We start from the raw sequence: 68,575 nt of genomic DNA on the forward strand, positions 1-68,575 counted from the left end.
TGGCACGGACGTCTACCTGCGGCTCCGCCACATCGATGGCCGGGAGGAAAGCTTCCGGATCTGACCCCACAGCCTTTGGCCTGCTCACCTGACCAGCCTGGGCCGCATTCCCTGCAGGACCTCCTGGGTCAGGCAGGGTGGCCTCCTGCTCCACACGCTGCTGCATCTTGGGTCTCAGGGTCCCAGACAGATGGACTTACATGGAGCTGGGCACCGCCCCGCCTCAATAGGGTCCATTGTCTCCTTGCCTCCAGACCTTGGAGAGGGGAAGTGGGCACCCTGAGGCCTCCAGCACCAGCTCCGTCATTCTTGTTCCTGGGGAACCCCCACTCTGACCTGTCGTTTGTTATTAAAGTTCACATTTTGAATGCCCTCTCGGGCCCTGTGTGTGGGGAGGGCAGGTGAGCTTTTGTTTCTGTCCCCATTCAGGTTCACTGAGCCCTTGGGTTGAACTGGTTTGTGTCCCAGTCTCTTACCTGCCCTGAGAGCCTGGTGGGCCAGGAGTAGAATGGGTCCCAAGTCTGTTGCATGTTTGATTTGGTGGGAGTGGGATGACCGCAGCACCTTATACAAAGAGCTTTCATCTCGTTGAACAAATGTTTCCGGGTCCCAGATAATATCGAAGGCCCAGATTGACCCAGCTTCTGGCCTCAGTTCTGACTCTTCCTTTCCTGGCAGTTACAGTTTATAGAGGTGAAGGTCACCACACTGGGCAACCTCCTGAGCCAACTGATTCCCGAGCCTGAGTAAGGTTAAAAATACTGTGTCTGCTGCTGCCAAGGAAAAGAACATACAAGGTTGTGCCCTGGCAGGCCCCAGCAGGGACTGGGTGCCCCACTGCAAGGAAAGGCGGGGCCCTGATAGGGAGGAGCAAGGATTTGGACAAAGATACCAGGTAGGCTCAAGGTTAGACTTGAATCAGAACTCCAGATGACGTCTTAGGTGGGAACACCCTACCCACCTTGCCAGGGAAGAAGAAAGGCCTAAGGGTGGCCTGGTGGGGCTGGGAGGAGAACTGGAAAGTTCTCTTACTTTCACATCTGAGCTTCCACAGCACACTTCCTAAGGCTGACTCTAGGCCTGTACCATCTCCTACCCTTCAGGGGGATGGAGGGTAAGTTGTATCTGGAGGTCAAATGGAGGGGGCTAGGAAACCACAGTGACTTGCTAGACTGAAAAATCCTGCCAGCTGCAGGGCAGGACGGTGAGGCTGGAGAAGCAGGCAGCCATCAGAGGCCAGGGCCCTGAAACATGGGATTTATCTTGAGGCAGTAGGGACCCATGGGTATTTATTTAGAAATGGGGTCTTGCTCTGTTGCACAGGCTGGAATATGGTGGCTGCAGAGTTCACTGCAGCCTTGAACTCCTGGGCTCAAGAGATTCTCCCACCTCAGCCTTCTGAGTAGCTGGGACCATCATGCCAGGCTAAATTTTAAAATTTTTTGTAGGAACAGGGTTTCTACAAAACCCTATGTTGCCCTGGGCTGGACTTGAACTCTTGGGCTCAAATGATCCTTCCACCCCAGCCTCCCAAAGTGGTGGGATTACAGGCATGAGCCACTGTACCTGGCCCATGGGTGAGTTTTGAGCTGGGAAGGGATGGTTCTGGTTGGAGTCCCTGAGAGGATTCGTGTCCACGTGATTTGTTAAGAAAGTGCTCCCAAGACAGAGCAGGGGAAGCAGGAAGGAGAAGGGGAAGAAGCCAAGCAAGGACGTGACCTCAGGCAAAAGCCCAGAACCAGTCAATTATGCCTCAGGGTGGAAGGTGAGAGAGCTAAACCTCAGAGTCACTGATTAATTTCTCCACTTGGCAGTCACTGGTTAAAGTCTGTCGGTAAAGCAAGCAGCTCTGTTAAGGATGGAGTTTTAAGAAGAGTCTCAGGTGCTGGTGTGGGCCTTTGAAAGCACATCAAAGGTAATCTGGGCCACACAGAAACAGAAACAGCAAGAACTCCCAGAGGATCTGGGTGGAGCGCCTACATGGTTTTTTAAAATTTGTTTTGGTTTTTGAGACAGAGTCTCAATTTGTCGCCCAGGCTGGAGTGCAGTGGCACGATCGCTCACTGCAACCTCCGCCCCACGCCCCCCCAACCCTGGGTTCAATCGATTCTCCTGCCTCAGACTCCCGAGTAGCTGGGATTTACAGGCACATACCACCACACCCAGCTAATTTTTGTATTTTTCGTAGAGATGGGGTTTCGCCATGTTGGCCAGGCTGGTCTTGAACTCCTGACCTCAGGTGATCTGCCTGCCTCGGCCTCCCAAAGTGCTGGGATTACAGCTGTGAGCCACCATGCCCAGCCGTTTTTGTTTTTGTTTTTGAGACCGAGTCTTGCTCTGTCGCCCAGGCTGGAGTGCAGTGGCCGGATCTCAGCTCACTGCAAGCTCCACCTCCCGGGTTTATGCCATTCTCCTGCCTCATCCTCCCAAGTAGCTGGGACTACAGGCGCCCGCCACCTTGTGCGGCTAGTTTTTTGTATTTTTTAGTAGAGACGGGGTTTCACCGTGTTAGCCAGGATGGTCTCAAATCTCCTGACCCGGTGATCCACACGTCTCGGCCTCCCAAAGTGCTGGGATTACAGGCTTGAGCCACCGCGCCCGGCCGCCGTTTTTTTTGTTTGTTTGGTTTGTTTTTTTTTTGACACAGTCTCACTCTGTTGCCTAGTCTGGAGTGCAGTGGCAAGATCTCAGCTCACTGCAACATCCGCCTCCTGGGTTCAAGCAATTTTTCTGCCTCAGCCGCCCGAGTAGCTGAGATTACAGGAGCCTGCCATCACGCCCAGCTAATTTTCATATTTTTAGTAGAGATGGGGTTTCACCATGTTAGCCAGGCTAGTGTCAAACCCCTGACCTCAAGAGATCTGCCGGCCTCAGCCTCCCAAAGTGCTGAGATTACAGGTATGATCCACCGTGCCTGGCCCAGCCTTACTGTTCTCGGAGAAACAGATTTGCAAACATGCAACAAGATTCTTCTAACAAGAATCATTGGTGGCCAGTGGATTGGAGGGAGAAAGGTACGGAGGGTGATGCAGTAGCCCGGATCAGGGATTTCTAAGGCCTAGGCTAATCCTTAACTAGAAAGGACAGTATCAGTAACTGACGATATCAGGTAAAGTAAAAAGTGAGGCGCCAGAACCCTGGGTAGGTGGAATAACAACCTTGAAGACAGGGTGGTTGTAGTGGGATAAGGCATTCGAATTTCAATTCTTTTCTTGCTTGATTTTTTTTTAGAAGCTGGGATTACAAACACCTGCCACCACACCTGGCTAATTTTTGTATTTTTAGTAGAGATGGGGTTTTACCATGTTGGCCAGGCTGGTCTCGTCGAACTCCTGACTTCAGGTGATCCGTCCGCCTTGGCCTCTCAAAGTGCTGGGACATACATGAGCCACCGCGCTTGGCCGCTTCACTTTTATTTCTTATTTCTTATGCTGCCAGGCACCTGGCATTCACTGCCCCTTTCAGTTCTCCAGTGGCAAGTTAACAGCCCCTCCTACTGCCATTCTAACACAGATATTTCTTTTCTTTTCTTTTCTTTTTTGAGATAGTCTCACTGTCGCTCAGATTGGAGTGCAATGGCATGATCTCGGCTCACTGCAACCTCTGCCTCCCGGGTTCAAGTAATTCTCCTGCCTCATCCTCCTGAGTAGCTGAGATTACAGGCGTGCGCCACCATGCCTGGCTAATTTTTCTATTTTTTGTAGAGATGGGGCTTCATCGTTTTGGCCAGGCTGGTCTCGAAATCCCAACCTCGTGATCCACCCACCTCAGCCTCCCAAAGTGCTAGGATTACAGGCATGAGCCACCATGCCTGTCAGATGTTTCTTGATTTGTAACATCTGAGAGACCCATCCTTAGGCCCTAAGCATTCCACTCCTCTCATAATTGTTTCCAAGCCCAATAACCACATTATAAATCAAACGAGATTCAGAGAATGGCCAAAGGGAATGTTTACTGAGTACCTACCCTGTCTGGCACTCTGCAATACACTTGTATATAGATAAGACATATAGTTCAACCATTACATAGTTATATGATTGATAGTTATACATGGGTTAACTGCTGGGGATTGGTTCCAGGACCACCTGTGAATACCGAAATCTGCAGGTGCTCAAGTCCTATAGTTGGCCCTGCCAAACAGCAGATATGAAGTCAGCTCTTCAGATCTGTGGGTTCTGCATCCTTACAATATTTCCTTTCCTTTTCTTTTCCTCCCTTCCTCCCTCTCTTTCTTTCCTTTTTTCTGGGGGGGGGGGGAGATGGAGTCTTGCTGTGTCAGCCAGGCTAGAGTGCAGTGGTGCGATCTCAGCTCACTGCAACCTCCACCTCCTGGGTTCAAGCAGTTCTCCTGCCTCAGCCTCCCAAGTAGCTGGCATTACAGGCTCACGTCACCATGGCCGGCTGTTTTGTAGTTTTAGTAGAGATCCGGTGTTTCACAATGTGGGCCAAGCTGGTTTTGAACTCCTGACCTCAAGTATCCGCTTGCCTTGGCCTCCCAAAGTGCTGCGATTACAGGCGTGAGCTGCCGCACCTGGCCTTTTTTTTTTCTTTTTTTTTTCTGAGGCAGAGTTTCGCTCTTGCTGCCCAGGCTGGAGTGCAATGGCACGATCTTGTGATCAGGTTCAAGTGATTCTCCTGTCTCAGCCTCCCGAGTAGCTGGGATTACAAGCATGCACCACCATACCTGGATAATTTTGTATTTTTAGTAGAGATGGGGTTTCTCCACATTGGTCAGGCTGGTCTCAAACTCCCCACCTCAGGTGATCTGCCTGCCTCGGCCTCCCAAAGTGGTGGGATTACAGGAGTAAGCCACTGCGCCCAGCCTCCTTCTTTTCTTTCCCCCCCTTTTTTTTTGAGACAGGGTCTCACTCTGTCACCCAAGCTGGAGTGCAGTGGAAGGATTATAGCTCACTCAACCTCGACCTCCTGGGTTTAAGCAATCCCTCTGCCTCACCCTCCCGAGTAGGTGGGACTACAGGCGCGGGCCCCCAGACCCAGCTAATTTTTTTTCCCCAAATTTTTAGTAGAAAGGAGGTCTCTTATGCTGCCCAGGCTGGTCTTGAAATCCTGGCCAGAAGTGATCCTCCTGCTTGGATTCTAAAAGTGCAAGATTACAGGTGTGGGCCACCATGACTAAACACTGTATTTGCAACCTGCTCTTCGTTGAATCTTCAAAGGTGGGACACGCAGCTATGGAGGGCCGATTATATATGGTTGGACCATACATATATAAATGGCTTAACTTTTACTGACTCTCATAGAATCCTCACACTTGTACACCTTACCCCGTGGAAGGTCAGAACTCAAGATTCATTTTTCACTGCCCAAAGTATTCTCCACTGTATCCACTGCCTTTGGCCAGTTTCCGTCCAGGAGACCTGTGGTTTTGGGGCTCGTTCTTTCTCTTTTTTTTTTTTTTAATTTTTTTTTTTTTTTGGAGACAGAGTCTCGCTTAGTCGCCCAGGCTGGAGTGCAGTGGCGCGATCTCGGCTCACTGCAAGCTCCGCCTCCCGGGTTCACGCCATTCTCCTGCCTCAGCCTCCCGAGTAGCTGGGACTGCGGGCGCCCGCCGCCTCGCCCGGCTAATTTTTTGCATTTTTAGTAGAGACGGGGTTTCACAGTGTTAGCCATGATGGTCTCGATCTCCTGACCTTGTGATCCGCCCGCCTCGGCCTCCCAAAGTGCTGGGATTACAGGCGTGAGCCACCGCGCCCGGCCTTTTTTTTTTAATTTTTGAGTTGGAGTCTCGCTCTGTCACCTAGGCTGGAGGGCAGTGGCGTGATCTCGGCTCACTGAAAGTTCTGCCTCCCGGGTTCACGCCATTCTCCTGCCTCAGCCTCCCCAGTAGCTGGAATTACAGGTGCCCGCCACCACACCCAGCTAATTGTTTTCTGTTTTTTAGTAGAGACGGGGTTTCACCATGTTAGCCAGGATGGTCTCGATCTCCGGACCTCGTGATCCACCCACCTCAGCCTACCAAAGTGCTGGGATTATAGGCGTGAACCACTGCGCTCGGCCTTTTTTTTTGAGACAGAGTCTTGCTCTTGGTCCCCAGGCTGGGGTGCAATGGCGGGATCTCGGCTCACTGCAACCTCTGCCTCCCAGGTTCAAGCGATTCTCCTGCTTCAGCCTCCTGAGTAGCTGGGACTACAGGCGCGTGCCACCACGCTTGGCTAATTTTTGTATTTTTAGTAGAGATGGGGTTTCACCATGTTGGGCAGGCTGGTCTTGAACTCCTGACCTCAGGTGATCTGCCCGCCTCAGCCTCCCAAAGTGCTGGGATTACAGGTGTGAGCCACCGCTCTGGCCAACTTGTCCTTTTTTTTAAAATTGAGACGGAGTCTCGCTTGTCGCCTAGGATGGAGTGCAGTGGCACAATCTCGGCTCACTGCAACCTCCGCCTCCCGGGTTCAAGCGATTCTCCTGCCTCGGCCTTCCGAGTAGCTGGGACTACAGGCGCGTGCCACCACGCCCGGCTAATTTTTTGTAGTTTTAGTAGAGACGGGGTTTCACTGTGTTAACCAGGATGGTCTTCATCTCCTGACCTGATGATCCGCCCACCTCGGCGTCTCAAAAGTACTGAGATTCGGCCTCTCAAAGTACTAAGATTACAGGCGTGAGACACCACGCCCAGCCCAACTCGTCCTTTCTTTAGACTATCCTGTGAGGATGATTTATGGGCTATCTCTGAACACACCCGTTCTGCTTTCCCCGCCAACTGTATCCCAAATAAGGGATACAGTCTCTTCAACCTTCAAAAACGGGGCACTGGCTGGGAACGGTGGCTCACGCCTGTACTCCGAGCCCCCTGTAATCCTAGTACTTTGGGAGGCCGAGGCGGGCGGATCACCTGAGGTCCGGAGTCAGAGACCAGTCTGGCCAACAGGGTGAAGCCCTGTCTCTACTAAAAATACAAAAATTAGCCGTGCGTGGTGGCGCGCACTTGTGATCCCAGCTACTCAGGAGGCTGAGGCAGGAGAATTGCTTGAACCCGGGAGGCAGAGGTGGCAGTCAGCCGAGATCACGTCACTGCACTCCAGACTCGGCAACAGAGCTAGACTCCATCTCAAAAAAAACAAAAAAGGTGAGCGACATTAGGCCAGCTCGAGTGTGCGGCTCCAGGCCACCAGGGCGGACGCTCTGACTCCGCCCTGTTAAAACGTGGGCAGCTCCCGCTGAAAACTGGCACATCTTGGCTTCCTCAAGCACCAGGGCCTTTAAAATGGTTCAGCTGGCCGGACGCGGTGGCTCACGCCTGTAAATCCCAGCACTTTGGGAGGTGGAGGCTGGCGGATCACGAGGTCAAGAGATTGAGACCATTCTGGAAAACACGGTGAAACCCCGTCTCTACTAAAAATATAAAAATTAGGTGGGCGTGGTGGCGCGCGCCTGTAGTCCCAGCTACTCGGGAGGCTGAGGCAGAAGAATCGCTTGAACCCGGAGGCGGAGATTGCAGTGAGCCGAGATCACGCCACTGCACTCCAGCCTGGGCGACAGAGCATGACTCCGTCTCTAAATAAATAAATAAATAAATAAATAAATAAATAAATAAATAAATAAAAGGTTGAGTTGAGTCATCGCATGAGGTAAGTCTGTCTCCTCTCCTCGACCATAGGCTGCAGCCACAGGTCCTCATGGAAAACCAGGAGCTCCAAGACTGCCGCACACTCTACATCCAGCTCGTCGCGGGGCCGCGAGGGACGGCCGCAGAAGCCAATCGGCTCCTGCTACGTCACAGACCCCACCCTCAAACCTTGAGGAGCCCGCCCCACGCACTGCTGACCCGGAGGCAGAAGAGCTGCGTGGCGTCCGACTCTGGCGTCACTTTCCCTCCCGCAATGGCGGCACAGGGAGCTGCTGCGGCGGTTGCAGCGGCGACTTCAGGGGTCGCGGGGGAGGGCGAGCCAGGGCCCGGGGAGAATGCGGCCGCCGAGGGGACCGCCCCATCCCCGGGCCGCGTCTCTCCGCCGACCCCGGCGCGCGGCGAGCCGGAAGTCACGGTGGAGATCGGAGAAACGTACCTGTGCCGGCGGCCGGATAGCACCTGGCGTGAGGGCGGGGCCCAGGGCCGGGGGCTGGGCGGAGCTCAGGGCCAGGGGGCGGGGCGGGGCCAGAGGACGGGCTCTCCGTGAGGGCGAGATGCGGGGGCTGGGAGTGGAGAGGAGGAGGGGCGGGGTTTGAGGAAAGAACGCCGCGATCCAGGCGCTGAGAAACCAGCCGGGTTGTGGGAGGCTGTCGACCTTTGATGATGTGGAGCGACACCTACAAACCCACCACTCAGGCCTTCACCAGGATTGTTCCCATTCCACTTCTTTGCCCAGTCTTAGGCTTCATTCCTTTTTCTTGCTAACGCTGCTTCTTCACCCGTCTCTTGTCTCTGCGTCTTCTCTTTCCATATGTCCCTGGCAGCCACCTTCCAGAAACAACAGGCTTCCCTTTCCTAATGTTCTGCTGCCTTCTCTCATTTTCAAAATTAACCCCAAACTCCTTAGAGTGGCATTCATTTTTGTGACCTCTCCAGTTTGTAGCCAACCCTAGCAAAGGGCATTGCCAGGCCAGAACACACTGTCCTCTGAAGACCACACGCCCTTTACCACCTGTGCCCTCTGCTTGGAATGCGTTTTCTTCCCTTTCTCCTTGTTCGCCTGCCTAGCTCCTACTCATCCTCTTAACTTCATATCCTTTGTGATGTCATCCTTGATTCCCCTTCAGGCGAAGTGAGTGGTTCCCTTCTCTGTGTTCCTGCAACATTTTTTTCGTACCTCAGTCATAGTTTTTGTAACATTATGTTGTAATTTTCTCTCTCTGTGTTCCTCCGTCATACTGGGAACTTCTGGAGGGCAGGACTTCTTGTGATTCATCACTGTGTCCTCTGTACCCAGCAACAACGCAGCATAGGGCCAGACACATAGTGGTTGCCTTACTCACTTATTGAATGCTCTGCTAATTGTCAGGTGCTCTGCTAAAAATTTTGGAGGCATTAACTCACCTTCTAAGGTTGGCACTATTATCCCTTTTTTTTTTTGGGGGGGGACAGGATCTTGCTCTGTCACCCAGGTGGGAGTGCCATGGCGCTGTGACAGCTCACTGAAGCCTAGACCTTCTAGGCTCAAGTGATCCTCCCACCTCAACCTCTCAGAGTGTTGGGATTACTGGCATGAGCCACTGTGCCCAGCTGTTATCCCTTTTCACAGATGAAGAGACTGAGGCTCAGAAAGATGGAATAACTGGCTCAGTTACACATAGCTAGGAAGTCGGGAGCTGCAATTTTATATATTTTGTTTGTTTGTTTTGTTTTGTTTGTTTGAGACGGAATCGCACTCTGTTGCCAGGCTGGAGTGCAGTGGCACCATCTTGGCTCACTGCAATCTCTGCCTCCCGGGTTCAAGCCATTCTTCTGCCTCACCCTCCTGAGTAGCTGGGACTACAGGTGTGCGGTGCCACGCCCAGCTGATTTTTGTATTTTTAGTGGAGACGAAGTTTCACCATGTCGGCCAAGATGGTCTTGACCTCTTGACCTCGTGATCCACCCACCTCGGCCTCCCAAAGTGTTGGGATTACAGGCATGAGCCATGGTGCCCAGACCTGGAATTATATATTAATGTAGGCTATCTTAATCCAGAGTCAGCACTCATGATCCCTGAACAAATGAGCAACTGAGGGTATATGGTAAAATAAGCATTGAATTTAGAGTCAGACTTAAATTCAGTTAAGTATCAGCTCTTATCACTTCAAATCTGTGACCCTGGGTAAGCCTCAGTTTTGTTTTGTTTTGTTTTTTGGGGTTCTTCTTTTTGAGACAGAGTCTTGCTCTTGTCACCCAGGCCACAGTGCAGTGGTATAATCCCGGCTCACTGCAACCTGTGCCTCCCAGGTTCAAGCAATTCTCCTGCCTCAGCCTCCCGAGTAGCTGGGATTACAGGTGTGTGCCACCACACCTGACTCTTTTTTTTTTTTTTTGTATTTTTAGTAGAGATGGAGTTTTGCCATGTTGACCAGGCTGGTCTCCAGCTCCTGGCCTCAAGTGATCTTTCCATCTCGGCCTCCGAAACTACTGGGATTACAGGTGTGAGCCACACACCCAGCCAGTTAATTTCCCCCCTTTTTTTTTTGAGGCAGAGTTTCACTCTTGTTGCCCAGGCTGGAGTGCAATGGCGTGATCTCGGGTCACTGCAACCTCCGCCTCCCGGGTTCAAGTGATTCTCCTGCCTCAGCCTCCCCAGTAGCTGGGATTACCGATGTGCGCCGCCACGCCCAACTAATTTTGTATTTTCAGTGGAGACGGAGTTTCTCCATGTTGGTCAGGCTGGTCTCGAACTCCCGACCTCAGGTGATCTGCCCGCCTCGGCCTCCCAAAGTGCTGGGATTCTAGGCGTGAGCCACCGCACGCAGCCCCAGTTATTTTCTCATTCATAAAATAGTAATAACAGCCCCAACCTGGTCCACCTCACAGTTGTGGCAGTGATTGAGTAGAATGGCAGAGGTGAACTAGTGAGGTTAGCTGATGCGTGGCCCTGGATTCTGGAAACTGCTCCTCAGTGTGCAGGATTCCTTTTGTTCCAGCCTTACCTTCCTGATAACCCTAGCCTTTTTCCATCACAGATTCTGCTGAAGTGATCCAGTCTCGAGTGAACGACCAGGAGGGCCGAGAGGAATTCTATGTACACTATGTGGGCTGTGAGTGGCTTGGTGCATCTGGGCCTGGGTGCGGGGAGTTGGGTGCCCTGGCAGCACTCTCATGGCCCATCCTTACAGTTAACCGGCGGCTGGACGAGTGGGTAGACAAGAACCGGCTGGCGCTGACCAAGACAGTGAAGGATGCTGTGCAAAAGAACTCAGAGAAGTACCTGAGTGAGCTCGCAGAGCAGCCTGAGCGCAAGATCACTCGCAACCAAAAGCGCAAGCATGATGAGATCAACCATGTGCAGAAGGTCCGGATCCCTTCCCATCCACAGGCCCGGGAGGCCTAGCTATCTCTGCCAGCTCCCTTGGGTCTCTCGGGCCCCAGTGCCAAAACCATAGCAAATCCCATTTCTTAAGCTCCTGTAGTGTGTCAGGGACTTTACCTACTTCCTCTTACTTATTTTTCATAGCTAAGGAAACAGGCTTAGAGGGTAAGGGCTTCGCTGCAGTCTCACAGCAAGGAAATGGCACAGCTGGGACTAGAACTCAGGCCTCCTGCACCAGTAGCCTCTTTTGTCTCCTAGTGGCTGTGTCTTAGTAGAAAAATGACTTGAAGTTTAGTGGGAAAGACGAGAATGTTATTGGGCAGTTGCTATAGCCAGGCACCCTGCCAAGTCCTGTTTGTGTATAAGCTCCTCATTCTTCCCAACAGTTCAACACTCAGGAATAGTTACTTTTTGGTAGGTGAGGAAGCAGGCTCAGAGAGATTAAGTAACATGCCCAAGGTCACACAGGCAGTAAAACGGTGGGCTGGAATTAGAATAATAATGCCAAACACTTGTTAGCCAGTGAGCCAAAGTATTAAGCTAAATGCTGGCTTTTTTTTGTTTTGTTTTGTTTTGAGATGGAGTCTCTCTGTCGCCCAGGCTGGAGTGCAGTGGCACGATCTCGGTTCACTGCAATCTCTGCCACCTGGGTTCAAGCAGTTCTGTCTCAGCCTCCCGAGTAGCTGGGACTACAGGTGCCCGTCACCACGCCCAGATAATTTTTGTATTTTTAGTAGAGACGAGGTTTCACCATATTGGTCAGGCTGGTCTCGAACTCCTGACCTCAGGTGATCCGCCCACCTTGGCCTCGCAAAGTGCTGGGATTACATGTGTGAGCTACTGCTCCCAGCCTAAGCTAGGTGTTTTAATACATGACCTCACTGACATTTCACAGCAGGCCTGTGAAGTAAGCATTATTATCCCCAATTTATAGAAGAGCTGCAGATAGGTGTAGGGACCCAGACAGGAATTAGATCTACCAGCTAGATTGTGCTACCTCAGAGCCAGAGGCCTTAGCCATGATTTTAGTTTTTTCTTAAGAGATGAGAGTCTTGCTGTGTTGCTCAGGCTGGACTTGAACTCCTGGGCCCAAATGTTCTTCCTGCCTCAGCCTCCTAAGTAGCTGGGACTACAGGTGTGCATCACTGTACCTGCCTTGGTTTTTTCTTGTATTGATATATAATAGTTGTACATATTTTTTTTGTTTGTTTTTTTTGTTTTTTTTGAGACAGGGTCTTACTCTATCGTCTAGGCTGAGTGCAGTGGCACAGTCATGGCTCACTTCAGCCTCAACCTCCTGGGCTCAAGCAATCCTCCTGCCTCAGCCTCCTGAGTAGCTGGGACCATAGGCAAGTGCCACCATGCCTGGCTAATTTTTTTATTTGTTTGTAGAGACGGGGTCTGCTATGTTGCCCACACTGGTCTCAAACTTCTGGTCTCAAGCGATCCTCCTGCCTTAGTCTCCTAAAGTGCTGGGATTACAGGTGTGAGCCACTGTGCCCAACCAAGTCTCAGTGTCTTAATTTACAAAATTAAAATGAGGAGTGCAAACCAGAGCAAGATTGTCAAAGTCTCCAGACACCCAAACATTTGTTACTTTCAGCCGTTGCAGTTTGATCCTTCTGAGTACATCAGTTCAGTGGGCAAGCCCAGCATTTAAATTTCTTTAAATGGAAGAAATAAAGTGGATAAGATAGAAAATTCAGGGTGTTGCACTTTATTAAGGGTAAGTATTGTTTTGAGAAGCTTTTATTTCACACCCAATAAAAGTGTGCAGGATTCCTCTTGTTCCAGCCTTACCTTCCCAATGATCCTAGCACACACTTGTGTGTATATATGGACATGTCAACAGGTTTACAGTGCCAAGTGTACTTTCTACTGTGGTATGATTTAAAAAATTGAAATACCCTAAACTGGAAGAACTCCTCAAGGTCTAAACTGCCCAATTGAACTTCCTATTGTAATGGAAATGTTCTATAGCTGTACTATCCAGTACAGTAGCTACTAGCCACATGTAGTTGTTGAGCACTTGAAATGTGTCAAGTGTGACTAAGAATTAAGAATTTTAAAATTATGGTCGGGTGCAGTGGCTCATGCCTGTAATCCCAACATTTTGGGAGGCAGAGGTGGGTGGATCACTTGAGGTCATGGGATTGAGACCAGCCTGGCCAACATGGCCAAACCCCATCTCTACTAAAAATACAAAAATTAGCCGGGCGTGGTGGTATACACCTGTAATCCCGGCTATTTAGGAGGCTGAGGCAGAAGAATTGCTTGAACCCAGGAGGTAGAGGTTGCAGTGAACCGAGATCATGCCACTGTACTCCATCCAGCCTGGGTGTCCAAGCAAGATTGTCTCAAAAAAAATAAATAAATAAAAGCATTATAATTCTTTTTTAAAAAATTTATTTATTTTTATTTTTTTGAGACAGAGTCTCGCTTTGTCAATCAGGCTGGAGTGTGGTGGTGTGTGATCTCAATTCACTGCAACCTCCGCCTCCCGGGTTCAAGCGAGTTTCCTGCCGCAGCCTCCCAAGTAGCTGGGACTACAGGCACGCACCACCATGCCTGGCTAATTTTTGTGTTTTTAGTAGAGATAGGGTTTCACCATGTTTGGCCTCAAACTCCTGACCTCAAGTGATCCACCTGCCTCGGCCTCCCAAAGTGCTGGAATTACATTGTGAGCCACCGTGCCCAGCCAAAATTTTCATTTTTTGAAGAGTCTCACTCTGTCACCTAGGCTGGAGTACAGTGGCGAGATCTCGGGTTACTGCAACCTCTGCCTTCCTGGCTGAAGCAATTTTCATACTTCAGCCTCCCAAGTATCTGAGATTACAGGCATGTGCCACCACATCCAGCTAATTTTTTTTTGTTTTTAGTAGAGATGGGGTTTTGCTATGTTGGCCAGAGTGGTCTGGAACTCCTGGCCTCAAGTGATCCTCCCACCTCGGCCTCTCAAAGTGCTGGGATTACAGGCATGAGCCACCATGTTTGGCTGAGTATAATTTTAAATAGCCCTATGTGACAAGTGGCTACTCTATTGGACAGCGTAGATCTAAGATTAATTCCTCAACTGTTTTGCACTCAACAAAGACATACCTCTGAGCTGGCAACCAGCAGGGTGGATAACGGGCCAGTGGTGATTAAATCAAAGAATAGGTAATGAAACAATCATCCAGTTAACAATCAGCAAGGTTCTTCAGAGCCTAATTAATGTTTAATTCTAAATAAATTGCAACAATTAAGAAAAGTAGTGTTTTTGTAGTTCTTTATTGCATTGGCAGAAGAGTACTATATTTTGTAAGAATTGGGAAATGTGGTTTAAGGAGATGTGTGAGGGGCCGGGCGCGGTGGCTCACGCCTGTAATCCCAGCACTTTGGGAGGCTGAGGCGGGTGGATCACGAGGTCAAGAGATCGAGGCCAGCCTGGCCAACATGGTGAAACCCCATCTCTACTGAAAATACAAAAATTAGCTGGGCTCCCAGCTACTTGGGAGGCTGAGGCAGGAGAATCACTTGAATGTGGGAGGCAGAGGTTGCAGTGAGCCAAGATCACGCCACTGCAGTCCAGCCTGGCAACAGAGAGAGACTCCATCTCAAAAAAAAAAAAAAAAAAAAAAAAGAGACGTATGAGAAGGAAAATCTTTCTTCCTCATCTTTACAGTGGTTAGCTTCAGAATTGGACAGACCAGGCGCCCATGCCCGACTCTGCTGAGTACCAGTTCTGTGACCTCGGGCAAGTGACCTCATCTCTTTGTGCCTCAGTTTTGTCTCTTATACAACAGGGACAATGAGCACTCTTATTTCAAAGGCTCATTGTGAGGACAAAATGAAATAATGTCGGCTGGGTGCAGTGGCTCATGCCTGTAATCCCAGCACTCTGGGAGGCTGAGATGATTGGATCATTTGAGGTCAGGGGTTCGAGACCAGTCTGGCCAATACGGTGAAAGCCCGTCTCTACTAAAAATACAAAAAGAGGCCAGGCACAGGCCAGGTGCAGTAGCTCATGCCTGTATTCCCAGCACTTTGGGAGGCCGAGGTGGGCGGATCACGAGGTCAGGAGTTCGAGACCAGCATCACCAACGTGGTGAAACCCCTCTCTACTAAAGATACAAAAATTAGCTGGGCGTGATGGCGCACACCTGTAATCCCAGCTACTTGGAAGTATGGGGCAGGAGAATGACTTGAACCCAGGAGGCGAGGTTGCAGTGACCTGAGATGGTGCCATTGCACTCCAGCCTGGGCGACGGGGCAAGGCTCCGTCTCAAAAAAAAAAAAAAAGGCTATGGCTCATACCTGTAATCCCAGCATTTTGGGAGGCCAAGGTGGGTGGATCATCTGCAGGTCAGGAGTTCGAGACCAGCCTGGCCAACATGGTGAAACCCCATCTCTACTAAAAATACAAAAAATTAGCTGGGCGTGCTGGTGGGCGCCTGTAATCCCAGCTACTTGGGAGACTGAGGTGGGAAGATCGCTTGAACTCAGGAGGTGGAGGTTGTGGTGAGCCAAGATTGCGCCATTGCACTCCAGCCTGGGCAACGAGCAAAATTTCGTCTCAAAAAGCAAAATAAATTAGCTGGGCATGGTAGCAGGTACATGTAGTCTCAGCCACTTGGGAGGCTGATGCAGGAGAATCACTTAAGCCCAGGAGGCAGAGGTTGTCATGAGCTGAGATCTCGCCATTGCACTGCAGCCTGGGTGACAGAGTGAGAAAAAAAAAAATAATAATGTCTATGCCGTGCTTGCCACTTGGAATAAATGGCAGCTCACTAGTCCCTGAGGGCAAGGGACCTCACCTTGCCCTGCCTGTTTACTACTCTGTAGAATTGAAATAAGAATTCAGCTGGGCACAGTGGCTCAGAGGTCAGGAGTTTGAGACCAGCCTGGCCAACATGGCGAAACCTGTCGCTACTAAAAATACAAAAATTACCTTGATGTGGTGGCATGTGCCTGTAGTCCCAGCTACTTGGGAGGCTGAGGCAGGAGAATTGCTTGAACCTGGGAGTCGGAGGTTGCAGTGAGATGAGATGGTGACACTGTACTCCAGCCTGGGTGACAGAGTGAGACTCCGTCTCAAAAAAAAGGAAATAACATTCTATGTAAGGGTTACTGAAAGGATTAAATGAGGCCATATAAGCACAGTGCTTTGTGGAGGGGGTTCTGGGTAAAGTGCTGGCTCCTTCCTCCCTTCTCAGCTACAGGGCAGGGCCTCGTCTGCCCTAGTGTAGGTCATGGGCCATCTTGGGTCCCTCCTCCATTGTCAGGCTATACTGGGTTCCTCCCGCAGGGTCTGGTCTAGGAGCAGGACGTGCTGTGAGTGTGGTGTGACTCTTAGTCTCTGCTTTCTAAGGACTTGAAAAATAGAGAAACCCAGGTGGGCATACTTGGCCGGTGTTGCCCTGTTGACCGCTTCTCACTGAACTTGGGAAGGAGCGAATGTTTTCTGGATGGGAAGAATCCAGTCAGGCCTCCTGGAGGGGGTGGTAAGAATCTCAAGCCTTGAAGGATGGGAAAGAGCACAATAACAACAGTGACACAGGATAGATCACAAAGCATCATGGACTCACCTGACTCATGCTCCGTGCCAGGCTGAGGAAGCGTTTTCTGCTGGCAGTGAGGGAAGGAAGGGCATTCTCCAGGTGGAAGGAGCTGTTTGTCCTAAAGCATGAAGGCCGCAAAAAGGGGGCTGCTGATAGCAATGAGGAGGCTGGGGCTGGAGGCAGGGAATCTGAGGAGGCCTAGTGAATTGTCCAGACCTGAGATGGGGCCATGACTACCTGGAGCAGGACAGAGAGGAGAATTCCAGAGAGGACCCAATTCCAGAGATGTCAGAAGTAGAGTCGGCATCGCTGTATTAGGACTTGGCCAGGCTGAGGGAGAGGGAGTAGTCTGAGGCAAGCCTAGTTACGTGTCTTGGACATTGGGACCAAGAGTGATGTTCCCAGTAAAATGAGCAACCCAGGAGGAGGCAGGCACAGGTTTGCAGGGAGGAGTGTTGAGGTCCTTTCTGCACATCTTGAGTCTGCTGTCCCTATGGGAGGGACCTCTGGGGCAGTCCCATGGGCAGGCAGGGTTTGGTGCTCAGGAAAGGGGTCCAGGCACATCGGGGAGATGGTAACAATTCTTATGGTGGGCCTGGAAGGCAATATCTGTTACTTCATTTGAGTCTCACAACTTTGGCAGAGCTGGATTGCCCCCCGTTGTGCAGCCGAAGCCCCTATTCCGATCCTAACCCTGTTCATCTGGCAAAAGGTCCAAACTTGGACATCAAGGATGTCTGGGATATCCAGGGGTGGGGCGGGTGGATGCGAGAGGAGCCTGGACCAGCCAGCTTCAGAACTGAGTCAGACAGGTTAGCTATTGGTGTGGTTATTATTGCCATCCAGAAATGAGGTCTGGAAGACAGCAGGGAAGCCTTGTGGGTCCTGGATTCCAGGAGGCCTGGACTCCAGGCCTGGCTTTGCTGTTGCTGGCAGGGGAGGGAGAGCCTGGTTACCACTTCTGTTCACCTCTGCTTACTTTTCTTTCCTGGCCCAGACTTATGCAGAGATGGACCCCACCACAGCAGCCTTGGAGAAGGAGCACGAGGCGGTAAGTGGGGCTGGGAAGCTGCCTGCAGGTCCCCTGTCTCCCCTTGCTGAGGAGCCCCTGCTGAGCCATGCACTGTGCCCCACTCCCACCCTGCCTGCAGATCACCAAGGTGAAGTATGTGGACAAGATCCACATCGGGAACTACGAAATTGATGCCTGGTATTTCTCACCGTTCCCCGAAGATTATGGGAAACAGCCCAAGCTCTGGCTCTGCGAGTACTGCCTCAAGTACATGAAATACGAGAAGAGCTACCGCTTCCACTTGGTGAGGCTGGGCTGGCCAGGCCAAGCTGGGCAGGGGCCTGGTGAGAGGCAGAGGCAGGCAGGGAGGCTGAGGGCGGCTGCGCTGGCAGCTCCAGGGAGGAGACAGGCCCAGAGGGGCGAGTATAGGGAGGAGCTGCTAGGGGGTCAGAAGGCCTGGATTCCAGGCCTGGCTTTGCTGTTGCTGGAAGGGTGACCTTGCCAACTCCAGACCTCAGCTTCCTCTTCTCTGGAATGGGGACAGTAACTCACCCCCTTCGGGTCTTTTGTCAAGGCCAGTCCCATCCCAGGAAGCACACATAGGCCCTGGCAGTGGGACCTTAAGTGTGGACAAAACTGGGGGCTGTCAGGAAGGGGCGCTGTCGTCACTGACACAGTGGGCTGCTTCCAGAGGTGTGGAATCTGAAGCGAATAGGTGTGGTTTAGGGAAGCCATTGTCATGGATGGGTCCCTCCAGAGCCAGGCCCACGGAGACTCAAAACCCCACCCCGCTGTGTGATGTTTGCGTCTCTGTGCTGGGCCTTGGTCTATAAAGCAGGATTGCTTTCCTAAGGCTGCTGGGAGGATTACTCAATGCAAGTGAAGTGTTGTGGGGGGAAACAGAGAGGCAGAGACTTGCTCCAAAGCACGTAGTAGTGGGGTGGGGGCCTCCTAGCAGAGAAGCTATGGGCAGCGAGCCTGTTCTCCTGTCCCCCACCAGGGTCAGTGCCAGTGGCGGCAGCCCCCCGGGAAAGAGATCTACCGCAAGAGCAACATCTCTGTCTACGAAGTTGATGGCAAAGACCATAAGGTGAGTGGGTGGCCGGGGGCTGGGGGAGGCCGGGGAGGCCCTGGGCACCTCCCAGATGATCCTCATTGCCACCAAAGGGGAGGGAGGGAGCAGCCTTAGCTGAGCCTCTATGGGCAGAATGCCTCTGAGGGGCCGGGCACTGTAGCTCACACCTGTAATCCTAGCACTTTTGGAGGCTGAGGTGGGCAGATTGCCTGAGCTCAGGAGTTCGAGAGCAGCCTGGGCAACATGACGAAACTCCTTCTCTACTAAAAATACAAAAAAATTAGCTGGCGTGGTTGTGCACACCTGTAATCCCAGCTACTCGGGAGGCTGAGGCACGAAAATTGCTTGAACCAGGGAGGTAGAGGTTGCAGTGAGCTGAGATTGCGCCACTGCACTCCAGCCTGGACGACAGAGTGAAAATCTGTCTCAAAAAAAAAAAAAAAAAAAGAAGGCCTCTCGGGGCTTCCTAGCCTGACACTAGGCCTATGGTTGGTGCATAGGAAACACAGGGCCCTGTGGTGGCCCCAGGTTTCTTCTGCTGGTGGGGTTAGGTTCAAATTTGAGTTGTTCTGGAACCCAGAGGAGATTGTCTTGCCTGAGGCTGCTTTTAGAAGCGCTTTCTCCTTCCGTTGGAAAGAAAGGTGTTTGCTTTTGCCTGGGAGGGGACTGCTTTGTGTGAAATTTCCTGCTGAGAGAGCTCTGTGGTTATCAAGGGCTGAGTTCCTTGTTCCTGGCCCGGAATGACTTCAGCAGGGTGGGTTGGAACCTTTGGGACCTGCTCTGCTGTTGTACAGAACTTGGCCTTTGCCTTGTCAGTCTGTGAGGGTCTCGCCAAGTGTACTGGTTTCTGGCAGATGGGCCATACAACATAGGACGGAGAGGGCAGGCTTCAGGGTGGCTCCACTCACTGCAAGGTGACTCGTTGCCCTGTCACTTCCTCACTGACCACAGACAAGTTACTTAACATAGTTCCTGTTTCCTTGTCCATAAGACGGGAGTCATAATATTTACCTAGTGGTGGTGTTAGTGGAATAAATGAGACAGCAAATGTCAAGTGTTCAGTGCAGTGCTTGGCACTAGTAAGTGCTTAATAAACACGGGCCTTGTTATTATCGGTGATCTCTTGGGGCTTGATTAGCCTTGGACTCGGAGAATATGCAGGTTGAGCCCAGCCCTTGCCCCTGCTCTGCCTTCCTGAGCATGGCTGGGTGGAATGGCAGAAGGGCCTCCGCTGGATGTGGTGATGCTTTCCAGCTCTGCACTCTGCCAGCTTTGAGGCCCTGGACAACACTCTGGGAGCTTCAGCTTCCTCCTGAATGAGATGGGCCTGGCAGTGCTGGGCTCGCACAGCTGCCGGGTTGGATGAGAGAGTGGTTGTGGTGTCATAAACCAGGGAACCCTTTAGTCTGTCCTGTGAAGCCAAACTCAGTCCCATTGTCCCCCTCCTGGAGTGCGGCCAAGTGGACAGACAGGGCTCGAGGCTCCTCCATTCAGCAGATATTTACCAGGCACCCAGCTTCATACTTAGCCTCGTGCTAGGTGCTGGGGACACAGCCATGAACAGGACAGTCTGAATTCCTGCCTCGCAGCCTCAGTGTCCTGAGCTGAAACAGAGTTAATGTCTGTGAAGACTGAAGCAGATCCTGCATGGAAGGCACCCAGCCCGTATTTGGCGCTCAGAAGGGGTAGCCGGGCTTCGTCTAGCTCTGCTGGCACCTCCGAAGTGCTGTTGCTCTCTGATTTCCAGTTCCCTGTCCGTCGGAGGCTGACTGAAGACTCCTTCCAGTGTGAAATCTGTCTGGCCTTGTGAGGCGCCCACTTCCTGCAGGCTGGTGCTGGCCGCTGGAACCAGCTGGGTAGGACCTGTGCCTACCCCCTGAGCATGTCTCCCCCTCCTCACCCCCAGATTTACTGTCAGAACCTGTGTCTGCTGGCCAAGCTTTTCCTGGACCATAAGACACTGTACTTTGACGTGGAGCCGTTCGTTTTTTACATCCTGACTGAGGTGGACCGGCAGGGGGCCCACATTGTCGGCTACTTCTCCAAGGTACTGGGTCTGGAAGCTCAGGGTGGGGAGGGTGGGGAGGGCGAAGGTGGGCATAAACAGAGAGGGGGCAGAGCCTCTCCAGTGGCCCTGAACACCGGCTTCCTGCAGGAGAAGGAGTCCCCGGATGGAAACAACGTGGCCTGCATCCTGACCCTGCCTCCCTACCAACGCCGTGGCTACGGGAAGTTCCTCATTGCTTTCAGTGAGTGGTTCCTGGTCTGTCTGGGAGTGGGAGACCTGTGGGGCAGGGGTGCCAGGGCAGGCTGGATTCTAAGTTCCTCTTTCTACTGCCGCCAGGTTATGAGCTCTCCAAGCTGGAAAGCACGGTCGGCTCCCCTGAGAAGCCGCTGTCTGACCTGGGCAAGCTCAGCTACCGCAGCTACTGGTCCTGGGTGCTGCTGGAGATCCTGCGGGACTTCCGGGGCACACTGTCCATCAAGGATCTCAGGTGAGGGGGCCTCCTGGACCATGGGGGCAGGACTTGTCCTGAGATGGGCCATGATCCTGCCTCCTCATACCCTGTCGCCATCCTGGCCAGATCCCACAAGGGCACCATGTCTGGCATTTGCTCTCATCCCTTTTTGCAGCCAGATGACCAGCATCACCCAGAATGACATCATCAGTACCCTGCAGTCCCTCAATATGGTCAAGTACTGGAAGGGCCAGCACGTGATCTGTGTCACACCCAAGCTGGTGGAGGAGCACCTCAAAAGTGCCCAGTATAAGAAACCACCCATCACAGGTGGGTGGGGGGCTGCCGTGTGTCGGGGGCGGGAAAGGGGTGTGTGGGCAGTGGGGATGGGGGAGTGTTGGTATATGGACTGCTAGGAGTCAAGGCCTTCTTATTACTGTCACATGATCCCAAACCAGTCGGACCAGCTCCCAGGATGGAGCCTGGGGCGGGCCTCTCATTCCTGGGCTTCTCTGCCCCTCCTCAGCACAGCCTGCCCTTTTGTTCTCACCTGGAGGAGGTGAAACTGGCCTGAGCCCAGAGCAGGGCAGCCAGGTGTGAGCTGGTCTGGCCCAGTCCCAGACCTGTCTCCCACCCCTTCTCCCCACAGTGGACTCCGTCTGCCTCAAGTGGGCACCCCCCAAGCACAAGCAAGTCAAGCTCTCCAAGAAGTGAGCGGCCTGGCCCCCAGCCTGTAAATATGTATAGACCTGTTTTGTCCTTTTTTTAATAAAGTCAGTTCTGCTGGTGGCCCTGGACTTTGGAGGGGAAGGGGAGGCCAAGAGCCGATGTTCTTCATTTCACTTCACACATGCACGGCGAGTTGTGCTCAAACATTTTAATCCTTTCTGCCCTGTTACCCCCACCCCAGATCCAAGCCTCAGCCCAGTTCCGGTGGGGGCTCAGTCCTCCGGAGTCCAGGAGTCAGGGCTCGGGGGCACTCAGCGGCCAGTGGGCAAGATTGGGGCCTTTCCTGTCCTCGAAGCTGCACAAAGGCAGCCCCAGCCCAGAACACAGGGAGAGGGCAGAGGGATGTGCCCATCAGGCTGGGTAGGCAGGCTGGGAGCAGTCTTCCAGAAACAGGTGGCAGCCAGGGCTCATTTTCATAGCCAAGGGTCCCAGGAGCTTGGCCAATGGGCTGGTCCACGGTGGAGGAGGGGCCAGAGGCTCTGGCCATCGCTACAGGCAGTGAAACTCCTGACTCTCAGTTATGATCTCAAAGAGCACACCCAGAAGAATGGGCTCAAAGATCAAGATGGGGCCCCAGCCTCCCGCAGAGTCCTGGAGGAAGGAGTGGCTCAAGCCAGGCCCTGGGTCCAAAAGCCATCAGGGAAACACCAGGCTCCTGTCCTTGAGTGTGATGCATCCATCCTGGAAGCAGGACCAGCTCAGTGCTCGCTGAGCCATGGGGAGAGGAGACCCAGAGCCAGGCCCAGAGGCAGGGAAAGGATGGGCCTCAGCAAGCCCTGGGCTGGGGCAGAGTTGAAGGCCAGGTGGCTGCTACAGAGGTTGCTGTCGGGCTGGGACTCCTGGGTTTGGGGCACCACACGAGGCTGGAGTTCTGTCGCCTTGCTTTGGATCCAGGAGGCATAGCTGGAGGCCAGAGTGTACACACCAGGCCTGTTGCGGGCCCCACAGGCATCGCCCCAGCTCACAATGCCCGTCAGGTACCAGAGACCCTCCACAGGGCAGGAGAGTGGGCCCCCAGAGTCACCCTGAGGAGAGAAGCCACACAGCAGCCATCAGGACCCGGCCAGGCCTCCTTTCCCAAGTTGCACTGGTTATCTGCCTCCCGGGCCTGTGCTTACCTGGCAGGCGTCCTTGCCCCCCTCCACGTAGCCGGCACACACCATGTCCTCCTGGACAAAGTGTGGCTCCTCAGGCTTGGCGTCGATGTTGTACAGGCAGTTACACGTCTCACGACTGATCAGAGGCACCTCAAGTTGCTGCAGTGGCTTGGGTGCCGGGAGGCTCACTGTGGGGGCAAAAGAGGCTTACTCTGGGCCCCTCCCCGAGTCAGCTGCCCCTCCACGCTTCTAGGCACCCAGCGTCCCACCTCACCTGAGGGGGCCACATGGCCCCAGCCAGTGACAGTGCAGTGGAGGCCGTTAGGGAAGGAGGCATTGGCTGCAGGGAGGCAGATGGGTCGGATGTAGCGGGAGAAGGTGACAGGGCTGCTGAGTTGGAGGAGTGCGATGTCACCCTGGGAGCCCTCCTGGAGGTAGCTGGGGTGGGTGATGATGTACTCCACGGTGCTGACCTTGGCGTCCTCAGAGTAGGAGTCCAGCTGGTGGGCTCCCAGCCTGACCTCATAGGATTCCTTGCTGTGCTCGCTGCAGGCAGGCGGCAAAGGCTGAGACCCAGGAGACCTCTCCTTGTTCCCCAACCCCTGCTGCGAACCCCTGATTCCGATCAGCCCCTTTTAGGTCTCAAATTGCACCTTAGTTTTATCCTGTAACCTCTGACCCCTCACCTTCACTCCTAACTGGTCCTTCCAGACTTAACTGACACTCTCAGACCCAACCCAAGAACCCCAACCTCTGATCTGGATTGACCCATGAACTTTGACCTCCAACCCACTTTTGACTTTCACCATTTGGTACCTGGGGAAGCAGTGAGCAGCTGACAGCACCCACTTCTCAGACACGAGAGAACCACCACACACATGGACGCCTTCATAGGTGATGCTGACCTGCCAGGGCCACTGACCGGGGACTGCATTACTGCCACCTGTGATACGTGCTTGGGGGGCCACACCGCAGGGGGCTGCCCAGGGAGGAAAGGAAGGGGTCAGGTTGTTAGCCTGGCCACTCCTACGCAGCCCAGGAGCTCTGATACAGAGCTTGGGAAGTGGGTTCACAGGAGTCAGCACCCCTTTGTTCCCTCCCAGGTGTGGGCAGTTCTGCCCCTTCTGTTCACTACCCATTACCTAATTCAGGTCTCAGGGCAGCCTCCCTCCTTGCAAGCCTTCTGTCCATCCCGCCCCTTACTTGTGTCTGAAAATCCCCAATCTGACCAGGCCACAGTCCTGCTTAAACCCTTCCCTGGCTCCACGAGGCCCTTAAGATAACATTCCAGACAACCATGGCACTGCCATCGGACCTGGTCGTCCCCTCTGGACCCTTCAGTCATGTACATCAGGCCACGCACTTGTTTACCTGGGACCTTGGCTGATCCAGGTCACTCTACCTGGAATGCCCTTCCCCATCCTTACTGTCTGGCAAACTTCCCTTTGCCTGTGGATGCTTGACTGGAACAGCAGCCCCTCCGTAGACAGGCGGGCTCCTGCTGGCTGAGTTGGGCATTGCCTCCGAGTCCAGTACCCCCCCACCTCCACCGTGCTCCCCGAAGCTACCCAATCTCACAATTGTTCCGGAGTCCACAACTGTGTCTGTTTCCACCACACCAATCTGGGTGTTCCCTAGGGGCAGAGTCCCATGTCCGCAGTGCCCGTGGCATCGTGGACATGGGTTCAACCAACCAACAGCAGAACTGGGCTCCCGTGACATGAATGTCTAGTTTCCAGGACAGCCCCAGCCCCAACCCCATCGAGGCCACTGTTTGGAGTAGAACCCAACTGCTCTTCACAAAGTCTTCTAAGAGCAGAGAAAACTGCAGACCGGATCCTCCTCTCCCTTATCATCATGACAATAGCCACTATTTAGAGAGCCTAGCGGCTGTGCCAGGCCTGGGAGCGGCTTTCGTTTCCTCATCTCCCTGCATCCTCTCCACAGCCCCAGGAGATGGACATGACCAGCTTCATTTTAGAGGTGCGGAGTCTAAGCCTTAGAAAAGTGGGGGGACTTGGTCAATGACACACAGCCAGTGCATGGGGAAGCCAGGATTGAAAGCTGGTCTGACTCAGAACCGGGTTGGGTGCCTTCCAAGAAAGGAGACCCTTGGTTTGGTTCCCACAAAACCACCTCGAGGATGGGAACGGTGGCTCACACCTATAATCCCAGCACTTTGGGAGGCTGAGGCAGGAGGATCGCTTGAGCCCAGGAGTTCAAGACCTGCCTGGCCAATATAGTGAGACCCCCATCTCTACCAAAAATAAAAACAAAAACAAAAAAACACAATTAGCTGGGTGTGGTGGCATGCACCTGTAGTCCCAGCCACTAGGAAGGCTGAGGTGGGAGGATCACGTGAGCCCGGGAGGCTGGATCACTGAGCGGGCCGTGAGCTGTGATGGTGCCACTGCACTCCAGCCTGGGCGACGACAGACCCAGACCCTGTTTCAAAAGACAAAACCAAACCGAAAAAATCACTTCAATTGCCTCACTTTGGGAGTCAGACGTGGATCTGAATCCCAGCTGCACCCTCACTGGCAGTGTGCCCTGGGCAAGTCTCTGCTTCTCTGCCCGTAAGGTGAGGGCTACAACCCGCCACTCTGGGAGCCCTAAGAGAATCTAGTTGGAAGGCAGCCCAGCCGAAGGCCAGGCACTGGTTAAACCCCAGGGGAATCCGATCCAAGTCACCTCCCCCTCCCCTCCTCCCTCTCTGAGGAAAGTCTCACCTTCTGCCCCTTCCGCTCCTAGAAAGAAAGAAAGAAAGAGGAGGGGTGAGTAGGGAAGACTCGGGTTCCCTGACCCCTTAGCACCCACCGCTGCTCCAGAGGGCTGGCCCCTTCCCTGGCAGAGCTGAGGTGGGAAAGGGAGGCCAAGAGCTAGGGAGGCCGTGGGTTTTCTTGGGCCCCAGACAAGGGCGCACCCCAGAAAATGATCACGCTGACTTCCTCCTGTGCATTGTCCCCACCCCGCCCCCACGTCTTCACTTACCTGTCCCCGACCGGAATAATCCAAGATAGAGCAGAATGGCCACAGCCCCCAGCTGCCCAGGCCCCAGGACCCCATTCTGGACCATGGCCCAGGACAAGGGCCCCTGGGGCAGACTCCAGGCGCACAAGGTAGGAAGCCTAGGGGTGGTGTCGAAGGCAGGACCCAGATGTTGGCTCAGAGGGAAGGACCCCAGAATCCGGGCTGGAAAGGGGCAGCAAGTGTCCAAGGCTGGCCTCTAAGGCAGGGAGCAGCCGCAACGGGAGACGCCTGGAGTATCTGCAGCGAGCAGTGTGGACAAGTCACCAGCACGGTCTGGCCACGCAAGGTCCTCCCAGGAGCGGCTGCACCTACCTGCCCGCCCCTCCCCTGGCCCCGCCCACTGGCTGGGCCCCACCAGCTCCTCCTGCCACCAAAGTCATGAGTCCTTTCAGAGCCGCAGGCCCGCGTGTGTACATGTATGTGTCTGTGTGTGTATGTATGTGTGTGCGTGTGCATAGTCCGTTTGTCCCGGTGTGTAGTGTGTATATGGTGTGGGTGTATGTGTGTGTAGGCTGTGTGTATCCCCTTAAGTGGTGTGGTGTGGGTGTGCATGCACATGCTGTGTGTGCGCGCACATATGTAGGCTGTGTCCCTGTGTGTAGTGTGTGTTTGAGTGTGTGTGTACGCACGTGCATGTGGTTTGTGTGTGTGCCCGCAGTCTCCCTGGAATGTGATAGACTCTCCTCCGCCTCAGGTCTTTCAGGTTATCTCAGGCCAGTTATGCCCCCCAGGGCCTGGCCCCAGCCCTTATTATCTGGAGCCACAGCCACTCCTCCCTCCTTCCCTCCCTCCTTAGGCTGGGTATGGGAGCTTAAGACACTAGGGTCAGCTCCCCGCCAGGCTCTTTCTGCGAAGCCTCCACCTGACGGTGGTGGTGAGCTTGTGGAGCAGCAGCAATCATCCCACAGACATTTCCTGAGTGCCTATGATGTTCCCAGGTGCCCAGGACAAAACAGGCACCAGCTCCATTCCCCTTGAGCCCTGAGCTCATGGTGAAGTAGGGGTGACACACTTCGATCAAATAATCACCAACAGGCTGGCAAGGTGACTAGTCGGCTTTGGGAGGCTGAGGCTGGAGCATCGCTTGAGGCCAGGAGTTCCAGACCAGCCTGGGGAATATAGCGAGGCCTCATCTCCAAAAGAAATATAAAAATTAGGCAGGCATTGTGGTGCATGCCTATGGTCCCAGCTACTTGGGAGGCTGAGGCGTGAGGATTGCTTGAGCCCAGGAGTTCAATGAAGCATTGAGCGTGGTCGCACCACTGCACTCCAGCCTGGGCAACAGAGGGAGACCCTGTCTAAAAAAAATAAAAAATAAAAATAAATTTAAAAAATTGCAATTACACAATAATTTCAAGCCAGGAATAGCGATGAAAAAGAATGGCATGAGCATACTGCAGCCTGGCAAAGGCTGGCATTGTGAAAGGGTCCTGGAGGAACTGCCTTGGGAACTGAGACCGAAAGGCGTTATAAAAGGTGGTAAGGTGAAGATGCGGGGGATGGATTGCAGAGGGCAGAGGCTCAGGGAAACAAAGCCTGCCGTGTGGCTGCAGTGGGGATGAGGCATGTCCTCTTTGAGGGCCACTCTGGCCGTTCAAAACACCTGTTGAGGCTGGGTGTGGTGGCTCATGCCTGTAATCCTAGCATTTTGGGAGGCCAAGGCAGGAGGATCACCTGAGGTCAGGAGTTGGAGACCAACCTGGCTAACATGGCAAAGCCCCGTCTCTACTGAAAATACAAAAAAATCAGCTGGGTGTGGTGGTGCATGCCTGTAATCCTAGCTACTCGAGAGGCTGAGGCAGGAGAATCACTTGAACCCAGAAGGCAGAGACTGCAGTGAGCTGAGATGGCGCCACTGCCCTCCAGCTTGGGCGACACATCGAGACCCTGTCTCAAACAAAAAACACCTGTTGGGTCTGAGCTTCAGGAAAAGCAGAGCCTAGAGTCCTCACCTGCTTTCTGGAGACCAGATGTCTGGGGTCCAGGCTGGAGGTCAGGTTATTCCTGGGGTGGGTGAATGGGAGGGGCCTGACTGGAAGGAGTGTCTTAGCTGGGAGGAGGGGGCAAGACATGGGGCCTGGTGGGTGGGTTTCAGTAGAGGATGGGGTAAGTGTAGTGTTTGTGGAGATGGCATGGGGTGACTGACTGGGTATGGGAGCAGGTGGAGATGTATGCACTGTGAAGATCCTGGGGAGTATTATAGCTGGCATGTAGCTGCTAAGGCTAAGCCTGGCTTCGTAAGAACCTCTGCCCTTCTCCTAAGCCTCCCAGTGAAAACTTCCAGCTTCCCTTTAGGCCCTTTACCCCCTTCCTCTTCCTTCTCAAGCCAGAGATTGTGCCTAGCCCGAGAGGCGACCCCTCTGCCACCCTCATCAGCTGGCTTTCACCCCCAAACCTATCCTTCCCCAGGTCCCCATTTGTCCTTTTTCTTTCTCTTTTTGAGACAGGATCTCACTCCGTTGCCTAGGCTGGAGTTTAGTGGTACAATCATGGCTCACTGCAGCCTTGAACCCCTGGGCTCAAGGGCTTCTCCCTCCTCAGCCTCCTCAGTAGTTGGGATTACAGGTGCATGCCACCATGCCCAGCTAATTAAAAAAAAAAAAAAAATTGGCCGGGCACGATGGCTCACGCCTGTAATCTCAGCAATTTGGGAGGCTGAGGCAGGCAAATCACGAGGTCAGGAGTTGGAGACCATCCTGACCAACATGGTGAAACCCCATTTCTACTAAAAATACAAAAATTAGCCAGGCGTGATGGCACGCACCTGTAATCCCAGCTACTCAGGAGGCTGAGGCAGGAGAATCGCTTGAACTCGGGAGGTGGAGGTTGCAGTGTGCCGAGATTGCGCCATTGCATTCCAGCCTGGGCAACAGAGCAAGACTCCGTCTCAAAAAAAAAAAAAAAAAAATTGTGGAGCTTCAATGTGGTGGCTCACACCTGTAATCCCAGCACTTTGTGAGGCCAAGGTGGGAGGATCACTCTTCAATATTAGGAGTTTGAGACCAGCCTGGCCAAGATGGTAAAACCCTGTCTCTCCTAAAAAATACAAAGAAAATTAGCCAGGTGTGGTGGTGCATACCTGTAATCCTAACTACTCGGGAGGCTGAGGCAGGAGAATCACTTGAACCCGGGAGGCCAAGATTGTGCCACTGCACTCCAGCCTGGGCAACAGAGGGGACTCTATCTCAAAATAAATAAATAAATAGGCCAGATGCGGTGGCTCATGCCTGTAATCTCAGCACTTTGGGAGGCTGAGGCAGGTGGATCATCTGAGGTCAGGAGTTCAAGACCAGCCTGGCCAACATGGAGAAACCCAATCTCTACTAAAAATACAAAAATTAGCTGGGCATGGTGGTGGGCATCTGTAATCCCAGCTACTCAGGAGGCTGAGGCAGGAGAATTGCTTGAACCTGGGAGGTGAAGGTTGCAGTGAGCCGAGATTGTGCCATTGCACTCCAGCATGGGCGACAATAGCAAAACTGTTTCAAAAATTAAAAATAAATGAATAAAATAAATAAAAATACAAAAATTAGTCGGGCGTGGTGTCTTGGGTCTGCAATCCTAGCTACTTGAGCTGACGCAGGAGGAGTGCTTGAACCCAGGAGGCGGAGGTTGCAGTGAGCCGAGATTGCACCACTGCACTCCAGCCTGAGCATTAGCGTGAGACTCTGTCTCAAAAAAAAAAAAACGTGGAGATAGGGGTCTTGCTTTGTTGCCCAGGCTGGTCTGGAATGCCTGGACTCAAGTGATCCTCCCAAAGTGCTGGGATTACAGGCATGAGCTACTGCACCCTGTCTCTGGTTTTGCTTTACTTTTTAATTGTACATTCACTGGCTGGAAACCACCTTCCCTTCTCCTGTGCTCAAACATCACTGGTACTACCTCTTCCCGATCCCAGCCAGGGGTGTCCACATGTGTCCCCACTAGATTGGGAGGGCTTTGTGGGCTTATATATCAGACTCCAATTGTGCCACGACTTAGTAGCCACCAGGGAACAGGGGTTGAATGAATGCAGGAAGGTGCAGGTAAGCAGTGGGTGAGGGAGTGGGGTTCACATACAAGGGACCCAAGTTCTGGGCAGAATGTGAAAGCAGTGGACCCTTGAAGGGCCCATGTGTTGTGTGTGTTGGGGGGACACATCGGAGCATCATGCATTGAGATGTGTCTATGGCAGGCAGCAAGGGCAGCAGGTCTGAGCTGGGGTTGAGATGTCCAGCACGTGCTGAGGGTGCTGACTCCACTGGACAGGTGACACACAGCCAGCTGGCCACCCGACCTCCCTGCCCTGGGGCAGGAATGAAGGAATCGCTGCCAGGTTATCAGGGTGCATTTCCTGAGAGCCCAAGACCTGACTCAGAGGCCGGAGGAGGGAGGAGGGAGGGGACCTCCCCCTTGGGCTTCCGGCTTAGCCTCTGATGCCCAGCCCCTCAGCCTGCCCACAGCAACGCCACAAGGCCACACAGGTGCCTGTGTTTACACCTTTACTGTCCCGCTCCTCCCGCCACCCCCAAGGATTCCTAGGTTCAAAATAGCCCGGGCATTGAGGCCCAATTAGCTCGAGCCTCTGCAATCTAGGTGGGTGGGGCCCTTGAGATTCCAGCTGGCTGGGCCACATTCCAGCCCCGCTGGGCGGGAAGTAGAGGGTGGAGAAGGGGGAAGTGGCACCGGGACCCTAGCCCCTCAGCTCTGGATCAGGAGAGTCAGCAGGAGCAGGAAGTGGACTGCACGCGGGGATCCTGAGGCTTTGGCCAGTTCTGGGGGACAGAGGTTGCTGCCTCCAGTGGGCCAGTGTGGGGAGCCACTGGAGGGCAGGAAGTGGGCCTCTCCCACTGTCTGGGAGATCCAGGCCTCTTCAGGACCAATGGCGGCAAACAGCTCCCGGCTCCCTTGAACAGCCATGCCCACGAGGACCCAGGAGCCTTCTGTCGTCTGGCACAGGAGAGGCGGTGCTGAGGTCATCTGCAGAGTTGGAGCGAGGCCACGTGGGTCTGCTGCCCTTCCTCTTGGTCCCCTGCCCCTTTCCCCAGGGTCTGGCCAGGAAGCACTCTGGTCTGCATCCCTAGACATCCAGGTCCCCAGTTTCTCTCCGGAGTCCAGCTAGGGTCCCATTTGGGGCCAAACACCCAATAATTCCAGTCCTGGCCAGATGCGGTGGCTCACGCCTGTAATCCCAGCACTTTGGGAGGCCAAGGTGGGCGGATCATTTGAGGCCAGGAGTTTGAGTCCAGCCTGGCCAACATGGTGAAACCCTGTCTCTACTAAAAATACAAAAATTAACCAGGCGTGGTGGTGCATGCCTGCAATCCCAGCTACTAGGGAGGCTGAAGCAGGAGAATTGCTCGAACCTGGGAGGTAGAGGCTGCAGTGAGCCAAGATCGCGCCACTGCACTCCAGCCTGGGCGACACAGCGAGACTCAGTCTCAAAAAAAAAAAAAAAAAAAAAAAAAATTCCAATCCTGCTCTCTCTCTAGGGTACCACAGTCCAACACTGCCTCTCTCCTGCCTACTCCAGGATGCCCAGGCCCCTTTACCTCACACCTGTTCTCCTGCCCCTCTGCATACAGGACACAGAGGGTTCCAGGGGGCAGGATTCCCTGATAGAGGCAGTGGCAGATTCGTGGTGTCAAGATGGAGACAGCGGCAGCCACAGGGACTGGGGAGAGGAGACAGAGTTGTTCCAGGGCTCTGGCCTCCAGCCACTCCTTGTTCCCGCGACCCAGGAGTCTCACCTCGGTCCTGGGGTTCTTTCCAGCCCAACACCCAGCAGCTGGCCCCCGGAGGGATACCCGCCGGGTGGAGACAGATGGGCAGGGCTGATGGGGAGGGCTCCACCCGGGAGCTCAGCTCCAGGAGGGCCAGGGAGGGCCTGAGTCCCAGGTGCCGGGGCAGCCGGATGCTGATGACCAAGCGGGATACCTGGTGGCCCTGTGGGAGGGGGCTGGCCCCTGCCCGGCCCAGATACACTTCAATGTAAGGCACTGTTGTAGAGCCTGGCCTGTTGGAACAAGGCCCAATGTAACTTTCTGTTCCTCCTATTGCAGGCAAAGTCTTTCCCAGCCCAGGGGAAGGATGACTCTCTGGGGTCATGCCACTCACTCCTTCATCATCCCTCCTTCCAAATCTCCCTTCCAGGTCAAAACATCTCCCAGTGCTGTAAGATTCTTCCCTCACGCCCCACCCCGGACAGAGTCTTGCTCTGTCGCACAGGCTGCAGTGCAGTGGTGCAGTCTTGGGTCACTGAAACCTCTGCCTCCCGGGTTTGAGCGATTCTCCTGCCTCAGCCTCCCAAGTAGCTGGGTAATGTTACAGGTGCCACCACCCCTGGCTAATTTTTGTATTTTTAGTAGAGGGGTTTCACCATGTTGGCCAGGCTGGTCTTGAACTCCTGACTTCGTGATCCGCCCGCCTCAGCCTCCCAAAGTGCTAAGATTACAGGCATGGGCCATTGCGCCCGGCTGCAAGATGCTTAAAGGAGACTATTCCACTATTTTAAGAGTCCTCTGGGCCAGGCACAGTGGCTCATGCCTGTAATCCTAGCACATTGGCCAAGGCAGGAGGATTGCTTGAGGCCGGCCTGGGCAACACAGCAAGATCCCATTGTTAATTTTTTTTAAACAAACAAACAAACAAACAAGTCTTTGGCTCTGTTCCATTCTCCCTTCCTGCCTCTCGCCTAGGAGATGAGTAAGACCCACCTGAGGACACAGTGAGTGGCTGCCAGGACCCAGCCTGGGGCCAGAAGGATCCCAGTGCAGACTCGATCGCCAGCCACATGCACCTCTGCCAGCCAGGGCCAAAGGACCCCCACTGGAGCAGCCTCCGGCCGCAGGCCACAGGCTAGGGAGAGGAGGTGGCCACCTCAGTTGGGGCCCCATGGCTGACCCCTGAGCCCCTGCCACGGGTCTATGCACCCCCAGGAGCCCCTAGAGCCCAAAGGCGTCCTGCTCACCACCATGCTGTGTGTGGGGGGGACAAGTCTGTGTCTCAGTCTCCTCCCCATCAGGGCCCCAATCCCAGGTTAGCTGGTCCTCCAGGTAGGCTCCCTGAGTCACATGGCTGATCCATGGGCCATGGGTCTGCACAGGGAAGAAGGCTCGGGGACGTAGACAGCCACTGGGGAAGTCTCTGATTCCAGCCAGAAACCAGGTCCCCTCCTCCTGGCACAAAAGGCTCCAATGCGAGTCATTCTGCAGCAACAAAGTGCGTGTGTTACTTGCCTCTGCCTGTGTGCAGAGAATATCAGAACTCCTGGGGCTTTCCAGGACTCCAGATTTTCCCATTTGCAGAAATATCAAGTTCCACATTCTCCAAATCAGACTCCAAATGCTAATTTGTGTAAGAATTCAGCCCTCACTTTAGGATTCTCCTTAAATCCAGGGATAGAGAGAAACCATAGCACCAGCTCAGAGCCCGCCTCAGCCCCTTCCCAAAAGTTCTCCAGGGCCAGGCCCCGCCCCCAGTTCGTTCTGGCCCCGCCTCCACTTCGGCTCCGCCCCATTCCCAGTTCTGCAAGTCCCGCCCCTCCCTAGAGCCCACTCAGACCCGCCTTCCCCAGGCCCCGCTCCCTCCCTAGAGCCCACTCGGACCCGCCTTCCGCAGGTCCCGCCCTCTCCCTAGAGCCCACTTGGACTCGCCTTCCACAGGCCCCGCCCTCTTCCTAGAGCCCTCTCGGACCTGCGTTCCGCAGGCCCCGCCCCCGCCGCTTACCCAGCAGTGGCCCGCCTCCTCCTCCTCCTGGTAGGCAGGGCAGAGCGCGTGCGGCGGGTCTCCCGGCAGCGGCACTGCCGCCCCCTGGCGGCCATACAGGCAGTGGCACCACCAGCCGCCTAACAGCTCTGCCTCCAGCAGCGCGCCTGGGCCAAGCGCGGGTTCTGGAAGGGAAAAGGCAGGGAGCCCGCGCTGCGGCCCAGACGGCCCCTGCACCGCCCGGTGCCGCCCCGGCCAGCGCCGGGCCCCAGCTCACCCCCGCGGCCCCAGCGGGCCAGGCGGCAGCGGCTTCCGGGCAGGAAGTAGTGTTCCGGGTGGGGTAGGCACACGGGCCGCGGAGCTGCGCTCAGGTTCACGGGCGTGCGCAGCTGCAGCAGCGCCAGGTCCGAGGCGTCGTCCCACGAGGCATTCTCGTGCTGCACCAGGCGTGCCACCCGCTCCGCGCGCGGGCGCGAGGGTAGCAGCACGCGCCAGGCGTCGAGGTCGCGGGGCGGGCTGTCGGAGCTGCTCGGGCTGCGGGATAGGGGGCGAGGGACGTGGGCCGGATCCCGCACACATGGCTAGAAACCTCGCACCCCTGGCTTAGACTCGCCTGGCGAGGATCCTGCATCCTGGTGGGATCCCCACGCTACCCCCATTCCAGCGGCTCACTCACACCCCCGCCTCCGGGATTGAACTTCTACTATGCCTCTATCCACCCCTGCGAGGCCAGGACCCCTCTTTTTGTGCTGTATCCTACACCTCCGAATGGGATCCCACACGCCCCACACCCCCCAGGGGAGGGGCTGGGGCCAAATAAATGGTGTCTCAGGCTGATGTAGGGAGGGGCAAGGATCGGCTTGAAACGTAGATTTTCACTCACTGCAGAAAGCAGCTGGCAGGTGCCAAGACCCAGCTTTCAGACACCAGTGCCCCATGGCAGGGTCTGGATCCTGGTACAATCACCTGGGCCTCCCAGGGCCAGGCCCCTGGCCGCGGGGCCTTCCCGCACTCTGAGAGGTGAGAGACCTGGGTCAGTGGGCCTCCTGCACCCCAATCACTCCCAGCAGTCTCCATCCCGACTCACTCTCCCACGTCCCACTCACATCCAGGGGTGCCGCCCACTCACCAGGCAGGGCAATGGTGCAGTTCTCCCTGGGCTCCTGGGGATCTGACTGGGGCTTCTGAGGCTGGGTTGGAAAGACAGGCCCAGGCTCTGAACCCATCACCTGTTCCCGTATCCATGCCTCATAGGTAGCCACGGCAGTGAAAACTCCAGGCCGGTTTCTCCGTCCACAGCCGAAGCCAAAGCTGGTGATTCCTGCCTGGAACCAGCGGCCGCCTTCCTCACAGACCAGGGGCCCCCCAGAGTCACCCTAGTGACAGATGACTACATGTCAAGGGGTCAGCCCAGGGACCCACCCGTTTATACTGGCCTCCTCGAAAAGGTCCTGCCCCTTCTTTTGGCCCAAGATACACCACCTTCTCCTTTCTCCTAGAAACCCTCCTTGGCTAGGCCTTGTCCTCTGCATTCCCTGGGGCTCTAAACAGAAGAAAACCCTGTAAGCAGAAGGCCGATGGCAGCCAGAGCCAAGAGCACCGGGGGAGTGCATTCAAGACCACGAAAGAGAATCCTGCAGGTGTCATCAGAGCCAAGTGATTCTTGTCCAGTTACTAGCTCAAATAATTCCCCTCCCTCCCTTCCTTCCTTCTTTCCTTCCCTTTCTTTTTCTTTCTTTCTTTTCTTTTTTGAGACAGCCTGGGAAATGCTCTGTTTCCCAGGGTGGAGTGCAGTGGTGCAATCTCGGCCCACTGCAACCTCTGCCTCCCGGGTTCAAGTGATTCTCCTGCCTCAGCCTCCCGAGTAGCTGGGACTATAGGTGTATACCACCGCAGCCGGCTAATTTTTGTCTTTTTAGTAGAGATGGATTTTCTCCATGTTGGCCAGGCTGGTCTCAAACTCCCGAGCTCAAGTGATACGCCTGCCTTGGCCTCCTAAAGTGCTGGGATTACAGGCGTGAGCCACTGTGCCAAGCCAGTTCCTCTCCTTTTTTGAGACGAGGTATCACTATGTTGCTTAGGCTGGTCTCAGACTCCTGGGCTCAAGTGATCCTCCTGCCTCAATTTTCTGACTAGCTGGGATTACAGGCATGAGTCACTGCTCCTGGCGATGCTGTCTTTGGTTTTTAAATTCACTTGGCCTTGGCTGGACATGGTGGCTCATGCCTGTAATCCCAGCTACTTGGAAGGGTGAGCCAGGAGAATTGCTTGAACTCAGGAGGTGGAGTTTGCAGTGAGCCAAGATCGTGCCATTGCACTCCAGCCTGGGCAACAAGAGCAAAACTCTGTCTCAATAAATAAATAAATAGCCGGGTGCGGTGGCTCACGCCTGTAATCCCAGCACTTTGGAAGGCTGAGGCAGGCAGATCACCTGAGGTTGGGAGTTCGAGACCAGTCTGACCAACATAGAGAAACACCATCTCTACTAAAAATTAGCTGGGTGTGGTGGCACATGCCTATAATCCCAGCTACTTGGGAGGCTGAAGCAGGAGAATCGCTTGAACCTGGGAGGCAGAGGTTGTGGTGAGCTGAGATCATGCCATTGTACTCTGCCCTGGGCAACAAGAGCGAAACTCCGTCTCAATAAATAAATAAATAAATAAATAAATAAATAAATAAATAAATAAATTCACTTGGCCAGGCGCAAGTGAATACAAAATTAGCAGTCTGTGGTGGTACATGCCTGTAATCTCAGCTACTTGGGAGGCTGAAGCACGAGAGTCGCTTGAGTGGTGGGGGTGGGGGGAGGGGGAGCTTGCAGTAAGCCGAGATTGTGCCACTGCAGTCCAGCCTAGGTGACAAAGTGAGGCTCTGTCTCAAAATACACAAACAAAAAAATACACGTCAATCCCATCGCTTGGCAATCTTGTCCTCCTTTTGCAGATGAGGCTAGGAGAGATGTCATTTATCTGTTTGTCACCGGTTAGGACTCTGGCCCTGCCAGGCAGGTGCAGGGGCCTTCCCTCACCTGGCAGGTGTCCCTGCGGCCCTCTGGGTAGCCAGCACACAGCATCCCTGGCAATATCTGGAGAGTGAGGTTGAAAGGACCGGGCTGGCTGTAGAGACACTGACAGGTGGCCTCACCCAGCAGCCTTAGCTCCACTTCCTGTAGCACCCAGGGGAGAGGTAGAGGATCTGGGGGCAGAACCAGAGAGCAGGTGCTGTGAGGCAGGTATGGTGTCCCCAGTTCCCAGGATTCAGGTTTGCCCCCTGCGGCTGCTTCTTGGACATCAGCTAGATGCCCCATGGCCTCTCAGCCCATCACATTCACCACATCTCCTGCTGCTTCTCTCTATTCTTTCTACTTCTTCATCTCAGGAATGGTCCCATCAAGCTCCTAGTGAGAGCTGCCATGCATGGTTGTGCAGGTTGTGCACTGCAATAAAGGATGCAATTTAGGGACTATAATCATTAAGTCTGAGCTTTCATGTGGAGTTGTATTGGTCCGGAGACATCTTTTCTCAAAGATGCCATATGGACTTGACATGATCCTGTCTCGAGTTGCCAAGCATGGAATCTGGGTGTCATCCCTGTCTCCTCTCTCAACTCCCCTCCTCCAGTCAGTTCCCAGTTCATGAAAACCTCTCATTTGTGACTTCTTGGCATTCTCACCAACTACCCTCATTGAGGATGCATAGCTTTGGGCCTGGATAACTGACCCAGTCTTCTGATCCACTCTTCACTTCAACAATGAAGAGGAAGGTTACTCAAGTTCATTTCTCATCTCACCAAGAAAAATAAATGGATCCCACTGTCTAAACCTGGTGCTGCAGCCCCATCCTGCTTTTTAGGATCCAGAAAGGTGGGGGGAAGTACAGACAGAACTCCTTCCCCACCACATTCAGAATCTGAGGTCAAAGGCATGGTGGCTCACGCCTGCAATCCTAGCACTTTGGGAGGCTGAGGCAGGTGGATCACCTGAAGTCAGGAGTTCAAAACCAGCCTGGCCAACATGGTGAAACCCCGTCTCTACTAAAAATACAAAATATTAGCCGGGCATGGTAGTGAGTGCCTGTAATCCCAGCTACTTGGGAGACTGAAGCAGGAGAATGTGCTTGAAGCTGGGAGGTGGAGGTTGCAGTGAGCCTAGATCGTGCCGTTGCACTCCAGCCTGGGCAACAAGGGCGAAACTCCATCTCAAAAAAATAAAAAATAAAATAAAATAAAATAAAAATAAATAAAAAAGAATCTGAGGTCAGGTGATGGCTGAAGCTGTACTTGGGGCTCACCAGGGAAGTTGGGGATTGTCCTGGGCATCCCTGGAGCTGGTGAGTGCTCTGGCCCTCAGTCTGATCTTAAGGCCTTCATGGTCGGCCCTCAGCAGCCTTTGCAGCCCAGGTGCCTGTCCCCTTCTCACTCCAGCCTGGCATCCTGGCTCTTCTTCATCTAACATGGCTTATCTGGGTCCTTATCTGGCCTTCATCTCCCCCTGTCTTCCTGCAATGCACCCTCTCTTTGAAAACCTCTGCAGAAATCTACTTCTCTGGGTGCCCATTGTCAGGATGGCCTGGCCCCATTCACACAAACTTCCTGGGGCTCACAGTGACGCTTCCTTGTCACCTCCTGCCCTCATGGGACCTCCACAAGCAGAGGCTGTGGCATCACCCCCTGCAGCACCTTCCCAAAGCCCCCAGGATGGGCACAGGTCTGACCACGGCTGATGGGGATATTTGTGGGGACCCTGGGAGCATGGAAAGCTTGGGTGATGGGGATGAGGGGGATGGAGATTCGGTCTATCCCCCCCCACCTTCTAACATAATGTGTGCTTATTTATTGAACTTGTTGTTTGTCTCTCTGCTAGGATGTAAACTCTGAAAAGGCAGGATTTTGGCTTTTTATGTTCACTGGTGTCTCTCTAATGCCTAACACAGTGCCTGGCATGTAGAAGGTGCTCAAGAAATATCTTGAGTGAAAGAATGACTGAGTGAATGACGGTGGGCAGGGAGAAGAGAGGAGGTGGGGAGCACAGAGATGAGTGGGGGTGGATAGGATGGGAGGAAGGCAGACGGGAGGGAGGCACAGATTGGCATTCACTGAACATCTATTATAGGCCAGCCTTGTGCTTTACTGCTTTACTATAGATTACCTGAGGTGAAATATCTAAAGTGCATTGGTTATTGCTATGCCAGGCACTGTCCTATGAACTTTACATGGATTTTCTCATTTAATCCACCCAACCACCTCTTGAAGTGGGCATGGCTATTTTCCTCGTGTTACAGAGGAGGAAATGTAGTGGGTGAAGCGCTTTGTCTGACATGGTAGAGCTGGGATGGGAACCCTAGTCGGAGCCTAAATCCAGGAAAGAAAAAACTGGAAAGAAAGGTGAGGGAATGGGGTGCCTGTGGGTGATTCCGTGGTCTTAGTTTGAGAATCCTTGTGGGGAGAGGGCTCCATGGTGATTGGCGTGGGATTCATCTACCGACCCGCAGAAACCTACCGTCCAAGATTCCCACCAGGCTCCTCTCTGTGGCCCCACATCCCGAAACCCCGCCCTAGGAACCTCACCGCCGAGGCCCCGCCCTAAGAACCTCACCTCCAGAAGCCCCGCCCTAGAAACGTCACCTCCCGAGGCCCCACCCTAGGAACCTCACCTCCTGAAGCCCCACCTCCCCGAGGCCCCCTTTCTTGTCCTGTCCCATTCACCTGCCTCCTGGACGTCTCCCCAGCCGGTGGCCCAGCAGGCGGTGCCGTGCACGAAGCGGTGTGAGGCGCGGGGCAGGCAGACGGGCCGCACGGCGGGGCCCAGGCTGGCGGGTGAGGCCAGGTGCAGCAGGGCCAGGTCGGCTCCCAGCTCCACTTGGCTGTAGTTGACTGGCACCACGATGGCGGCCACTGCGCGGGTGTGCGCGCCGTCCAGGGGCCCGTCCTGGGAGTGCACGCCCAGCAGTACTGACCACTCGGCCGCGGGCTCCAGCGTCCCGTTCCTGCGCTCGGCCGGGGCAGTAGGAGGTTAGGTTGACCCTATGGAGGGGGCAGACCCTCGTGGGGGGAAGGGGCTCAGAGCCAGAGGGGCAGGTGCTATCCGATCCAGATTTGGTGCTGATACTCCTCAAAGGGGAAGGGTAAATCCGATCTTGAGGTGGTGGTGGGGGGTCATTGGAAAGCTGGGATTCAGACTCGGATATTCAGTGGAGTGGTGGGACCAGTATGGCAGCCTTGCCCCACTCAGAACCATGATGCCTTGAAGAGCACCTCGCTTTGGGGACAGCTCGGCTCCAAATTATGAAGTGGGGCGGGAGGAGGGGATCAACTGCGGGGGCGGGGCTGGCCTTTGGCGGAGAGGGGCTGGGTCCAGGGCGAATACTCACGTCATGAAACAGTGAGCAGCAGAGAGGACCCAGGAGGGGGCGATGAGGGAGCCCCCGCAGATGTGGCCACCCCCATGGTGCAGGCTCACCTGCCAAGGCCAGGTGCCCGGCTGCGCGTCTGAGCCCCCCACGATGCGGGCCGAGGGCTCAGAGCGCCCGCAGTCTGCAACGGGGAGCCGTGGAAGCCAAAGCCCACCTCAGGTTCCCCACTCCAGAAGCCCAGGTAACTCAGCACGAAGCCCCGTCCTCCACCCATTTCAGTTTGCCCTCTGAACAAAGAACATAGAGGACCCAGGCTTGTCTACATTTCTGGTCTTTTCCACCTCCCTCATGGCCTGACCAGCCTTAGCCTCCTTTAAGGTCTGAGGGTGCCAAGGCCTCTTCCTTACCCAGATCTTCAGGTTCTTCCTGGGTGGGACTGAGAGCTGGGAGCCAGAGGGTAAAGAGAAGAGGACACTTGTGACTTCCAGACCTGCACCGCCCAGCCCCACTTCCTGCTCTCCAACCCCAGACCCTATCTTCCCAATTCCCTCTCTATTCAGCAACCCCTGCCAGCATCCATGCCAGTCCTCTGGTCTTTCCTGCCTCTGCACGTGACTTTCCCCCAGTCTGGCTGCCTTACCTGAGTCCTGGAAGGCTCCTGGGATGGGACTGATGACTGGAAAGACAGAGGCAGGCAGGAAGAGACTGGTGACTCGCACTCAATAGATGCCTTCCCTGACTCCCTCCCCTAGCCTCCTAGCCTCCATCTCCCCAGGGCACCCAGGCCTCCCTCTCCCTCCTCTGATACACCCTCGCCTTCTGCTGCCTCACTTCCTTCCTTCTGACATCCTCCTCCCCACACAGAACCCAGGAATCCTGCTCTTCAGTCCCCCAGGTGCTAGACCCAGGCCCTTTGCAGCCACTTCTGTCCCCTGAGGTTACCAAGCATCACAACGGGGAGGAGCAGGTGCCTGGCCATGGCGTTAGAGTCAGAGGAGGCACAGCCAAGTGAAGGTCTGCTCCCTGCAGAGCTCTGTCACTGCCCAGGCAGCCCGTGACTCCTGATCGTCCCAGGGGCAGCCCCACCCTCCCTGGCTGGAGCCCATCTCTGGAAATCTGAGAGGATCTGGGGCTGGAAGGAGGAAGTTGGGGAGCCTGAAGGCCCCACCCAGAGCCCTGAGCACATCTCACGTCTCTGGAGGCCCAGGGTGGGGGTGGGGGACAGGTGTCCTAGCTCCAGGACACCTGTTGGGTGGGAGAGGGAGGGATGAAAAACACTGTAGGCAAAGGTCAAAGAGGAGGACAGTGTTCTGGGTCCTTGATGAGCAGTGGCCCTTAGGACAGGGGAAGTGGCCCCTCACGGGCATGACTCATCGGAGACCTCACCTCTGTTTGGGGTGCGGCTGCCCCAGTGGCTTGGCCTTTTCTTCTCACACAGCTCTGGTTACTGGAGCTGCTGGCCAGGTCCAGGACAGGAGCCCTAGGGAATTCAATCCCATCCCAACAGAAGGATCACAGATTCCAGCAGGTTGGGCAGGGCATAGGGACCTTGGGAGGGGGCTGGGCAGGCTGGTGAGGTTGAAAAAGCCTCCACCCTGCTCTGTGTTCCAGTGACAATGCTCTCAGCTGCCCTGTCACTTACTCTGTGTGACTTTGGGAAAGTCACCCAACCTCTTGGTGTGTATCAGTAAGAGCCCATTTAAGGGACGTATGACTTGGCCGAGCACGGTGGCTCACTCCTGTGATCCTAACACTCTGGGAGACTGAGGTGGGAGGATTACTTGAGGCTAGGAGTTCAAGACCAGCGTGGGCAACATAGCAAGATCCCATCTCTACAAAAAACTAAAAAATACAAAAATTATGAACGGCAGGGCTTGGTGGTGCACACCTGTATCCCAGCTACTTGGAAGATGAGGTGGGAGGCTTGCCTGAGCCTGGGAGGCCGAGGTTGCAGTGAGCTATGATTGTGCCACTGCACTCCAGCCTGGGTGACAAAGCGTGACCCTGTCTGAACAACAACAACGACCACAAAAATAAGAAAAACAAGAAGAAAAAGAGGAAAGAAACATATGACTCTTCAAAGAGGAGTTGAAAAGAGTTTAAGGAAGAAACTATAGAGGTGTAGGCAGGGTCAAAGGAAACCAAAGAGGCCAGGTGGCTCATGGCTGTAATCCCAGCACTTTGGGAGGCCGAGGCGGGCAGAGCACCTGAGGTCAGGAGTTCAAGACCAGCCTGGCTAACTTGGCAAAGCCCCATCTATACTAAAAACACAAAAATTAGCCGGGTGTGGTAGAACTCACCTGTAATCCCATCTATTAGGGAGGCTGAGGCAGGAGAATCGCTTGAACCCAGGAGGTGGAGGTTGCAGTGAGCCAAGATCGTGCTGTTGCACTCTAGCCTGGGTGACAAGAGCAAAATTCCATCTCAACAACAACAAAAAAGGAAACCAAAGAGGGATGGTAACGCACCCTGGGGCCAGCAATAATGGAGAGCCCTTGCTACCTGCTGGCCTGAAGAGGCAGAGAGAGGCAGTTACTGGAATCCAGCAAGAGCTGCAGCTGTGGAACAGATAGCTGTTAGGAGCCATGGCCTTTAGTAGAGAAATGCAGCCTTTACCAGCAGAGAGGGAGCTGGGAAAGAAAAATCCCCATCTCTCCTCTCATCCTCTCTATTTTTTTTTTTTTTTTTTTTTTTTTTGAGACGGAGTCTCGCTCTGTTGCCCGGGCTGGAGTGTAGTGGCCGGATCTCAGTTCACTGAAAGCTCCGCCTCCCGGGTTCTCGCCATTCTCCTGCCTCAGCCTCCCGAGTAGCTGGGACTACAGGCGCCCGCCACCTCGCCCGGCTGGTTTTTTATTTTTGTATTTTTTAGTAGAGACGGGGTTTCACCGTGTTAGCCAGGATGGTCTCGATCTCCTGACCTCGTGATCCGCCCATCTCGGCCTCCCAAAGTGCAGGGATTACAGGCTTGAGCCACCGCGCCCGGCCCTCCTCTCTATTTTTAATCAAACCAATTAAAAAAGTTTTAGAGACACGGTCTCACTCTGTCACCCACGCTGGAGTGCAGTGCTGTGATTATAGATCACTGTAACCTCGAATTCCTGGGCTTAAGCGATCCTCTGGCCTCAGCCGCCTGAGAAGCTGGGGCTACAGGCATGCACCACCATGCCCACCCAGCTAATGTTTTTTATTTTTGTAGAGATGGGGTCTTGTTGTGTTGCCCCGGCTGGTCTCAAAGTCCTGTCTCAAGCGATCTTGCTGCCTCAGCCTTCCAAATGTGCTGGGATCCTCCCATCCTCTGATCACCCACTGGCTCCTCTCATTGTCTGAAACCTCCCAGAGGCCACAGTGCAAGGGAGCCCATTGTATGGTCCATAAAGGTCACTCCTGGGGAACAAATCAGGGTGGACAGTAGAAATGCAGGGTCAACCTGGGAATATCCACACATGTATATCTATCTTCTTATCGATAATACCAGCTAATAATAATATTGGTCTATGAGTCCAGTTGCCCTAGAAAACAGGCCTAGGCAAAGCCTGTATGCTTATGCTTAATTGGGAGGTGCAATCCAGGGTGGCAAGAGTGAGGGAAAATGAGAAGTGAGCAGGAAGAGGGAAAATGCAAATTCAGCCACCCAACAATGGACTGGACTCAATTGATAAACCTGCTAGCCTTCACCCGTCCACAGGAAACGATGGAGGTAAATTGAGTCTTCACTTCAGACTTCTTAACAATCAGAGCCTCCTCAGCCATTTGTTTAACTTGCTGCTTGAGTAGCTATTTGCCCTTCAAAGGATAAAGAACCTATCGTTTGACAAAAACTCAGAAAAATGAGGTAATGGGCAAAGGTAGGAAAGAAGAGAGTGCAGGTGTCATTAACGCAAAACATGCATGCCCTGGAGACCCTCACTGATACATTGCTTGCTCCAATTTAGCGGTTAATAAACATTTTGGAGCTGGGTGCGGTGGTTCACGCCAGTAATCCCAGCACTTTGGGAGGCCGAGGCAGGTAGATCCTGAGGTCAGGAGTTCAAGACCAGCAGCCTGGCCAACGTGGTGAAACCCTATATCTCTACTCAAAAAAATTAGCCGGGCGTGGTGGCAGGTGCCTGTAATCCCAGCTACTCGGGAGGCTGAGACAGGAGAATGGCTTGAACCCAGGAGGCGGAGGTTGTAGTGAGCTGAAATGGCACCACTGCACTCTAGGCTGGGCGATAGACCGAGACTCTGTCTCAAAATAAATAAATATATAAAATTTTTGGGCCAGGTGCAGTGGCCCAAGCCTGTACTGGCACTTTGGGAGGCCAACATGGGAGAATTGCTGGAGGCCAGGAGTTCTAGACCAACCTGGGCAGCATAACACGATCCTGTGTGTAGTGGTATGCACCTGTAGTCCCAGTTGCCCAGGGGTTTCTCCATGTTGGTCAGGCTGGTCTCGAACTCCTGACCTCAGATGATCTGCCTGCCTCGGCCTCCCAAAGTGCTGGGACTACAGGCATGAGCCACTGCACCCAGGCAAGATAATGATTCTTAACCCTTTCCCCAACCCAACAGACATGAGTAGTAGGACTTGCTCTCAAATAGCACAGACGTTAGCCAGGCACGGTGGCTCCCGCCTGGGAGTGAAACCCCGTCTCTACTAAAAGTACAAAAAATTAGCCAAGTGTGGTGGTGGGTGCCTCTAATCCCAGCCACTTGGGAGGCTGAGGCAGGAGAATCACTTGAACCCGGGAGGCGGAGGTTGCAGTGAGCTGAGGTTGCACCATTACACTCCAGCCTGGGAAACAAGAGCAAAACTCTGTCTCAAATATTAAATAAATAAATAAATAAATAAATAAATAAATAAATAAAATAGCACAGAGGCTTGCCAAAGCAATGGATCTTGTGGGAGGAAGGAGAACATTTTCCTGTAGGGAGACAGATTGGAATTTCTGGAGGAGCAAGTGCAGTTTGCAAAAGCTGCCCAGGTGATTCTGATGGTTTCACCACTCTAAGATGCCGTTGATTGCAACTAGCAGCCAAGATAAGGAGGGAAACTCATGCAGGAGTCTCTCTCTTCCAGGTTCAAGGACAGAAAATAAATTTCTCCTTGGAGCCAGATGTGCCAGTGCATGCCTGTAGTCCCTGCTACTCTGGAGGCTGAGGTGAGGGGATCATTTGGGCCCAGGAGTTCAAGTCCAGTCTGGGTAACATACATTGGGAGATCATGTCTCTTTACTTGGGTATAATAAAATCTTTCTTAACAACATCATGTCAAAAACAGCAAACAGTTTCATGAGCTTTTTTTTTTTTTTTTTTTTTTAGATGAAGTTTCGCTCTTTTTGCCCAGGTTGGAGTGCAATGGCATAATCTCGGCTCACTGCAACCTCTGCCTCCGGGGTTCAAGTGATTCTCCTGCTTCAGCCTTCCAAATAGCTGGGATTATGGGAGCCCACCACCATGCCCTGCTAATTTTGTATTTTTGGTGAAGATGGGGTTCCACCATGTTGGCCAGACTGGTCTCAAATTCCTGACCTAAGGTGATGTGCGTGCCTTGGCCTCCCAAAGTGCTGGGATTACAAGTGTGAGCCAGCATGCCTAGCCTTTTTTTTTTTTTTTAGAGATGGAGTCTTGCTCTGTAGCCCGGGCTGGAGTGCTCACTGGTCATAGCTCACTGCAGCCTGGAGCTCCTGGGCTCAAGTGATCCTTCTACTTCAGCCTTTTTGGTAGCTGAGACTACAGATGTGAGCCGCCATGCCTGACTACAAAATTCTCTTTTCTTCTTTTTTCCCTATGCAAGCTGGTGCTAAGGGCAATTTTATTTATTTATTTATTTATTTATTTATTTATTTAGACAGTTCTGCTGTGTCACCCCGGCTGGAGTGCAATGGTCTGGTCAAAGCTCACTGCAGCCTCAAGCTCCTGGGCTCAATCGATCCTCCCACGTCAGTCTCCTGAGTAGCTGGGACTCCAGGCATGTGTCACCATGCCCAAGGTTGATTTTTGTAGTGCTGCTTAATTTCAGCCTATGACACCATAAACAAACCACAGTTAATAAAATAAGGATATGCGGTGGTGCCCCTGGGTAAGAGAGGCGATACATATGCAGTTCTCTACTGGTCTCACTAGTGGAAGGGGAAATGATAGGTGAACTAGTATATTAGTTTTCCATTGCTGATGTAACAAATTCCCATACACTTAGTGGATTAAAACAATACCAACTTATTTTATTACAATTTTAAAGATTAGAAGTCTGGCACCGGGCCGGGTATGGTGGCTCACATCTGTAATCCATCCCAGCACTTTGGGAGGCCAGGGTGGGCAGATCACTTGAGGTCAGGAGTTCGAGACCAGCCTGACCAACACAGTGAAACCCCGTCTGTACTAAAAATACAAAAGTTATGGCCGGGCGCGGTGGCTCAAGCCTGTAATCCCAGCACTTTGGGAGGCCGAGACGGGCGGATCACGAGGTCAGGAGATCGAGACCATCCTGGCTAACACAGTGAAACCCCGTCTCTACTAAAAAATACAAAAAACTAGCTGGGCGAGGTGGCGGGCGCCTGTAGTCCCAGCTACTTGGGAGGCTGAGGCAGGAGAATGGCGTGAACCCGGGAGGCGGAGCTTGCAGTGAGCTGAGATCTGGCCACTGCACTCCAGCCCGGGCGGCAGAGACTCCGTCTCAAAAAAAAAAAAAAAAAAAAAAAAGTTATGCCGGGCGTGGTGGCTCACGCCTGTAATCCCAGCACTTTGGGAGGTTGAGGCAGGTGGATCACAAGATCAGGAGTTCGAGACCAGCCTGGCCAACATAGTGAAACCCCGTCTCTACTAAAAATACAAAAAATTAGCCCGGCATGGTGGTGTGTGCCTGTAATCCCAGCTACTCAGGAGACTGAGGCAGGAGAATCGCTTGAACCTGGGAGGTGGAGGTTGCAGTCAGCTGAGATCACACCACTGCACTCCAGCCTGGGCAACAGAGTGAGACTATGTCTCAAAAAGAAAGAAAGAAAGAAAAAAAAAGACCAGGTGCAGTGGCTCACGCCTTGTAATCCCAGCACTTTGAGAGGTTGAGGCAAGAGGATCACTTGAGCTCAGGAGCTTGAGACCAGCCTGGAAAACATAGTGAAAACTCATCTCTATTCCTAAAAATAAGAATTTAAAAAAGATAACCGGCAGAATAGACGAAAGCTAAACATGTGCCTGTATTTTGACCCAACAATCAAGATTCTAGGTATAGACCTAAGAGAAATGAGGATGCCATAAGGCATATGCAGAGCATGGCACTCATAGAAGGTCTAGACACAAGAACCAAGATCCAGAACATAAATGTCCGGCCCCAGGAAGATTGATAAATTGTGGCATATCATACAATGAAATACTGTGCAGCAATACAAAAGAATGAATTACTGATATGTGCAACAACATGGATGAATCTTACAGATTTTTTTCAACAAATATGTGTCATACTGCATGATTCCAATTATATGCAATTTAGGAACAAGCATAACTAATGCCCAGTGGTAGAAGTCAGAATAGTGGCCGGACGCGGTGGCTCATGCCTGTAATCCCAGCACTGTGGGAGGCCAAGGCAGGCAGATCACTTGAGGTCAGGAGTTCAAGACCAGCCTGGCCAACATGGCGAAACCCTGTCTCTACTAAAATACAAAAATTATCTGGGTGTGGTGGTGGCACACGCCTGTAATCCCAGCTACTCAGGAGGCTGAAGCAGGAGAATTGCTTGAACTTGGGAAGCGGAGTTGCAGTGAGCTGAGATCGCGCCACTGCACTCCAGCCTGGGTGACGGAGCAAGATTCCGTCTTAAAAAAAAAAAAAAGGCCGGGCGTGGTGGCTCAAGCCCGTAATCCCAGCACTTTGGGAGGCTGAGATGGGCGGATCACGAGGTCAGGAGATCGAGACCATCCTGGCTAACATGGTGAAACCCCGTCTCTACTAAAAAATACAAAAAACTAGCCGGGCGAGGTGGCAGGCGCCTGTAGTCCCAGCTACTCAGGAGGCTGAGGCAGGAGAATGGTGTAAACCCGGGAGGCGGAGCTCGCAGTGAGCTGAGATCCGGCCACGGCACTCCAGCCTGGGCGACAGAGCAAGACTCCGTCTCAAAAAAAAAAAAAAAAGGAATCAGAATAGTGGTTGTTTCACAGGTATATACACATGCAGAGTTTCACTGAGCTGTACACTTAAGATCAGGACTCCTTATGAACTTAGCTAGAGAAGCTGAGGTGGGAGGAGCTCTTGAGCCCAGGAGTTTGAGACTAGCTTGGACAGCATAATGAGACCCCATCTCTCCAAAAAAAAAAAAAAAAAAAAAAAAAAGTTTACACCTGCAATCCCAGTGCTTTGGGAGGCCAAGGTAGGTATATCACCTGAGGTTGGGAGTTCAAGACCAGCCTAACCAACACAGTGAAACCCTGTCGCTACTAAAAAAAAAATACTAAATTAACTGGGCATGGTGGTGCATGACTATAATCCCAGCTACCTGGGAGGCTGAGACAGGAGAATCGCTTGAACCCGGGAGGCAGAGGTTGCAGTGAGCTGAGATCGTGCCATTACACTCCAGCCTGGAAAACAAGAGTGAAACTCCGTCCCTAAAATAAAATAAAATAAAATAAAAATTAGCCAGGCATGGTGGCATGCACCTGTAGTCCCAGCTACTCAGGAGGCTGAGGTAGAAGGCTCACTTAAACCCAGGAGGTTGAGGCAGCAATGAGCTATGATTGCACCACTGCACTCCAGCCTGGGTGACAGAGCGAGACTCTGTCTCCAAGAAAAAAAAAAAGAAGAAGAAAGAAAGATAAAAAGAACTATATGGCTATTCCACATGAGTAAAAAGAAATAAAAAGAGACAAAACACACTTTGCAAATAAATGGATTTCATGGATTCCAGGGTCAATTAAGAAAAAAACAAACGAACTAGCTCCAAAAATGCTTTCCTGGACCAAAAACGTTGGGAAAAGGTGCAGCTTTACATTAGATAACACCAGGCCATGTGTGTAATGTCGTTTTTGAAAGCTTAGCTAAAATAATGAAACCCTTCAGCATTTGGAAAAACAAGAAAAGCATGCTTAACCAAAGATGTTGATATTACATTTCCTGATGAAAGAGATCATGTCTTTTAAATTATTTTGGTATCAGGTTACTTTGTTCTGAATTGGCTTTGTCACTAAAATGGCTAGTTATCACTGACATAGAAAAAAAGGCATTCTTCAGATAATCCTTGATAGTATTGTTGCTGTCACCAAACTTTCCAAAGGTGCTGACCAGAGGGAGCAGAAGACTGTTTCACAGATCAAGCACACAGCCACATGCGCTCCACACCAGGGAAGCCCAGCAGCGCGGCATCTCACTGTGAAAAGAGGAAGCCAGAATCTGGGAGTCACTCCACTTCTGGTCAGGGCTGTTCTGTGGAAGATACTGTGGGCAGGGCCACATGTCTCCTCGAAAAATAATCTGGGCTGTCTGTCCTCATGCACACCAGAATGGGTGCCATGACAGAGAAAGCTGAATTTTATTTTCATTTTTTATTTGAGACAGAGTCTCACTCTGTTGCTCAGGCTGGAGTGCAGTGGTGCCATCTCCACTCACTGCAGCCTCTGCCTCCTGGGTTCAAGTGATTCTCCTGTCTCAGCCTCCCAAGTAGCTGGAATTACAGGCACCCACCATCATGCCCAGCTAATTTTTGTATTTTTAGTAGACACAGGGTTTCATCACATTGGCCAGGCTGGTCTTGAACTCCTGACCTCAAGTGATCCACCCGTCTCAGTCTCTTAAAGTGTTGGGATTACAGGCGTGAGTGCAGCCACTGCAAACATTTTGGTTTGTAAAACTCCTTTTTTTTTTTTTGAGACGGAATTTCACTTTTGTCTCCCAGGCTGGAGTGCAGTGTCGTGATCTTGGCTTACTGCAAACTCTGCCTCCCGGGTTCAAGTGATTCTCCTGCTTCAGCCTCCCGAATAGCTAGGATTACAGGTGCCACCATGCCCGGTTAATGTTTGTGTATTTTTAGTAGAGATGGGGTTTCGCCATGTTGGGCAGGCTGGTCTCCAACTCCTGACCTCGGGTGATCTGTCCACCTCGGCCTCCTAAAGTGCTGGGATTACAGGCGTGAGCCACCACGCCCGGCTGGTGTCTAAAACTCTTAAAGCATGTGTCACTCCTTTCGGAGTACCTGATAAAATAGAAAATACTTAGCTCAGTCTGAATTTGAGATAAACAATGATTTTTTTTTTTTTTTTTTTACTATAGGTCTCAGGAAATATTTGAGTTATATTGAAAATTATTTGTAGGGCCAAGTGCAGTGGCTCACACCTGTAATCCCAGCACTTTGGGAGGTTGAGGCAGGTAGACTGCTTGAGCTCAGGAGTTTGAGACCAGCCTGGGCAATATAGTGAGACCCCATCTCTACAAAAAATTTTTTAAAAAATTAGCTGGATGTGGTGGTGTGCACGTGGGAGCTACTTGGGAGGCTGAGGTGGGAGTATGGCTTGAGCCCAGGAGGCAGAGGTTGCAGTGAGCTGTGCCACTGCACTCCTGCATGGGCGACAGAACCAGACCCTATCTCAAAAAAAAAAAATTGTGTTTCAGATAGGCACAGGGCTCACGTCTGTAATCCCAGCAGTCTGGGAGGCTGAGGCAGGAGGATCACTTGAGATCAGGAGTTCGACAGTTCACTGAGCTATGATTGCACCATTGCATTCCAGCTTGGGTAACAGAGCAAGACCCTGTCTTTAAAAAAAAAATTTTGTGTTTATCTGAAATTCAGATTTAATTGGGCACTTGTTTTATTCGCTAAATCTGGTTGGGAGTGGTAGCTCATGCCCATCATCCCAGCACTTCAGGAGGCTGAGATAGGAGGCTTACTTCAGTCTAGGAGTTCGAGACCAGCCTGGGCAACATAACATAGACCCCGTTTGTACAAAAAAAAAAAAAAAGGAGTAAAATAAAATTTTTTGCTAAACCTGGCAACCCTATTCCCTATTCCATAACATTGTCTTGCTAAGTCACTATGTTGTTGCATATCTGCTTGGAATAAATAACTTTTTTTTTCTTTTTTTTTGAGATGGAGTTTGGCTCTTGTTGCCCAGGCTACAGTGCAACGGCACGATCTTGGCTTACTGGAACCTCCACCTCCCAGGTTCAAGTGATTTTCCTGCCTCAGCCTCCCCAGTAGCCGGGATTACAGGCATGCACCACCACACCCGGCTAATTTTGTATTTTTAGTAGAGACGGGGTTTGGCCCTGTTGGCCAGGCTGGACTCGAACTCCTGACCTCAGGTGAACCTCCCACCTCGGCCTCCCAAAATGTTCGGATTACAGGCATGAGTCACCTTGTCTGGCCAGAAATAACCTGTTATCAGAAAAAACTTGGAGTTAAAATGCTATTCTATCAGGGACCCTCTGAGTGGGAATATTTGAGAGACTTGATAAAATTGGGAACGAGTTGTGGGTTGACACCATGATACGATTAAGACATTGCCTTGGTGCTCCCTCTCGTGGCAAGAAGAGTAACTGCTCCTTCAATTTCACTCTGCCAGACTCTGCCCCCAACTTCCTACCCACCTCTTGGTCTCCAGGGACCATGCTGGTATCCTGAGCCTATCAGAGCCACAGATTGCCCCAGGATTCAGAGCTTTAGCCTCAAATGAGTTGCCCTACTTCAAGGATACCTCACTTTGTGAGATGGGCTGTATGGAATTTTTTTTTTTTTTTAAGAGAATCTCGCTGTGTCGCCCAGGCTGGAATGCAATGGCACAATCTCAGCTCACCGCAACCTCTGCCTTCCGGGTTCCAGTGGTTCTCCTGCCCCAGCCTCCTGAGTGGCTGGGATTATAGGCATGTGCCACCACGCCCAGCTAAGTTTGTATTTTTAGTAGAGACAGGGTTTCTCCATGTTGGTCAGACTGGTCTCGAACTCCCAACCTCAGATGATCCGCCCACATCGGCCTCCCAAAGCGCTGGGATTACAGGTGTGAGCCACTGTGCCTGGCCCTAATTTTTGTATTTTTAATAGAGACGGGTTTCACTATGTTGGCCAGGCTGGTCTCGAACTACTGACTTCAGGTGATTCACCTGCCTCAGCCTCCCAAAGTGCTGGGATTACAGGCATGAGACACCGTGCCCAGCCATTGTATGCAATTTGGAGGGTGGTTCCTGAGACACAGAGAGAACAATCGAGTTGGAGTCTGAGGAGGTGGCAGCTCATTGTTGGGAGAGAGACAACCCCCTGCTTCTGAGGGGAGCAGTTCTGAGGTACTCCTGCATAAACTGTATGGGGTCTGGGGCAATTTTTGGGGGCAAGAGAGGAGGTCAGGACGGGATGGGGGTGAGGGCGAGGTTTTGAGTCATGGCCGGAGGCAACAAGGCTTATGGCCCTGACTTGCAGGCCTGAGCACAGCGAGCTTTCTGAACCCCTCTGGAAAACAAAGGAGGTGGGGCGTTGCGGGACCTCAGGTACTCAAGCTGAGCAGCCACCATTTCTCCTGCGGGCTGTTTGTGTTTTCTGAATTCTAAACGTCTGAAATAAGAGTGTGTATGAGAGGGGATGCTGTTTAGATAATGAAAACCCATCGAGATTAGTTTAATCAAACACACAGGGCCAGGGCCAGGCGTGGTGGCTCACGCCTGTAAACCCAACAGTTTGGGAGGCTGAGGTGGGTGGATCACCTGAGGTCTGGAGTTCAAGAGCAGCCTAGCCAACATAGTGAAACCCCATCTCTTCTAAAAATACAAAAAATTAGCTGGGAGTGGTGGCAGGCACCTGTAATCCCAGCTACTAAGGAGGCTGAGACAGGAGAATTGCTGTACTTGAACCCGGGAGGCAGAAGTTGCAGTGAGCCGAGATCGTGCCATTGCACTCCAGCCTGGGCAACAAGAGCGAAACTCCGGGCTGGATGAGGTGGCTCACGCCTGTAATCCTAGAACTTTGGGAGGCCGAGGTGGGCGAATCATGAGGTCAGGAGGTTGAGACCAGCCTGGCTAACATGGTGAAACCCACTTTCTACTAAAAATATCAAAAATTAGCTGGGTGTAGTGGCAGGCACCTGTAATCCCAGGCTGAAGCAGGAGAATTGCTTGAACCTGGGAGGTGGAGGTTGCAGTGAGCCAAGATCACACCACTGCACTCCAGTCCTGGCGACAGAGTAAGACTCTGCCTCAAAAAAAAAAAAAAAGCAAAACTCCGTCTCAAAAAAAAAAAAAAAAAAAAATTAGCTGGGCATGGTGGCAGGCACCTGTAATCACAGCTACTCGGGAGGCTGAGGCAGGAAAATTGCTTGAACCCAGGAGGCGGAGGTTTCAGTGAGCCGAGATCGTGCCACTGCTCTCCAGTTGAGCAACAAGAGCGAGACTCAATCTCAAAAAAAAAAAAAAAAAAAAAAAAGGTGTTTGTCCCTGCTTAAAAGTCTCTGTGGCCACTCAAGGCTCTTACAGTAAACTCAAGCTCTCCTTGGTCGCTGCTCACTGTCCCAGTCCCCACCCGCTCCCTGCATGCCTTGTTGCCATTAAGGGAGGAGACCACCCCTCATATTGTTTTATGCCCAATTTCTGCCTCCACAGAAAGAAGTACAAACCAAAAGGCACAAATGAAATTCACAAGCAGACAGCCCACCCTGGGCCTGGTAGTTAAAGATCGACCCCTGATCTAATCGGTTATGTTATCTATAGATTATAGACATTGTATAGAAAAGCACTGTGAAAATCCTTGTCCTGTTCTGTTCTGATCTAATTACCGGTGCATGCAGCCCCTAGTCATGTACCCACTGCTTGCTCAATCGATCACGACCCTCTCAAGTGGACCCCCTTAGAGTTGTGAGCCCTTAAAAGGGAGAGGAATTGCTCACTCGGAGAGCTCAGCTCTTGAGACAGGAGTCTCCCAGCTGAATAAACTGCTTCCTTCTTTAACTCGATGTCTGAGGGGTTTTGTCTGCGGCTTGTCCTGCTACATTTCTTGGTTCCCTGACTGGGAAGCGAGGTGATTAATGGACGGTCGAGGCAGCCCGTTAGGCGGCTTAGAGCTGCCCTGTGGAGCATCTCTGCAGGGGACTCCGGCCAGCTTGAGCGACTTGGATCCTGAGAGTGCTCCCAGGTAGGCAATTGCCTTGGTGGAACGCCTTGCCAGAGTAGTGCATGACAGGTCCCCATGGAGGATCAACGCAGTGGCTGAACACCGGGAAGGAACTGGCACTTGGAGTCTGGACATCTGAAACTTGGTAAGACTAGTCTTTGGAACTTGCCCACTGCATTTGAGTGGAAGTGTGGCCTGATCACCCACGACGTGCCTGTACCGGCACTTTGGTTTTTGTTTTTGACTTGACTTGGATTGCTTGATACTTTGGTTTTGGTTTTGACCTGGCTTGGATTTCTTGATACTCTGATTTTGGTTTTGATTCTGGTTTGGTGTAAACTGTAAAAGTGTGTGTGTGCCCTTTTTACCCGTTCGTTGTTTTGTGGTGTGCATGTGGTGTGAGCATGGTATTTTGTCTTGAGGAAACATGGGTCAGGCACAAAGTAAGCCCACCTCACTAGGAACTACGTTGAAAAATTTCAAAAAGGGATTTAAGGGAGACTATGGAGTCACCATGACACCAGGAAAACTTAGAACTTTGTGTGAGACAGACTGGCCAGCATTAGAGGTGGGTTGGCCATCAGAAGGAAACCTGGACAGGTCCCTTGTCTCGAAAGTAGGCACAGGGTATCTTGTAAGCCAGGGCACCCAGATCACTTCCCATATACAGATTCCTGGTTACAGCTAGTTTTGGACCCCCCACAGTGGTTAAGAGGACAGGCAGCAGCATTATTAGTAGCAAAGGGACAGTTAGTTAAGGAAGGTTCTTGCTCCACCCGCCGAGGGAAGTCGGCACTAAAAGTCCTGTCTGACCCAACACCAGAAGAATCACGGCAGGAACTGGTACCAGCAGTACCCCTTCCTTATCAAGAGGAAGGGCTCCCCACTCCTGAGCCCACAGCACCTACACCTCCACCAGATGACCACACCCCAAATCACCCAGAGTAGACAAAAGAGGAAGTGAAGCCACGGAAGAAACTCCTCCCTTGGCAGCTCGCTGACGGCCCAAGACTGGAATCCAAATGCCCCTGAGAGAGCAACGATGTACTGAGGTAGATGAGGATGGACACATGGTGGAAAGGCGTGCCTTTGTGTATCAACCTTTCACCTCTGCTGACCTCCTCAATTGGAAAAATAAAACTCCATCTTCCACTGAAAAGCGTCAAGCTTAAATTGACTTGCTCCAAACTATTATATAGACCCATAATCCTACTTGGGCTGATTGCCACCAGCTGCTTATGTACCTCTTTAATACAGCTGAAAGGTGAAGGGTGTTCCAGGTGGCAACTAAGTGGCTAGAGGAGCAAGTCCCAGCCGATTACCAAAACCCCCAAGAATATATAAGAATTCAGCTGCCAGCAACAGACCCCCAATGGGACCTGAACGAGGGACCAGACATGGAGAGGCTAAGACGGTACCACGAGGAATTAATAGAAGGTCTAAAGAAAGGGGCTTGAAAGGCTACAAATGTAAATAAGGTCTCTGAGGTCATCCAAGGAAAAGAGGAAAGTCCAGTGCAATTCTATGAAACACTGTATGAGGCTTACCGTATGTAGACTCCTTTTGATCCAGATAGACCTGAAAATCAGCGCATGACTAACATGGCCTTAGTTAGTCAAAGCGCAGAAGATATCAGGAGAAAATTGCAGAAACAGGCTGGGTTTGCGGGTATGAATACCTCAGTTACTGGAAATAGCCAATCAAGTGTTCGTGAATAGAGAAGCAACACACCGCAGAGAAAGCTGTAAGGAAGGCGAACGCCAGGCTAGGCGAAACGCTGACTTACTTGCCGCAGCCATTAGGGGAATTCCCCCAAAAGGAGAGGGAAAGGAGGGTTCTGGGAAGAATACCCAGTCTAATCGCCCATGCTTGCAACATAACCAATGCGCCTATTGTAAGGAATAGGACATTGGAAAGATGTGTCCCCAACAGGAGGAAAAGCAAGGTGACTCGGAACAAAAGACCTCAGATAAAGATGAGGGAGCTTTGTTCAATCCGGCTGAAGGGCTATTGGACTGAAGGGGACTGGGCTTAAGCGCCCGCAAGGAGCCCACAGTCAGGATTACAATTGGGGGCTAGGACATTAAGTTTTTGGTCGATACTGGTGCTGAACATTCAGTAGTGACCACCCCAGTCACCCCCTTATCCAAGAAAACCGTTGATATAATCGGAGCAATAGGAGTTTCCACTAAGCAGGCTTTCTGTCTACCACAGAACTGCTCGGTGGGGGATATGAGCTAGTTAACCAGTTCTTGTACATGCCTGACTGTCCCTTCCCCTTGCTGGGAAGAGACTTGCTTAGCAAGCTGAGAGCCGCCTTCTCCTTTACAAAACAGGGCTCTTTACAGCTAAAGTTACCAGGAACAGGCGTTATCATGGCCCTTACAGTCCCCTAGGAAGAAGAATGGAGACTTTTTCTAACCGAGCCAGACCAAGAGATAAAAGCAGCTCTAGCTAAGCGATGGCTCCGAGTATGGGCAGAGGATAATCCTCGGGGACTGGCGGTCAACCAAGCCCCGTACTCATAGAAGTTAAGCCTGGGGCCCAACCAATTAGACAAAAGCAGTATCCGGTTCCCAGAGAAGCTCTGGAAGGAATCCAGGTTCATCTCAGGCACTTGAAAGCCTATGGAATTATAGTTCCTTGCCAGTCACCATGGAACACCCCCCTCCTGCCTGTCCCTAAGCAAGGACCACCTGCCAGTACAGGACTTGTGCTTGGTCAACCAAGCTACAGTGGCTCTGCACCCAACAGTTCCTAACCCTTACACATTGTTAGGGCTGCTGCTGGCTGAGGACAGCTGGTTTACCTGTCTGGACTTAAAAGATACCTTCTTTAGCATCAGAATAGCTCCTGAGAGCCAGAAGCTGTTTGCCTTTCAGTGGGAAGATCCGGAGTCAGGTGTCACTACTCAGTACACTTGAACCCGGCTTCCCCAAGGGTTCAAGAACTCCCCTGCTATCATCGGGGAGGCCCTGGCTCAAGGCCTGCAAAAGTTTCCTGCTAAAGACCTAGGCTGCGTCTTGCTCCTGTACATGGACAACCTTCTACTGGGACACTCCATGGCAGTTGGCTGTGCAAAAGGGACGGATGCCCTGCTTTGGCACCTGGAGGACTGTGGGTATAAGGTGTCCAAGAAGAAAGCTCAGATCTGCAGACAGCAGGCACGCTACCTGGGATTCACTATTCGGAAAGGGGAGCACAGCCTGGGGTCAGAAAGAAAGCAGGTCATCTGCAGCCTACCAGAACCTAGAACCAGAAGGCAAGTAAGGGAATTCTTAGGAGCTGTGGGGTTTTACAGATTATGGATTCCAAACTTTGCAGTACTAGCCAAACCTTTGTGCGGGGTTACAAAGGCTGGCGACCAGGAGCCTTTTGAATGGGGGCCTCTACAACAGCAAGTCTTTTGTAAGTTAAAGGAAAAACTTATGTCAGCCCCAGCTGACTACCAGATTTGACAAAGCCCTTTACACTCTATGTGTCAGAAAGAGAAAAAATAGCAGTTGGAGTTTCAACCTAGCCTGTGGGGCCCTGGCCAAGGCCAGTGGCCTATCTCTCAAAACAACTAGATGGGGTTTTCAAAGGCTGGCTCCCATGTCTAAGGGCCCTGGCAGCAACGGCCCTGTTAGCACAAGAAGCAGATAAACTAACCCTTGGGCAAAACCTGAATATAAGGGCCCCCCATGCAGTGGTAACTTTGATGAATGCCAAAGGACATCATTGGTTAACAAATGCTAGATTAACCAAGTACCAAAGCTTGCTATGTGAAAATCCCCGCATAACTATTGAAGTCTATAACACCCTAAATCCTGCCACCCCGCTCCTAGTATCAGAGAGCCTGGCCAAGCATAACTGTGTAGAGGTGTTGGACTCAGTCTATCCTAGCAGACCTGACCTTCAGGACCAGCCATGGGCATCAGTAGACTGGGAGTGATACGTGGACTGCAGCAGCTTCATCAACCCACAAGGAGAAATATGTGCAGGATATGCGGTGGTAACTTTGGATGCTGTCACTGAAGCCAAACTGTTGCCACAGGGCACTTTAGCCCAGAAGCCTGAGCCCATTGCTTTAACTCGGGCTCTAGAACTCAGGGAAGGTAAGACTGTAAACATCTACACTGACTCTCGATATGCCTTTCTAATCCTTCAAGTGCATAGAGCATTATATAAAGAAAAGGGCCTGTTAAACTCTGGGGGAAAGGACATAAAATATCAACAAGAAATTCTACAATTATTAGAGGCAGTGTGGAAACCTCAGAAGGTGGGCAGTCATGCACTGCAGGGGGACACCAGCGAGCCTCCACCTCAGTGGCCTTAGGAAACTCTCGAGCTGAATCAGAAGCTCGTAAAGCAGCATCTACCCCTTACTGGGCATCAGTAGCAGCTCCCTTACTCCCTCAAACACCTGACCTGGTACCTACCTATTCCAAGGAAGAAAAAGACTTCTTCCACGCAGTAGGAGGGCAAGTAATAAAAGGAGGATGGATCAGACTGCCAGATGGGAGGGCAGCTGTGCCGCAGTTGCTGGTAGCCACGATCGTATTGGCCATGCACAAAACCACTCATCTAGGACAAGAGTCACTTGAAAAATTATTAGGCTGGTACTTCTACGTCTCATACTTGCCAGCCCTTGACAAAGCAGTAGTACGACGGTGCTTTACTTGCCAACAACACAATGAGAGGCAAGGCCCCACTGTTCCGCCCGGCATACAAGCTTATGGAGCCGCTCCTTTTGAGGATCTTCAGGTGGATTTCACAGAAATGCCGAAATGTGGAGGTAACAAGTATTTCCTGGTTCTTGTGTGTACTTACTCTGGGTGGGTGGAGATTTATCCAACACGAACCGAAAAGGCCTACGAGGTAACCCATGTGCTTCTTCGAGATCTTATTCCTAGGTTTGGACTGCCTTTACGAATCGGCTCAGATAATGGGCTGGCATTTGTGGCTGACTTGGTACAGAAGTCAGCAAAGGCATTAGGAATCACTTGGAAGCTACATGCTGCCTACCGACCTCAGAGTTCCGGAAAGGTGGACTGAATGAATCAGACTGTCAAAAATAGTTTAGGGAAAGTATGTCAGGAAACAGGATTAAAGTGGATACAGGCCCTTCCTATGGGATTGTTTAAAATTAGATGCACTCCTTCTAAGAAAACAGGATACTCCCCTTATGAAATACTATATCATAGGCCTCCTCCTATACTGCGGGAGCTTCCAGGCACTCCCTGAGAGTTAGGTGAAATTGAATTACAGCGACAGCTACAGGCTTTAGGAAAAATTACACAAACAATCTCAACTTGGGTAAATGAGACATGTCCCATCAGCTTATTCTCCCCAGTTCACCCTTTCTCTCCAGGTGATCGCATGTGGATCAAGGACTGGAACGTAGCCCCTTTGCGGCCACGGTGGAAAGGACCTCAGACCGTCATCCTGACCACCCCCATGGCTATAAAGGTAGAAGGAATCCCAGCCTGGATCCACCACATCCATGTGAAACCTGCAGCCGCTGAAACCTGGGAGGCAAAACCGAGCCCGGACAACCCCTGCAAAGTGACCCTGAGGAGGATGACAAGCCCCGCTCCATTCACACCTGGAAGCTGACTAGTCTATGCATGGCCGAAGCATGAGGAGAATCATCATGGAACTCATTTTCCTTATAATTTGGACTTGCATAGTAAAAACTTCCACTGATTTTCCCCGCATGGAGGACTGTTCCCAGTGTATACATCAAGTCACTGAGGTAGGACAAAAAGTTGCTCCAGTCCTACTATTTTATGGTTATTATAAGTGTACCAGAACTCTAAAAAGAACTTGTTTGTATAATGCTATTCTATGCAAGGTATGTAGCCCAGGAAATGACCAACCTGATGTGTGTTATGACCCATCTGAGCCTCCATGACCACAGGTTTTAAAATAAGATTAAGGACTGAGAACTGCTGGGGACTCATAAATGATACGAGTAAAGTTTCAGCCAAAGCAAAAGAAAAAGGGGTGCTCAAACAAGTCACCTTGAAGTTTGATGCCTGTGCTGTCATTAATAGCAATGTTAGGAATGGGATGTGGCTCTTTTTGTTGGGAAAAAGGCTATATGGCTGAAAATGAGTACATTTGTCATAAATTAAGACTGTGTGAAAATGAATATAGATACTGGTTTTGTGTTATTTAGACCACTTGGATAAAAAATGAAAAGGATCCAGTCCACCTTCAGAAAGGAAAAAACGGCCCTGCCTCAGCCTCCCGAGTAGCCGGGATTACAAGAGCCTGCCACCACACATGGCTAATTTTTTTGTATTTTTAGTAGAGATGGGGTTTCACCATGTTGGCCAGGCTGGTCTCAAACTCCTGACCTCAGGTGATCCACCCACCTCGGCCTCCCAAAGTGCTGAGATTACAGGCGTGAGCCAATGCGCCTGGCCTAATTTTTGTATTTTTTTGTTGTTGTTGTTTTGTTTTTGAGACAGAGCCTCGCTGTGTCCCCCAGGCTGCAGTGCAGTGGCGCGATCTCGGCTCACTGCAAGCTCTGCCTCCAGGGCTCACGCCATTCTCCTGCCTCAACCTCCCGAGTAGCTGGCATTACAGGCGCCCACCACCAAGCTCGGCTCATTTTTTGTATTTTTAGTAGAGATGGGGTTTCACCGTGTTTGCCAGGATGGTCTCGATTTCCTGACCTCGTGATCCGCCCGCCTCGGCCTCCCAAAATGCTGGGATTACAGGCGTGAGCCACCGCGCCCAGCCATTTTTGTATTTTTAATGGAGACAGGGTTTCACCATGTTGACCAGGCTGGTCTCACACTTCTGACCTCAGGTGATCCGCCTGCCTCAGCCTGCCAAAGTGTTGGGATTACAGGCGTGAGCCACTGCGCCTGGCTTCCTTTTTAATTTTGTAGGCAAAACTTTCCAAAATAAGTTCTTATGAAGTTTCCACTAAAGAAAGAAAACAGTTACTAAATTCTCTGGTTTCTAAACAGCTAATAGAAAGGAGCCTTAGGGCAAAATTCTTACTTTCCTTCTTTCTTATTTCACCATGCAAGCTGGTGCTGAGGGCAACATTTTTATTTATTTATTTATTTATAAATACTTTAAGTTCTGGGGTACATGTGCAGAACGTGCAGGTTTGTTACATAGGTATACACATGCCCTGGTGGTTTGCTGCACGCATCAACATTAGTTATTTCTCCTAATGCTATCCCTCCCCAAAATTCTTTTTTTTTTTTTTTTTTTTTTTGAGACAAGGTCTCTCTGTGTTGCCCAGGCTGGAGTGCAGTGGCACAATTTTGTATTTTTTGTAGAGACAGCAACTCATGATGTTGCCCATGCTGGTCTCAAACTCTTGGCCTCAAGTGCTGAGATTACAGGTGTGAGCCACCTCACCTGGTCACAATATTCTTTCACACACACATACACACATACACATGCACGCACACACACACCAATAAACACAACAGGAAAACTGCTTAGTTGGAAACAAATATTGATAATGGAAATTCCAAGAGATGTCCTTTCAAGGGGGTGTGTGTGTGTGCATGTGTGTGTGTGTGTGTCTGTGCATTCTTGGTGTGTGTAGCCTGGCCAGAATCATCTTGGCGACCCACCCACCAGACTTTGAAGACTTAGTATGAAAAAAAAAAAAAAAAAGGCCGGGCGCGGTGGCTCAAGCCTGTAATCCCAGCACTTTGGGAGGCCGAGACGGGCGGATCACGAGGTCAGGAGATCGAGACCATCCTGGCTAACACGGTGAAACCCCGTCTCTACTAAAAAATACAAAAAACTAGCCGGGCGAGGTGGCGGGCGCCTGTAGTCCCAGCTACTCGGGAGGCTGAGGCAGGAGAATGGCGTGAACCCGGGAGGCGGAGCTTGCAGTGAGCCGAGATCGCGCCACTGCACTCCAGCCTGGGTGACAGAGCCAGACTCTGTCTCAAAAAAAAAAAAAAAAAAAAAAAAAAAAAAAAAAAAAAAAAAAGGCTGGGCATGGTGGCTCACACCTGTAATCCCAGTACTCTGGGAGGCTGAGGCAGGTGGATTGCTTGAGTCCAGGAGCTCCAGACCAGCCTGGGCAGCATAGCAAAACCTTGTCTCTACGAAAAATACAAAAAATTAGTCAGGCATGGTGATGTGCACCTGTAATCCCAGCTTCTTGGGAGGCTGAGGTGGGAGGATTGTTTGAGCCCAGGAGTTCAAGGCTGCAGTGAGCCATGATCCCCACCACTGTACTCCAGCCTGGGTGACAGAGTGAGAACCTGTCTCAAAAAAAAAAAAAAATGACTCCAGAAAAGTGACCTCTAAGGGGACAGGGCTCTTGAAGGCCTTTGTGGGCCAGAAGAGTTCCTTCCTGGTGGACTGCAGCAAAGCGAGCTCCAACATGCTGCTGCTCCGGGTCCATGGGCCCACCACCCCCTACGAGGAGGTCTCCATGAAGCATGTAGGCAACCAGCAATACAACGTCACATACATCGTCAAGGAGAGGGGCGATTACGTGCTGGCTGTGAAGTGGGGGGAGGAACACATCCCTGGCAGCCCTTTTCATGTCACAGTGCCTTAAAACAGTTTTCTCAAAACAAACAAACAAACAAACAAAACGTAGCTCCTAGAAAATTTAAAATTATGGCCGGGCGCAGTGGGGCTCACACCTGTAATCCCAGCACTTTGGGAGGCTGAGGCGGGCGGATCACTAGGTCAGCAGTTCGAAACCAGCCTGGCCAACATCGTGAAATCCCATCTTTACTAAAAATACAAAATTAGCCGGGCATGGTGGCACAGGCCTGTAGTCCTACCTACTCGGGAAACTGAGGTAGAAGAATCGCTTGAACCCGGGAGGCAGAGGTTGCAGTGAACCAAGATCATGCTATGGCACTCCGACCTGGGCGACAGAGCAAGACTCTGTCTCAAAAAAAAAAAAAAAAAATTTAAAATTACATAAGTAGATCATGCTGCTCAAAATAGTTCCCTTGGGGCATCCATTTAAAACAAATTAGGCCGGGCGAGGTGGCTCATGCCTGTAATCCCAGCACTTTGGGAGGCCGAGGTGGGCGGATCACCTGAGGTCAGGAATTCCAGATCAGCCTGACCAACTTGATGAAACTCTGTCTCTACTAAAAACACAAAAATTAGCCGGATGTGGTGGCATGTGCCTGTAATCCCAGCTACTCGGGAGGCTGAGACAGGAGAGTCACTTGAACCCAGGAGGCAGAGGTTGCAGTGACCCAGGACTGCACCATTGCACTCTAGCCTGAGCAACAAGAGTGAAACTCCATCTTAAAAAAACAACAAAAAAACCCACCAAAATTAAAAAAATATGCGTATGCCGGGTGCAGTGGCTCACGCCTGTAATCCCAGCACTCTGGGAGGTCGAGACGGACAGATTGCCTGAGCTTGAGAGTTTGAAACCAGCCTGGGCAACATGGCGAAACCTCATCTCTACTAAAAATACAAAAAATTAGCCGGGTGTGGTGGTGGGTACCTGTAATCCCAGCTACTCGGGAGGCTGAGGCAGGAGAATCGCTTGAACCGGGAGGTGGAGGGTGCAGTGAGCCGAGATCACGTCATTGCTCTCCAGCCTGGCGACAGAGTAAGACTCTGTCTAAAAAAAAAAATAAGGCCAGGCTCAGTGGCTCACGCCTGTAATCCCAGCACTTTGGGAGGCCAAGGCGGGCAGATCACGAGGTCAGGGGATCGAGACCATCCTGGCTAACACGGTGAAACCCCGTCTCTACTAAAAATACAAAAAATTAGCTGGGTGTGGTGGCGGGCGCCTGTAGTCCCAGCGACTCGGGAGGCTGAGGCAGGAGAATGGCGTGAACCCGGGAGGCGGAGCTTTCAGTGAGCCGAGATCGTGCCACTGCACTCCAGTCTGGGCAACAAAGAGAGACTCCGTCTCGAAAAAAAATAAAATAAAAAAAAATAAATATGTGTAATTTTTTTTTTTCCCCCGAGACGGAGTCTCACTCTGTCGCCCAGGCTAGAGTGCAGTGGCATGATCTCGGCTCACTGCAACCTCCACCTCCCGTGTTCAAGTGATCTCCTGCCTCAGCCTCTTGAGTACCTGGGATTACAGGCACCCACCACCACACCTGGCTAATTTTTGTATTTTTAGTAGAGACGGGTTTCACCATGTTGGTCAGGCTAGTCTTGAACTCCTGACCTCGTGATCTGCCTGCCTCGGCCTCCCAAAGTGCTGGGATTACAGGTGTGAGCCACCATGCCTGGCCAAATGTATGCAATTTTTGTTTTAGCTGTCCCACAGAGAAAGTCAGAACTCTTCTCAGTAGTTTTATATGTCTCTTCCTGGAAATATTTGCAAATTAATCTCAAAAAAAGTATACATACATATTTGGCATGTTAGGGTTTAAATCTCCTTGCAGGGTCAAACGTAAACAAGTTTCTTTCTTTTTTTTTTTCTTTGAAACGCAGTCTGTGTCTCCCAGGCTGAAGCGTGGTGGCGTAATCACGACTCACTGCAGCCTTGAACTCCTGGGCTCAAATGATCCTGCCTCTTCAGCCTCCCCAGTAGCTGGGACTACAGGCATGTACCACCATGTCCAGCTAATTTTTTTTTTTTGAGACGGAGTTTCAGTCTTATTGCCCAGGATAGAGTGCAATGGCGTGATCTCAGCTCACCCCAACGTCTGTCTCCCGGGTTCAAGCTATCCTCTTGCCTCAGCTGCCCAAGTAGCTGGGATTATGGACATGGGCCACCATGCCTGGTTAATTTTGTATTTTTTTTTAGTAGAGACAGGGTTTCTCCATGTTGGTCAGGCTGGTCTCCAACTCCTGACCTCAGGTGATCCTCCCGCCTCGGCCTTCCAAAGTGCTGGGATTACAGGGGTATACCACTGTGCCCGGCCTAATTTTTTTTAAAGTTTTTGTAGAGATTGGGTCTGGCTATGTTTCTCAGGCTGATCTTGAACTCCTGGGCTCAAGTGATCCTCCAACGCTGGCCTCCCAGAGTGCTGGGGTTGCAGGTGTGAGCCACTGAGCTTAGCTTGAAGCATAAAGAAGTTTCTTCGTTCTTTTGCATATTTGTCCTGAAGCCCCTGTACTAATACTCTCACTCTTCTCCCTTCTCCTATTTAGAGATAGAAAATCTGTAGCCCTGAGTCCTTGAAAAAGGCAAACGATATGGAATTGTTAACAGATACTTTTACGTTACACTTTTTTTTTTTTTTTTTTTTTTTTTTTGATACAGAATTTCACTCTTGTTGCCAGGCTGGAGTGCAATGGCGCAATCTCGGCTCACTGCAACTTCCACCTGCTGGGTTCAAGCGATTCTCCTGACTCAGCCTCCTGAGTAGCTGGCATTACAGGCGCCTGCCACCATGCACAGCTAACTTTTTGTATTTTTAGTAGAGACAGGATTTTACCATGTTGGCCAGGCTGGTCTCAAACTGCTGACCTCAGGTGATCCACCTGCCTCAGCCTCCCAAAGTGCTGGGAATACAGTGTGAGCCACCGTGCCCGGCCTAAGTTACACTTTTGTTTTGTTTGTTTGTTTGAGACAGTGTCTGTTGCCTAGGCTGGAATGTAGTGGCGCCATCTCGGTTCACTGCAACCTCTGCCACCTGGGTTCAAGTGATTCTCCCACCTCAGCCTCCTGAGTAGCTGGGACTACAGGCACGTGCCACCACGCCTGGCTTATTTTTGTATTTTTAGTAGAGACAGGATTTCACCATGTTGATCAGGCTGGTCTCGAACTCCTGACCTCAGGTGATGCACCTGCCTCAGCCTCCCAAAGCACTGGGATTACAGGCGTGAGCCACAGCGCCCCGCACACTTTTGTTTTTGTCCTTGAGAAACAGAGTTTTCTTCTGTGGCCCAGGTTGGAGTACAGTGGTTCAATCATAGCTCACTACAGCCTTGACCTCCTGGGCTCAAGCGATATCCCCCACCATCTCAGCCTCCCAAAGCCCTGGGATGACAGGTGTCAGCCACTGTGCCTGACCACACTGTGTTTTTGCAAACCAGGTACCAGGATGCTCAATTTGTTTCCCTGGGACTTTAACCTGTTTGGAAATGGACCTGGCACAACGACTGGTCAATTTCCCATCTATTGCTGTGACTATTGCATACCTTGCCCCAGGCCCTTTTCCTGCCTCCAGGGGGACTTTCTGCAGTTTTCCTTCAGACCCAGCACTGTGTTGCTCTTTTCTAGCTGGTCCAAGCAGGTCTTTTCTTAGCACAGGCCAATTATCTGCCCAGCATTTACTTTCCCAGTCTGTTTACCATGACAACCTCTCCTAGAGACACAAAATCTGAGTGGGCCCCATGCAGACAGGGGCACTTCCTGTCCTGGGCACTGCCCAAGGAGATAATAAAGCAATTATTTCTCGCTTGAAGCAGTACATCTTGAAGGACGAGTGAGAGAGAAAAGGTCATTTATTCATGCCTACTATGTTCTAGGCCCAGTTAAGGGTAATTTGCAGATGGAAATGTCATTTAATATTCCCAATAGAAGTTGCTTTTTTTTTGAGACAGTTCTTGCTCTGTTCTCCAGGCTTGAGTGCACTGGTGCAATCTCCACTTGTTGCAACCTCTGCCTCCGGGGCTCAAGAGATCCTCCTACCTCAGCCTCCCGAGTAGCTGGGACCACAGGCGTGCACCATCAAGCCCGGCGAATTTTTGTATTTTTTGTAGAGACTTGGTTTCGCCATGTTCAAGATCAACCTGGGGTCTTGAACTCCTGGACTCAAGAAATCCACATGCTTTTGCCTCCCAAATTGCTGTGATTAGAGGTGTGAGCAACCCCACGCCTGTTGTTTTGAGTGATGTGAAATAGCAGGTTGTCTCATACCTCAGGGCCTCTGCTTAGGAGTGTGACCGTTTCGTCCTGTATGAAATCCTCTGTCCAGAGTTGAAATGGGGTGGAGTAAAATTCAGCTCCTGCTCTCCTTCCCAAGCCTTGGGCCCTGGGGGGCAGGGTAGGGGGTGGGTTTCTGCCTGGAATAAGGGATGCCTTTTCCTAATTTGCACAAAAATGTGCAGCAGGTTAGAGGTGGGGCCTGGGTCTGGCCCGAGCTGCACTCTCACCATCCCTCCACACTGCTCCCCAGCTCAGAGTGCTCCTGAGGGGAGGGCCTTGCCTGCTCTTCCTCCCTTGCCCTTCTATAGGGACCTAGGTAGGGCAGTGACATACATCTGTGGTCCCAGTACTTTGGGAGGCTGAGGCAGGAGGACTGCTTGAGGCCAGGAGTTCGATGTTACAGTGAGCTATGATTGCACCACTGCACTCAAGAAGCCTGGGCAACAGAGCGAGATCCTATCTCTAAAATATAAATAAATACATACAAGAACCCAGCTAAAGTGCCTGGCCAGGACAGGCTCTGGGTCAAGCTTACTCTCTTCTGTTCGTGCAGTTTTTGTACTGAGAAATGCTTCTTTCGTTCAGTTGAAATGTCAACTCCTCACTGGGCACAGTTGCGCATGCCTGTAATACCAGCATTGGGAGGGTGGGGCAGGAGGACTGCTTGAGCCCAGGAGTTTGAGACCAGCCTGGGCAATGTGATGAGACCCTGTCTCTACAAAAAACAAAAATTACTGGGGCATGGTGGTGTGAGCTGCTGGGGAGGCTGAGGTGAGATGATCTTCTGAACCCAAGAGATTGAGGCTGCGGTGAGCAGAGATTGTGCCACTGTACTCCAGCCTGGGCGACAGGGTGAGACCCTATCTCAAAAAAAAAAAAAAAAAAAGTCAACTCCTCAGTGAAGGCTGACCCAGCCTACTCACTGTAAAACTAATCACTCTTCCCCTGTGACTGGTCTTACCCTGTATAGTACCCTCCTCACCTCTATGCTGTGGTGCTTTGTAGGAGTCAGTTTGCTTTTAAATTGGTCATTATAGGCACATGATGAAAAATTAAAATATAAAAGGATCTAGAAAAAGTGAATTTCCTTCAATCCTTGATCCCAAGTTCCCCAGATTCCTTCCTCAGAAATAGGCTATGAATTGTTTTTCTTCTTCTAGAGATATTTTATGCGTAAGTAAACATACATATATTATCCCTAACTGTCCTCCTTCTCTTTTTCTTATTCTTCTTTTTTTTTTTTGCCACAGGGTCTCACTCTGTTCAGGCTGAATGAAGTACAGTGGGGCAGTCATAGCTCACTGCAGCCTTGACTTTTTGGGTAGTACCCCCCACCCCACCCCCGACTCAGCCTCCAAGTAGCTGGGACCACAGTCACACACCACCAAACCCAGCGAATTTTTAATTTTTTTGTAGAGATAGGGTCTCACTATGTTATTAAGTGATCCTCCTGCCTCAGCCTCCCAAAGTGCTGGCATTACAGGAATGAGCCACTGCCTGGCCCTCTTTCTTTTTTAGAAACCCAAATAGAGGCCGGGCATGGTGGCTCACACCTGTAATCCCAGCACTTTGGGAGGCTGAGGCAGGCAGATCACGAGGTCAGGAGATTGAGACCATCCTGGCTAACACGGTGAATCCCCATCTTTATGGGCCAGGTGCGGTGGTTCACGCCTGTAATCCCAGCACTTTGGTAGGCCGAGGCGGGTGGATCATGAGGTCAGAAGATCGAGACCATCCTAGCTAACACGGTGAAACCCCGTCTCTACTAAAAATACAAAAAATTAGCCGGGCCTGGTGGTGGGCGCCTG

General features: G+C 52.0%; 4 protein-coding genes and 1 pseudogene across 6 annotated transcripts in view; 3 read left to right on the plus strand and 2 right to left on the minus strand.

The window, feature by feature from the left end:
* Positions 1–372, plus strand: part of BCKDK (branched chain keto acid dehydrogenase kinase) — a 4,153-nt gene extending 3,781 nt beyond the window's left edge. The window contains exon 12 of the mRNA XM_005591704.4: positions 1–372. This exon is cut by the window's left edge and continues 81 nt beyond it. Coding sequence (XP_005591761.1) covers positions 1–64 — 64 coding nt within the window. The 3' untranslated portion in view covers positions 65–372.
* Positions 373–7,820: 7,448 nt separating this feature from the next.
* On the plus strand, positions 7,821–21,824 carry KAT8 (lysine acetyltransferase 8). Of its 2 annotated transcripts, XM_005591725.4 has the most exons (11): positions 7,821–8,049; positions 10,603–10,677; positions 10,756–10,931; positions 17,487–17,540; positions 17,641–17,805; positions 18,502–18,591; positions 20,483–20,623; positions 20,732–20,825; positions 20,921–21,071; positions 21,211–21,365; positions 21,685–21,824. In XM_005591725.4, the coding sequence occupies exons 1-11, from the start codon at positions 7,839–7,841 to the stop codon at positions 21,747–21,749; spliced, it is 1,377 nt and encodes a 458-aa protein (XP_005591782.3). In that variant the 5' UTR covers positions 7,821–7,838; the 3' UTR covers positions 21,750–21,824. The 2 variants fall into 2 exon arrangements, with proteins under 2 accessions (XP_005591782.3, XP_015297930.3); XM_015442444.4 differs by lacking the exon at positions 21,685–21,824 and having other exon boundaries at positions 21,211–21,579.
* Positions 21,825–21,897: 73 nt separating this feature from the next.
* PRSS8 (serine protease 8) lies at positions 21,898–26,166 on the minus strand. 2 transcript variants are annotated; one of them, XM_005591729.4, is made up of 6 exons: positions 25,853–26,166; positions 25,591–25,608; positions 23,678–23,840; positions 23,136–23,407; positions 22,883–23,049; positions 21,898–22,789 (listed from the first exon to the last, which is right to left on the minus strand). In XM_005591729.4, exons 1-6 carry the CDS (start codon positions 25,935–25,937, stop codon positions 22,463–22,465), a joined length of 1,032 nt encoding a protein of 343 aa, XP_005591786.1. In that variant the 5' UTR covers positions 25,938–26,166; the 3' UTR covers positions 21,898–22,462. The 2 variants fall into 2 exon arrangements, with proteins under 2 accessions (XP_005591786.1, XP_073883085.1); XM_074026984.1 differs by lacking the exon at positions 25,591–25,608.
* Positions 26,167–30,358: 4,192 nt separating this feature from the next.
* Positions 30,359–40,370, minus strand: PRSS36 (serine protease 36). Its single transcript, XM_045383072.3, has 11 exons — positions 39,281–40,370; positions 36,606–36,772; positions 34,707–34,953; positions 34,461–34,590; positions 33,855–34,111; positions 33,599–33,762; positions 32,841–33,078; positions 32,587–32,728; positions 31,621–31,886; positions 31,423–31,544; positions 30,359–30,850 (listed from the first exon to the last, which is right to left on the minus strand). The coding sequence occupies exons 2-11, from the start codon at positions 36,648–36,650 to the stop codon at positions 30,572–30,574; spliced, it is 1,890 nt and encodes a 629-aa protein (XP_045239007.2). The 5' UTR covers positions 36,651–36,772; positions 39,281–40,370; the 3' UTR covers positions 30,359–30,571.
* A 27,520-nt stretch (positions 40,371–67,890) lies between these two features.
* LOC102143510 (NADH dehydrogenase [ubiquinone] 1 alpha subcomplex subunit 3 pseudogene) overlaps positions 67,891–68,575 on the plus strand; it is a 2,397-nt pseudogene continuing 1,712 nt past the window's right edge.

The sequence above is a fragment of the Macaca fascicularis genome, chromosome 20, assembly GCF_037993035.2.
Source record: "Macaca fascicularis isolate 582-1 chromosome 20, T2T-MFA8v1.1".
Taxonomy (NCBI): domain Eukaryota; kingdom Metazoa; phylum Chordata; class Mammalia; order Primates; family Cercopithecidae; genus Macaca; species Macaca fascicularis.

Bases quoted from the DNA above. Each gene is read 5' to 3' on its own strand.
- PRSS8 (XM_005591729.4), bottom strand. From the start codon at position 25,937: ATGGTCCAGAATGGGGTCCTGGGGCCTGGGCAGCTGGGGGCTGTGGCC. The intron at 23,050-23,135 runs GTGAGGTGGGAC...TTGCCCCCACAG, and splicing joins GGGCCATGTGGCCCCCTCAG to TGAGCCTCCCGGCACCCAAG. The intron at 22,790-22,882 runs GTAAGCACAGGC...TTCTCTCCTCAG, and splicing joins GGGGCAAGGACGCCTGCCAG to GGTGACTCTGGGGGCCCACT.
- PRSS36 (XM_045383072.3), bottom strand. From the start codon at position 36,650: ATGCTGTGTGCTGGCTACCCAGAGGGCCGCAGGGACACCTGCCAG. The intron at 33,079-33,598 runs GTAAGCGGCGGG...TTGTTGCTGCAG, and splicing joins AGGAGGCGGGCCACTGCTGG to AATGACTCGCATTGGAGCCT. The intron at 31,887-32,586 runs GTGGGTCTTACT...TTGTTCCAACAG, and splicing joins GCCACTCACTGTGTCCTCAG to GCCAGGCTCTACAACAGTGC.
- KAT8 (XM_015442444.4), top strand. From the start codon at position 7,839: ATGGCGGCACAGGGAGCTGCTGCGGCGGTTGCAGCGGCGACTTCAGGG. The intron at 8,050-10,602 runs GTGAGGGCGGGG...TTTCCATCACAG, and splicing joins GCGGCCGGATAGCACCTGGC to ATTCTGCTGAAGTGATCCAG. The intron at 20,624-20,731 runs GTACTGGGTCTG...GGCTTCCTGCAG, and splicing joins TTGTCGGCTACTTCTCCAAG to GAGAAGGAGTCCCCGGATGG.